This window comes from Chrysoperla carnea, chromosome X, assembly GCF_905475395.1.
Source record: "Chrysoperla carnea chromosome X, inChrCarn1.1, whole genome shotgun sequence".
Taxonomy (NCBI): Eukaryota; Metazoa; Arthropoda; class Insecta; order Neuroptera; family Chrysopidae; genus Chrysoperla; species Chrysoperla carnea.
Genome location: NC_058342.1, coordinates 24,355,308 through 24,422,916, shown reverse-complemented (window position 1 = coordinate 24,422,916; position 67,609 = coordinate 24,355,308). Strand labels below are relative to the sequence as shown.

General features: G+C 30.3%; 2 protein-coding genes and 3 non-coding genes across 6 annotated transcripts in view; 2 read left to right on the top strand and 3 right to left on the bottom strand.

Moving 5' to 3' along the window:
* Positions 1–168, top strand: part of LOC123302499 (segment polarity protein dishevelled homolog DVL-3) — an 18,921-nt gene extending 18,753 nt beyond the window's left edge. Inside the window, exon 8 of the mRNA XM_044885445.1 lies at positions 102–168. Within this exon, the coding sequence (XP_044741380.1) occupies positions 102–130 (29 nt within the window). The 3' untranslated portion in view covers positions 131–168. The remainder of the gene's footprint in view (positions 1–101) is intronic.
* Positions 169–11,137: 10,969 nt separating this feature from the next.
* LOC123302483 (protein trachealess) lies at positions 11,138–63,801 on the bottom strand. 2 transcript variants are annotated; one of them, XM_044885422.1, is made up of 11 exons: positions 63,420–63,801; positions 44,016–44,251; positions 29,825–29,901; positions 26,331–26,420; positions 17,290–17,455; positions 17,103–17,224; positions 15,679–15,884; positions 15,503–15,609; positions 14,554–14,826; positions 13,108–13,830; positions 11,138–12,102 (listed from the first exon to the last, which is right to left on the bottom strand). In XM_044885422.1, the coding sequence occupies exons 1-11, from the start codon at positions 63,695–63,697 to the stop codon at positions 11,429–11,431; spliced, it is 2,952 nt and encodes a 983-aa protein (XP_044741357.1). In that variant the 5' UTR covers positions 63,698–63,801; the 3' UTR covers positions 11,138–11,428. The 2 variants fall into 2 exon arrangements, with proteins under 2 accessions (XP_044741357.1, XP_044741358.1); XM_044885423.1 differs by having other exon boundaries at positions 15,679–15,872.
* Positions 29,602–29,674, bottom strand: Trnaf-gaa. The gene has a single exon. It is a non-coding gene; the product is annotated as a tRNA-Phe (tRNA).
* Trnaf-gaa lies at positions 30,609–30,681 on the top strand. The gene has a single exon. It is a non-coding gene; the product is annotated as a tRNA-Phe (tRNA).
* Trnaf-gaa lies at positions 30,773–30,845 on the bottom strand. Its single transcript has one exon. It is a non-coding gene; the product is annotated as a tRNA-Phe (tRNA).
* Positions 63,802–67,609: the final 3,808 nt, after the last annotated feature.

The following is a 67,609-nucleotide window of genomic DNA, read 5'->3' as shown; positions in this document are numbered from 1 at the left end:
GTTTGTGAATTTAATAGAAACAATTCGATCGCCACTCTGCTATAAAAAAAAATGTTCATATTATTCTTTTGAAGATAAATATTTTTCTATTTTATTTACAGTGGACTTCATCGATTACCAAATAAAATAGTTAAGCGGATTCGAAAAAACAAAAAATTTGATACTCAAAAAATCCCAGTTAATCGTTATATTTTTAATTTTAAATTATTATTTTAGAAATATATATTTATTCATATATTTCTTGTGATTATTAGATAAAATAAATAAAGAAAAGAAAAAAAATCAAACAAAAAACGAAAAAAAAAAAAACAAGCTTTTATATATTACAATAGAATCTCTAATTATTTTTCGACGTAGAGAATACGTCGATGTACAGTGGCAGATTTAAGAACAGAAGATTCAGGGAGAAAATTCCTATAGGGTGTTCGATTTTCAATGGTTATAAAACCGGTCAAGTTCGAGTTGGATTCGCACACGAAGGGTTCCGTACCATCGTATAAGATATAACACTATGCACTATACCAGCATGATCTAATTTTAATACACAATTCTTCCAAATTTCAGCGATTTATGAAATACAGCTCGCTGGCAAACAGACAGACGGACGAGCAGGAGTTTAAATAATAGAATTTCGTTGGTTAGACTTGGGATACGGAATTCGAATTAAAAATATAACGTCATTGCAGGGACCGTAAAATTATGATCGTTATAAGCGATATGTGAATTTTATCTAAGTGGAGTCATTATCTTCCAAAGAGAAATGAAATTTAGGGCGCTAATTTGATGATTCTCACTAACAAGCATCTAGAAAAAATGAAAGTTCGGTCGCCCCAAAACAAGCTGGAAAACAAAAATATTAATTGTTCTTCTTTAACAACACGAAAATTTAAAAATTCCAAAAATGGTTGCCTAGTGACGCAACTTGTTGGAGATTACTATCATACATAAGTACTATCTTTTCGAATAATATATTCCCTTTAACCTATCAGGTGCCATTTTCAGCGATGGGCTCTTCGCCTACTAGGAGATTTACACGGAAAATGCTCCTTTATCGACCGCTTAAATCTGTCACTGTCGATTTATTCAAGATTCTACTGTATATACATATTACAGAATGTTTTAAAATTATGTTGTGTTTTTTAAATAATTTTAACCATGGTGGCGTATCCAGGTACATCGATTATATATTTTTAAGATTTTCTCATTGATCTCTATTCTCTAACAGAATTCTATAATTGTCTGCAGAAGTTTCGCTTCCTGAATCAGCTGAGAAAAAACAGAAGAAAATGTTCTTTACCAAATTTGAATCTGAGACCGTTTTTGCGAGATAATTAACCTACTAATTCATTAATGTAAGAGTAGGTTAATTATCTCGTAAATTAGGCCTCAGATCCAAATTTGGTAAAGAACAATTTCTTCTCTTTTTTCTCAGCTTTTCAAGAAGCGAAAGTTCTGCAGACAATTATAGAACACCGTGTATACGCTAGCATTGAATTGGCGCTGTCGTCATTCTAAACGCATAAAATCTATAGAAATCAATGGTGAAATTTTATAGTGTCACAAAATAATTTACGTTAATTACAATCAATCTGTTTACAATCAATTTCTTTACTTATTGTGCCATCTAACGAGCTTTTTTTATAATTATAATTTAGTATAATTTTTATACTTAATTATAAGCTTTTATTAGTTTAATTAATTTGACAGCTTTATTTAAATAGAATATTTTTTCTTTGATGAAAAGTGAGAGAGTAAGTTTACTAAGTGTTTCTTAGACTGAAAACGACTAGGCTTTGATTATGGACTTTTAAGCGATCTTTCTCCATAAAAGTCTGCCGCTCAAAGAGTTATAAGTTTATTTTGTATTTATTAAGAATCCTCTATCCAGAAAATAATATAGATCAGTGTAAACTTTTAAAGAAAAATAACGGACAAGTAGAAAAGGATAGTCTTATAAAAATGTAATATAGGGTGACGATTGACCTGGAAATTCTAAAATATCAAGGTTTTCAGGATCAGGGAAAATAATTGAAAAGAAAAACTATACAATTCGATTTACTTAATGTTTTTTTATCAGAATATGATTCAAGGTTCAAATTTCTGTATTTTCCAAGAATTTAAAACTATAATACTTCAAAAACAGTCAGGAAATTTTTGAAATAAGAACAATTCGATCGTCATCCTATAATCGCACTATCCTTATCTGTGTTCGATGTATGTCGACGATTGTCGAATTAGTGTTGACTTACGCGCAATGGATCTTTTTGCAAAATATTGCGCATACTTCGACGTCAATTTGACAATTTGGTATACTGCCCCGCAAAAAAAGGGCACTTTTAAAAATATTTTAATTTTTTGAAAATTTCAAACAGGTATATCTCGGCGAAAAATGATTGGATCTGAATGAAAAATCATTTCTAGTTTTTGAATCAATATCTCAAACGTTTTGATCTTCCCTTAATATTTTATGCGCAGGACTGAGGCACTGAGAATATTTATTAACTAATTTGAGATTCATCTTAAAAGCGTGTACAGGGTGCCTAAGTATTTATACAAAAAATTAAGTATATGAAAGAAAAATTTCGAGAAAATTTAAAATAAGTGTGCCACTTATTTTTCGGGACAGTATAAATTGACAAATATTTTACAGAAAGTAAATTTTTTTTAATTGACGCTTTTAAATCTGATCGAATTATTATTTACGTTAGGAAGCGTTCAGAGATATTTTAAATGTACCTGGATGCTCACTTGGACATATTTTTAGAACAATTTGTAACGCTAACTTTAATATTAAGGACTTGTTTGGACTGAATTGCGTATTTCATGCATATTAATGAGTAGATTTTCGAAAGTAATAAAAAAATTTTTTAGTAAAACAGATTTAAGTAAAAAATAAATAAAAAATATATATTTTACAATTATTATCTAAAAAAATAAAAATTTAAAAAATGTAAATATAAATTTTCAAATTTTTTTATAATTATTTATGAAAAAAGAATTCTTATATACGATACTGCCACACACTATGCATTCATTCTTTAAAATTTTTAATTTTTTTATACCTAAGTATATACGGGGTGTTCGAAAAGTATCGAAACAGTGGAAGAGCTCGAGAAATAATTATTTTAGAAACGAAAGAGTTGTTTTAAGTTAAGATCTTGAATCTCAAAGTGGAAAACTTAACTTTAAATTAGAAAGTTTATTGAGTTTTTCTTGCAAGGAATGGATTTCTAATTTGAAATTTTTCACCATCTCTTATCAGTTTAGATACGATAGCCTAGGCTAATTTCAAGATTTCAATTTAAAGCAATTCGTTTAACTCTATAATTTTGGCATACAACTTTTTCTGAAATAATTTTTTTCGAGTTCTTCTACTGATCCAATACTTTTATAATACTCTGTATACCTCATTGAAGTTGGCAAATATAAGAAAAATACATCTAAAATACTTGTCTTTTTGAGTTTCGCCGTGAAAATTGTTACGACGACGTGCATTTACACGATTTTTCACATTTTACAATGAAAAGATATGAAGTACCTAGATTTTTGAATTGCATGGTTGTAAAGTTAGAAGGGGACAAAAATAGAATTTTTTAGACTTATGTCTCGCGCCATTTTGCGACGGCATTCTAAAAAGTGAACAGAATTTTAGAAAAATCGAAATAGTAGAAAAATCGAATACAAAATCAATTATAAATAAAATTTCGAATTCTAACATCCAGATTATTTTGTTATAGAATGCGTAAAACTGTGAACTTGCATGTTTGGAGATTCTTTTGGGGGTACTACATTCTAATAAAATTGGGGGGAAACCATACAATATTGAACCCCACCATTTCCCACGTCAAATTTCAATGGGGAAAATCGATTTATTTGCTTTGACAGGATATTTTTCAACTAATTTCAATGATTTTCGTTCAATTTATTTTTCCTATGTCAAAAAAGGCGTAATCGTTTGTGACAGTAATATTTTTTCCTTGTAACTCTCTCCAAACTAAACCGATTTTTTTGAAACAAAGTTGAGAATTCCCTCGATCTAGACACATTCATCCGTTTAAGAGCTACGGTGTCAGAGACAGACAGGCACACACACAAAGCGATAACAACCCGTTCTGACTGATCGAATATGCGGGAAAATAATCTGTTTTGAGTAGCTAATATTTAGTAATTAATCTGGTTGGGAAATACTGCAAAATATTCAAACTTTCTGTGAAAAAAACGAGAAATTTAGCAATTTATACGATTACTATTATCGCTTGGAATTAGGGTACGATAATTTGGATCGTATATCAAACACTCTTTTGAGCTTATCAGACTCAAACGTAAGTTTCATAGAAATTTGGAGTTTCTTTTTTCTCTCCCGAAAGAGAGTATATTGCTATAGCAAATGTTTTCGGGAAAAATTACTAAAGTCAAAATATATTTTATTAATGAAATCTCATTTTATTTAATGATCAAAAAAACGAACAGAACTCAAAGCATGCGCAATGTAACCAATTGAAAAAAAAATTTTTTGTTTTAATTATATTATTATTATTATTATTACTACAGAAAACGAAACTCAAAATGGTTGAGAATTTCGACAAAAGTAGGATATTTTAATACTAAATAAATTCAAAATGTTTTATTTTATGTTATTTTTGAATGTGCTGCCATTTTGGTGTTTTGTATTTTGACATTTGGTAAGTAAGAACGTTCCAGAAATTTACGAAAAATTTGATATTTGAACGGGTTGGCGATCGAATAATTTATCGTAAATCAGATGTTAATTAATTACTTAGGTCTTGCAATTTAACGCCAGTTGCCTTTTTAACTTTTTAGGTATTTTAAGACAAAGATTTATGCCAGGGTCGGATTCAGAATTCGGAGGCCCCTTAAATTTTTTGGGTATAAGTAAACTCAAACTGAACAACTTGATACATTTCAAACGGTTTTTCTTAGCTTTTTTTCTCATTTACAATCATTATATAAGCTTATCAATTGTGCTCATAGATAACACTTAATCTGTCATCTATCTATTTTTGTCTATTGTGAGTGACATTTTGTTAATCCACTAACTTCATGGTGTTAAAAAAATTGTTACTAACTTCAGCATATAGTTTTGGTGTCACTCTGTGCGCTAGCATCATACATTTCAAACGTTTATCGGTGGAATATTTTATCATTTTTGTTTATCGGGATGTTTTCATTTGTCGCTTGTTCACAATACATGACATTCCAAAGAGATAATACCATAGAGTTGCGAAGTTGCAGCCAAACGATTAATCGCAGTAAAGATGAAGAGACAGATGAGGTAGATCTTTTATTCGCCTGCAATTTTTGTCTCTTTCTACCTCTCTCAATGCGGTTTAGAATTCACAGCGCTTCCTATGTTTGTATAGCTCTATGGTATTATCTTTGTGTGACATTCTGATATAAAACACAAAAATGGCGGCACATTTAAAAACAATATTGAAAATCAAACAATCTTTATTTACTTTTCAACACCTTTAGAATTTTTTTTCTCGGAATCAAAGCATGTTTTATACAAATTATTAAAATATCCAACTTTTTAATAAGTTTCGCATCCATTTCTTTTGTTTACTGTGCTATATTATTATTAATTGTATTTAATATTAATGATGAAAGTAATAAATTTCTTTAATTATTGTACTGTCGAATGTTTCTGTTTATTTTAAAATTAAAGAAAATAAAAATAATATTTAAAAGATTTTTAAATGAAAAATAAATGAAAAAATCTTGTTTTTTATAAATAAAAGTAAGTCTATATTATTGGAAAATACAGGGACTTTATTAAACAAAAAAAAAAAAATTAACTATACGATGATGATTCTTTTATATATTTTACTTTCTCTTTGTTTTTTGTAAAACTTTTTAATAAAAAAAATGATTATCTATGACAATTTACAATTTAGAAATAATATACCCACCTAATTAATTTAAATGTATTAATATTTGTAATAAAAAATTAATGAAATCTAAACTATGCTTTTTTATTTTTTTTTTTTAATCATATTTTCCCCGAGAAATATAGACAATACCATCTTATCCAAGATCAAAGACTTAGGGGATACAAGTCGATCACCTTATACCAGAGTTGGCGAACCTTTATGTATCAACGTGCCATTTTTCCTGAAGAAATGTTCAAAGAGACAAATAACAATGCTACAAAAAAAAATTTTTTAAGCAATTTTTGGTGAGTGCATTATAAAAATATGTTTCTAAATTGTCTTACACCCCCGTGTACTTTTTCGTGTACTCTGCGCATTTAAACAATTTTTAACCGATTGTTGATTGCTAACCGGCTTTCAAAACTAGAAGCATTGAGCTTTCAGAATATATATATTTATCTACACTTTTTACAAAAAAAATTAGGACATAAATTATAAAAGTTATCTAAGATTTACCCATTTTTCATGTTTTTTTTAGTTTGACGTCTTTTTTATGTAGCAAATCCTCAAGAACAATTACTTTCTTACAGTTATTATCAAATTACATTCAATCTCGAGTAAAAACTGCTACGATTTATCAAAATCGGTTGAAAAATGTTTAAGTTACAACGCTTTTTGTAAACAAGAAAATTTGACTCTCATCATGATATCGATGTCATGCCATGTCAGGATTGTGCATATAGACCTGGAAAAATCCGTCATTGAGCATGAGTTATTTTCGCAAGGAAAATTTTTGCAGGATCCCGCTTAAAGCATGCTTCTGAACGTAAAAGTACAGGTTGCCGATAGGATTATGTTTAAACTACTTTTTTTAAACATGAGTAATATTGAAAGTATGGCTTCGGAAAAAATTTTATCATATAGTTGTGGTCAAAAGTAACAAAAAATGTTCTTAGACATTTTTCTACAAATCCTCCAGTTTTATATTGAAAAATTCGTAAAATTTGAAATTTTCTGGGTCTATATGCACAATCTTGACATGTAAATTTTCTTGTTTACAGAAAGTGTTGTAAGCGGGATCATTATGCAATACTTTCCCCTACATTGTAAAAACACGAAGTATATACTCCAGGTTTCAGATTCCGTTAGGGATATGAGATCTTTTAAAATATACTACTTGGATTTGGCATACAGAGTGAGAACCACCTCACCAAGATGATTGAGAAGGATAAAAAATGACGATGCATGATTATTAATGCGCATGAATTAATATACAATATAATATACTGGCGCGTATTTACAACATAATAATTGCCATTTATTAAATATTATTTAATAATTAAACTTTAATAACCTGTGATACATGTCTACTTTAAAATATTCCTTGCAAATAAAACAATATCTAACCATTTTTTAGAACTTTTATTCAGAATTATTTAAACAAATACTAATTATTGAATCACCTGACTTCTGTCAATATGATCATGCGCATTGAATACCATGCAATATTGTGTTGTTGTCTTTGTTAATTTGCTCTATGAAGCAAATATGTACATACTTGGTATAAAGTTGGGCATATCTAGTAAAATATATGATCTAAGGATTGAATTGATGGAGTTAGGAGTAAAAAAAGTATATAATTTACATTGATTCAATATTTTATTGCACATTAGCTATCTTTAGTATAACTTGGATTTTTTTTTGTCTTTAATACATACAATGATAATTATCTAAAGACTTAATAATATAGCTTAAAAATAATGAAAATTTTCATTCAATTAATACAGTATTCACAATTTTTTTTTGTTTTCCTTAATAATATTTATATTATTTAATTTCTTAATTTTTCAATAGTTTTAAGTCTAGTGACAGACGCAGTATTTGACGGTCATTTCAGAACGGTTGCTTTTCATCAAAATCGTGTTTAACAATTTTTTTTTGGTGACTTTTATTTTTTAACGTTTCTAGTCCTTCTGAGATGATTGTCAAATACGATGCCTGATTCTAGACCAATTTTCTCAATATAATAAAGCTAAAACGTATATTTTCAAAGATGGAATTTTTTGTTTGTTTTTGTTTGTGCAGTTGAAAATAGTGAAAATTGGCACAGTGGTTTGTTTTTTTGTACCAAAAATTGCAACGAACAGGGTTGCAATAATTTAAATATGAAGGATAATTTTTGGCATTAAGTTTTTTAATACAATACAATTTTTTTTGAGATAATGGGTTTCCTTTTGTGGTTTAATAAATACAATGAAAAACGATTTTGATTGCTCAAGATAGCGCTTACAGCTGGATTTTTCTCAAGTCAACGCTGGGAAAACTACAAATTCCACTTTTATACAGTGTGTCGCATTTAAGATGAATGACTTCCTCATATTTTCGTTATTATATTCAAATATCAAATATTTCATAATTTACGTTAACCATAGAGATAATATGTATAGAGAGCGCGAGAGCTTTGCTAGCCTGTAAGTGAATGCGATCTGATGAACGAGATAGAAGACTGCCAGTGAGTGCCCATGTGTCCTTGTCATTTGTATTATTTTTTGTAAGTAATGGACAAGGACACAAGGGAACTCACTGGCAGTCTTCTCTCTCGCTTCGCTTCGTATATAACCTCTTTGACGTTAACCAGAATGTTTTTACTTGCCGCATGCCAAAAAACCAGATATTTTAGTACAAAACACCAAAATAGCGGCACATTAAAAAGTAAATTTGAAACATCTTTAGATTATTTTAGTAAAAATACAGAATCCCCACATCTTCTCGATACCCCCCTGTAAGCGCCACGATAATTTATCATAGATAGATGATGTTCTAGTTTTTATAGTTATGCAATTTGTTTTACATATATGTCATAACCATGGCATTATTTTTTTTTGTACTTTGTACGATCAAATATTTGTTGAGCTTATATATGATTTCCATGTATGTTTTCCTTCTATTTCTTCTCGGAACAGGAACAAGAAAAGTAGGAAAGTTTTTTTGTATTTAGAAAGAATACTGAGTGGATTTGGCACATCTGATAAATATCTGATAAAAGAAAATTAAAAATTTTGTCGTAAAATTATAATAAAATGAAATTGTGAAAACTTTAAAATTAAATAGATTGATCTTGCTTTTAGAACATTTCCATATTAACAAAAAAATTGGATCTAATGAAAAAGCTCTATAAAATATTTTAATAATTTAGAAAAAATCTCCATAAGATCAGGGCTGGATTAACAACCATTAGACAGAGTAGAAAACTGCCTAAGAGCTCTAAAAATTTTGGGAAAATTTGGATCCTCAATGACATTAGGTATTATTGCTTTTTGCGACACATGCTATCAGTTGGTCTTCATACTTGTTGATCTTTATACTTACAGAACAGACCCATCTAGTATCAAGTAGTAGAACTAATAATATGGATGCGTTACGTTACGTTTATAAATTTTAAATTAAAAAAACCGCGCCAAAACTATTTTCTTTCGTTTATTGTAAAAAACTTCAAACGAATGAAAAGCGGTTCCAAGAATTGTATCACCTAGGTAGTCTTAACATGGTTAATCCAGCTTTGTATAACATGACTGTGGAAAACAGTTTTCGAGACCTGTTTTGTTAATATAGAATTGCCCATAATATACATTGTTTTTGGGAGAAAATTTAGTTTATTTTTGAGGTCAAAAATTTAAACATAACAAGTTTTTAGAACCATCTAATTTTAAAAACGAATTTCATAAGAATTTTGAGAATTTTTCAAACATTTCAGTGATATTTTCGACGTTTTGCAAGCCATCGCTATTTTCTAAGAAATTTCGAAAAATTTTCCAACCGTACAATCTTACTTAACAAACATTTTTGTAATATGATGAGAAAATGCATTTCGTATGAGAACAAATGCGAAATAAACAAATGTCTGCCTCGAAAAAAGCTTGAAATTTTTTTGAAATTCGTTCTTTAAAAATGGTTGATATTTATAAAGTTGTGATACTTAAATTTTTTGCCTTTATTTTTGGCACACTTTTGTTTCACATTTTTTGCATGTTATATCTTTTTTATGGCTATTTTTGAATTTTTATTTATTTGTAGATGAAATGCGGGTTATACTTTTTATGGTACAATAAATGAACCTTTTTTCTTGGAAATTTTTCCCGATTAACGTAGCGGTAAAAAAATTCCAAAAAAAAAAAAAAATCGTGGTTTATTTATTGTACTGTTTTAAATAAAAACCCGACTGCATAATTAATAATATTAATATATATAATATGCTATATACAATATGCTTACGTTTATATTAAATTCAATTACCTATTTTAATTAATTTAAAATAATTAATTTAATTTATAAAAAAATAAAAAATAATCAATCGATCAAAACTAGTTATAAGGACATTAAAGGCATTTGCTTATATGGTTGTTAATCCGATAGTCATTATAAGCGATACAGTGTCTACCAAATACTACCAAATGTCTACCAAATACTTCGCGGTTTGTAGCAGTTTTATCTGTGACAACGAATGAACACTTTTCATCTTTACGCCATCTCGACAATGTTTGAAGCTCAGCTAAATAGTTCAGCGTCGCTCAACATACATCGCGATGTAGAAATCGATGCGTACATAGTTTTGGAAAAGTTTTTTTTCTGTACCTCGTAGAATTAACTTATGATGTTTTCGAGAGAGGACACGTTGTGTTGACGACGAATATTTCCGATATATATCGATGGTCAAATTTGTAATACACGATTCGAGCGTACCGTGTATTACAAATTTTGGGCATGTTTTATGCTTTGCTCTCTCGAAAATATCATTATCGAAAAATCGTCGACTGAATATCAAATTTTGACCTAATAAAATGTTTACGCACTCGAAAACACAGTTTCTTGTTTTTATTAACTTTAGGACATGATTTGATTTTACTTCAAAGAAGGGTGATTTTTAGTGAGTCATCAAATAAGCGCTTACTGACTTTTATCTTTTATCTAGAACGTGTATATCGCTTATAATGACCGTTAAATAAAACGACCATAATCGAAAATCCGTTCAATGTCGTTTTAACTGATTTTTGACTGTAAATAAAAAAAAAAAATGACGTGTCTGATAACGTCACAATTCATTTTTCTGTTGCCTAAACTTTAAAATAAAACAAAACAGCACTAATTATGTTTGCACTAATTAATAAAGATTAATTAATCAATAATATATATATACAAATTTTTTATAATTAATTAAATAAATTTTTAATATGACAATGCCCAAAAAGATTTTTTTTTTATAAAAAAACATTTTTTGTGTGTTGGATGAGGAAAAAAGGGAATGGGGGGAGGCTGGGAGAATTTTGGAGTGTTTCATTATTAAAAAAATACCGCGTTGCTGTGTTTTTTTTTAAAAGTTAAGTTTTAAGTAATACCAACATTAAATAAATTATCGCGCATATTATTCACATGGCGTCCGGCTACATTTTTTAAGCGCACATATAATGAGTAAAATTGTTTTTTTTTTCTGGATTTAAGTACAAAAAAAATAGAAGAAAGTAATCGTGTACACTTTAAAACTATGATGACGTTGAATACCAATTCGATGTCGATACATGACCACTAGATGGTTTGGAGGAAGCTGCCGTCGCCGGATGATACAGATGAAAGCCGGCCGCACTGCTACCATGATGATAAAATTGTGATTGATCAATCGGACCATAGGTATCAAGTGCACTAGGATGCATTGCCGAATACACTTGAGGTTTTAGGGGTAAAGGTTGTGCTGGTTGATTATCCGAAGCACCCACACTTACACCATATTGATGCGCACGCAATACATCCGAATATACGGGATTATCGAATACTTGGGTATGTAATTGTTGATGTTTATCACGTGGTGAGACTGATGAAGGTGGAGTCATCGCCGAATGATAATCCATGCCATAACCGCCTCCACCTCCTGAGCCTCCTGCACTTGAGTACGTGGAGATTAAGCTAGTGAATGCATCACCACTTACTGCAGGGTTAGCTTTCTGTTGAGACAGCATAAATTGATGTTCAACGTATGCAGATGAGGAACCTTCGCTGCCTGGAGGTGTTGGTAAGGGTCCTACACCAACTTGGGATACATCACTCCATGAATTTCCAGTGGTACGACTTCCTACGGAACTACTGTGGACGTTTGCACGGATGACACTTTCACGATTCGCGTACAGCTGGCGTAGTAAGGCTGTCGCTGGTAATGGAGCACCTGAAATACAAAACAAAAGGTTTTTATAAGAGTTGGATTTTACGAGTTTCTCATTTTAGAGGGAGGAGAATGTATATCTGAAATTTCTGCTCAGTCTCATTCGTCTCAGCGAGTGATTTATCGACTGTGGCTTGCAATATGTTTATCGTTAATTAGTCCAAGATCCATAAAATCAGTGTGGAAAATAATGCTAAAATGCAATTGAAGAGTATTGATGAAAGTGGAGATCATCAGGAAGAATTCGCTTCACGGTTGGATCAAAGATCCAAAACAAGCCGAAGAGATCACAAAACCACAGTAAATTTCACCTCTTCAAGGTTTTCGATTGATTTAATCGAGTCTCTTCATGTCTAGTGCGTCGTGAGACTAGATTTCAACTTTTCCTGAAAATATTTTCTTGGGAAATAATCGTTAACTAGCAAAAAAAGAACAGGATCCACCTCCTTCTGCTTAGTGGCCCATTCAAATCGGAAATTATTGTGCCACAGAAATTGCTTGTAGCGTCATTTTCACGAGGAAGACTTTAGGAACAACAAGTGAAAAAAAACAATTGACTGAGTTAATTGTTGAAATATCACGTACAGTCAGTGTTTTCGAAATCGTTTGTTTTTTTACGCCCCGAGCAATTCTTGTATATATATTAGCAATTTCCGAAACGGCTCTAACGATTTTGTTGAAAATTAGTATGCAAGGGGTTTTTGTGGCGAAAAATGGATCTAGCTAGTTTTCATTTTTAGAAAACGTCGTTTTATTCATGTTTTCAGGCAAAACTGAAACATTGACTGCAAAATATTGACTGCAAAGTACATTACTGAGACATTCAAATTGGAATTTGTGTGGAGACATTTTAAATGGTTCTTATAATAATGATAAAAATTGTGTCTTTTTAACTCAAAAAATACCGAGTAAAGGTCGGCCATTCAGGTACTTTCATATATGCATGGTATAAAAACAAGGGAATAGTTCAATTATTGAGAAATAATTAATTTGAGTAAGGCAACGTACCTGAAGCTTGCGCCTGAGCATGTTGTAACTGCTGATGATGACTCAAATGATTCAAATGATGATGAGCTCCAATCCATTGTATAGTGCTACGCTGTTGCTGTTGTTTCAAAAGTGCATCCGTACTAAAATCAGTCGGTTGATGTAAAACAACTCCTGCATTATTCGGTGATTTACTATTCGATGAATTTTTCGTTAATATACTACTTGGTAAATGTTTCGACATTGCATGTTCTAAATCTTTAACGGACGTTCCCGAAGCACCTTCGTTAGTTTGTTGCTGTTCCGACGTCAATTGTTCCGGATTCACTAAATTAATTTTATCGTTACGATTATGTGACTCCTGCGTTGCAGGTGTTTGAGTATTTGAATGACATGAAGACGAGGCTGGACTTAAAGCTGTACTTCGTGATGTGGTTCGATGTATATTTTTACGTTTGGCACCATCAATATCATCTTCGATATTATCTTCTTCAGAACCACTTGGTTCATGAGGATCAACTTGTGATAGTTTTCGTTTGTGGGCCGTTGTGTGATGATGTCTATCTTTTGTGGATTGTAACGAGATATTTCGTACCGGAATCGGTTGTTCCATTTGTAATTGTGTTACATTATCCATGTGACGTCCTTTATTTTCGTTGGGACCATCACTGGAACCATCGTCCATGTTTGCTGGGGATCGATGTGAATCTTGATGTGAATTTGGTGCTCCTCCAGAATGCCCTTCTGTAAAAATTTCAAAATAAATATTAAAAATCAGGTCATAAATTGAGATGTTGTGGGAAATTACAGCTTAATGTCCAAAATTTGTGCTAAGAGTAAACAAATAAGAACACTAGGGCTTTAACAAAATGTAGCAAGAGTAGCAAATGTTACGGGCTACGTGCATCTACATTCTACGCCCAGCGCCGGATCAAGGGTGGAGCACTTGGAACGGGCCCCCAAGGTCCAGGTTGCAAGGTGCGCCAAAATGTCAAATGCGACAAACAATTTCGCATAAGTGTTGATTATTGAAATACATGTTAATTTTTGGAAAAAAAATGGCGCTGAAAGGCGATCTCGCTCTACCTAGCTTTGCGGGTAGAGACGGCGCTGTCTACGCTTCTCTGGGAGGAAAACAATCGTTTCATGTTTTTGATGAGGACATCCATACTCAACAAAATGACACCTATGATTGATTATCGAAGATAATAAAAAAGGTGGAATACGTTGACTTAAAAAAAAGGTGAATAGTTCAGGCAAGTTATTGTCAAAAGGGCGCCCATAACCGACAAAGAAGAAGATTATGGATTCACGAGCACTAAAAAAAACAAAAAAGACTCTTGATATAGTTTTCAACGGGCCCTGCACTGGCTTAACCTGGCCTTTGCATAAATAAAAAGACGGTATCAGATTCCGAGGCTTCTGTCCACTTTTAACGAATTTGTGTAAAAAATAGAAAAAAATTACCTCCTCGATCAGCATCAGGTGATCGATTTTCAGGATCATTCCCACTAGTCTCTTCATGTTTAACTGTTTGGGAATTATCCTCTAATTGACAACAATCCATTATTAAATTTTCATATTCTAAACCACTGATTATATAATTAACGCATATGATATTTTGTTCATCAGCATTTTTCGAGTTGCATACAACTGTTGCACAAGTTTGTACCCATGTGTATCCGCCATTTTTATTCATCATTCGATAGTAATGTGTTAAAACTTGTCCTTTACTGATTACTGCAAAAAAAAAAGAGAATATATTTCTACTTATAAGGGGACATCCATAACGCAAAATTTCATCAATTTGAATACCTCCCCCCCTTCGGCAATCTGAGTTACATTTTATGCAAAGCTTCCTAATAAATATAACATCCCTAGCGATTTTAATGACCAGGTCGAAACTTAGATGAAACTAGTTTTAACTTTTACGGCGTTTCAGCGGTAAAAATGCGCGAGTTTTGAGTGCAGTTCTTACACGAGATTCCTGTGTCGTTTTATCGGGGTTTTAGTGCAATATTTACGGACTTTTCACGGAGTATTAGTGGAGTTCTAAACATCTCCGGTGTTCTAAACATGTATTCTTCGAGTATAACACACTCTTTGAGAACACCGGCAATGCTCCACGGAAACTCAAAAAAAAAGGTCATAGGAGTCGCAATTTCTTATAGAACTCTGCATTTCCAAAGCTAAAACACTGCTTAAACTTCATGAATTCCCTGAGTTTCAAACCACCTTAAACCGTCGCGTCGCATCAGTTAAACCTTTCTGTAAATAAACTAAAATATCATAAACTTTAAATAAAGCTAGCAATGAATTGCAATCATTAAGTTTCCGTGGGTACCCCCCCCCCTCCTGTCGTGCTAAGAAATATCCCTCTTTCCCGTTACGTGCAAAATTCCCAAAAGTAACTTACAATCTAAATGGCATTTCCTTAATTTATTGGCGTCTTCGCCATGACATAAAGCGTATAAATTTTTCCCAGTTAATTCCTCTGCAGTATAATCCAAAAGTTCTGATACTCTGAAATAAAGAAAATATCATGTTAGAATTATGATTCGAAGTTGTAGCTTGGATTTTAAGACAACTTACCTTGGCTCACAATGAGCTATTCGAAAATCAAAATTAATCCTTGTCACAAACATATCTGATTCTAATCGAATTTCATGAACACTAGGCGGTGGTAATGCAATCGCTAAGGCAACCATTCCCAATAATGGCGGTTGATTTTTCCGTGAATGTGAAAATGTGTATTGGGGCCTTAGACGGCACAGCAGTAAAACAACCTGGAATTCACACTAAATTATTTTTGTGATGTATATAAGTAGACTCCCCTTTGAATCGTCTACAAAATTAATTTACGCCGAAAAACATTTCCCAAAATACAAATTTTACGCTTCTAAATATTTGAAAATATAAATACAAGATGGTCCTGGCAAAGATTGATTTTAGGATTAAGAAATATATCAATTTTATCTTTGGAAATTTGGATTTTAAAACTTATAAAGTTCATGGTCCGGTTCTTGTTAAAATATAGTTCTTGACAAAATATAATGATTTTTGTAAGTTTATGGTTATAATAGCATGTAAGTCTATGGTAATCTTTTTGTGTGTGTATATTAGGCGAGACGATAGAACACTAAAAGCGCTTTGAGATCGGTTTTTTTCGGGCAAGACGGATCGAGATGCGGTTTTTGGCATTCGATTAAGGAAGTAAACTATAAAACTTGAGACTTATTTTGATTCTATACAATTCATGAACCTTTTTTTAACGAAACCGGCCAAATTTTGTCAGTCGGGGGTCTTTGGGATCTGTATATTAGAAGTTTTTTTTATTGCAGAAATCTGAGGAAAGAAAAGAGGCTGATAAATCTTAGTCGTATGACAAAGAGTACTAGGACAAGGGAAGAATCAAGCTGGGAGCATCAATCAAGGAATAAAGAGTCAGAAGAGTCAACAGGAAAAAGGGGCAGAATCCAATGAAATCAAATTTTGTAGGTTTCTAAAACGCAGGTAAATAAAAATTTCAGGAGAGTTTCAGTCGAAGAATATTAGTTTGAGCAAAAGCAGGTGAAGATTGTTTTAAACTGAGGCAACACCCGAGGAAATTAAAATTCTGAAAAGGATGTAAATCAGTTAATAAATGGAGAAAATATTAAGAAATCTGGTGTCTTTATGCAAAAATAAATCCAAAATATGAAGTTATCGAACCTAGGAGCTTAAATTTCTTGTTCCAATCCAAATATTTTCGCCTCCATGGGATGCTTTAGGCTGAAAATTTTATATCGAGTGCTTAACAATCTTTGGATCAGAATTATTGAAATTTACAGGTGAGATTTCGTTTTCTGGCCAACGGTCTAAGCAGTTATGTCGAATTTTTACAAAATTTGGAAATTGGAATACCTATTATGGAATCCAACCGGTGGAATGATAATATCGATATATTTCTAGAATACCTAGGATCTCATTCAGAATCACTTCGAATACTTTATATTCAAATAGAAACGGAAACTTACTCGATAACCAGACGATTTAAAATGACATCCGCGTTTCGTTAACGTTGATTTCATACGAATACAAAATGCTCGATCAAGACCTTTATATGGCCCATTATTATTTAACGACATTATCGTGGCAACTGCAAAAGAAAAAAGAAAAAAAAACGGTTATTTGGATTTTTGTCCTGTGTTTATCAAATCTTACCATCTGGATTATTTGTGCCTGTTGTGGATGTACCTTCTTCAGAGTTTGCACTATTTGGTGATGCCATATTTTGTCCCTGTGATAAACCTAATCCTAATTGTTCAGCCATTTCTGTATGGTCGGCATGGTGCACATAATCGAATATACTGCTACCAGTCATTTCAACCTAGAACAGAAAAAAAAATTTAATTAAAAACGTGTCCTAAAAAATTTGTATCTATTACATTACTACTCGTTTAAATATCCTGTATAAACTGAGTGGAGTATCAATGTTTGAACTTTATATAAATAGAGAAATTTTTCGGGTTCGAAACTTTAAACTCGCACTCCCAAACTATCTAAGAACACTTTCCATTAAATTATCGCTTAAAATTATTATAAAAATCGCTGTCTTCGTCTCGCTTATACGCCTACAATTTCTGTCTCTTTCCACCTCTCTCACTACGGTCGTGAATTCACTTATTGTGTTTCCTATTCTATACAGCTCTATGGTATTATCTCTATGAATTTACCATAGCTAATTTAAATTTTTTTAAAAGATAATTTAGAAACCTTTTCAAAAACAATACCGCCTTGAGAATTCAGAAGTAAATAGAAAATTTAGCCATCTATAAATTTTATTCGTTGAAAATTTAACCCTAACAGAAAGTCTCTTAAAACTAGTAATAGTTAAGTTCGTGGCTAATAGAGTGCTCTTTCTGATATCAGGTACTTCGTTGTGGAAGCTTTAAAGCGCTGTATAAAGAAAAACATAAATGCATAATACTTTAATCGCTCAAAAACTGACCGAAATAATTGTATTTATTAGTAGTCAGCGCCAAGGTGTGGCGAAAATGGTAAACACTGATTGTTCAAGTAAAAAATTCTTACGGTTGTTCAAAGTGGGTCAATTTTAAGAAATATAATTTTAAAAAAAATTAAATTTGGTTCTTGAATACAGGCAATTTTATGTCATTAACGTATATTCGTCAACATAAAAAAATTATAAACCGTAATTGAATTAAAAATGGTTTGTATATGACAACACTAGCGATGACTCAAATTCTCACAATATTACAAAATTAATTATGAATTCATGACGTAAAATACTCAACAAATTTTATTATTATACAGTAAATAAATTTTATATGACAAAAGAAACAAAAAAAAAAACCATAAAAAAATTATTGTTGGCCATAAAATATGTAAATTATTATGAAATAGATGTCAGCAGTAATTCAACTATCTTTATGTTGATCGCCAATAGATGGTACTACTGTTAACATATAAAAACGTATTAATAAATACTTAATTAAATGAAATTGAATTTTTATACCCTGTGTATATTTTTGAAATTCTTCTTATTTAAAGCTGTGTGACTATTATATACAGGGTGATTTTTTTAAGTTGACATATGCTTGAAACTCGAAAAATAAGTTTTATCGATAAAAATGCTTCAAGCAAAAAATGTTGGATCGGTTAAACTTGACTTAGATTTTTAAGCTCAATGAAAAGCGCACTCTATTCCATACTTGGTAATAGATGGATGAAAACTTTAAATTAGATTAGATGCTATTGATTAAAAAAAGTAACATTTTTTCGCAAATCGTACATTTTAGGCAAAAACGGACTGAAAAATTTTACCAAATATTGTTTTTTCGTATAAAAATTGTTATTTCGTATTATTATTTCTGCAAAATCTAGGCACTTTCCGAAACAACTGTGCCAATAAATCCAATAAAAGTGGTGCGTTTTTTTATAAAGACCATTTTTGTACAAGTTAAATGAACAAACGGACAAAAAGCTAGATTTTTGTATCAATTATTGTCTGTATTTTGAATTTTTGAAATTTACGTACTTAGAAAAATGGCAACAGAAGTAAAAAAGGTGAGCGCCTTAAATAAAAATTTTTGTTTAGAATATTATTATGCGTGCACGAGTCTGTTTAATAAACACAGAGGATAAAAACAACTCTAGAGCAGCAGAACTCTATAACTAAAGTTATATTTCTCCATCATTATACAGGGTGTTCTATAATTGACTGCAGAACTTTTGCTTCCTGAATAAGTCGAGAAAGAAAAGAAGAAAATGGTCCTAACACAATTTGAATCTGAGGCCTAATTTACGAGAATTAACCTACTCTTATATTAATCAAATAATTAAAATATATTCATGAAAATAAAATTCATCCAATAAAACACACTTAACCAGAGGATGTGTTTTATAATAGTATGAAGGAGTGACCTAAATGCAAAATTATTGCTATTTGATATACATAAAAGAGGGGTAAGGGGATATGGAAAGTAAACTCTTCCAAAAGGCACATTTTTAATACTAACCTAACCTGCATACCCATTTCGAACTCCTTACAAATTTTGAGAGGTTGTACTGAAGTTTAAAGGCGTAAAAATGCGAAAAAACATGATATTTCAAAATAAAAAAGGGGGAACATGGTTGGCAAGTTGGTATTCCCAAAATGCCCATTCTTGATATTAGCTTAATATGCATACCCATTAATTCAACTTGGGGAAGTTGTACTGAATCGCCAAAAGTTACTGAAGACAGTCGTCTTCCCCTTTTTATAAAAAACAATCCTTCTAGTAAACGACCCTACATTAAGAAATGCGGATCGCTGGGAATGCCTAAAAGTAGCGGAGACAAAAAATATATCAGACATCTCCAAAAACCCATCATAAATTTTCTGGAAAATAATTTATAGCATACCCCCCCCCCCACTCTCAGTTGACTTTCGACACAGTACATTAGTCTATATTTGCGGGGAAAATATAACTATAAAAAGTTGACAAAGATAGCTTCTATCAAATAAACAAAGATGGAAATATTTGGTTATGATGGTGAATTTTCATTTGCAGAACATAGAAAATTGTGTCGGAATGCTTCTCACGTAATTCTGTACTTCGTCGTGCCTTTCATTCTAATGCTTTTGCCGTTTCATTTAAACATTATGTGTGTTTGTGTGTGTATACATATATTTCGTGTAACAGTATTATACCTAAATAACGTCGCACATTGGAGTATTTATATCAAATTTCTGGCTAAAATATATATTTGGCAATAATTAATTAATTTCTTCTGCTTCTGAGCCACTTTTTGTCTTTACTATGCTTGCGTTTGTTTCCACGTAACGTGATTCTGGAATTAGTTTCAACAACAAATTTCAAAGTTTCACTGGAAAACAACATGCTCTTTTTTTCTTGACTTTTGCATTAAGCTATCTTAATATATTCTTGTCTTAGTCGTAAAATAACAGGCGGAAGTTCACCCCAATATTTTTTTCATAAACATATTATAGAATACTTAAACTTTGCCTTGCTGCAACAAATTTTGCCCGACAAAACCTGACACATAAACAGAAAGCTTTGAGTATGATAAATTTAATGCATCACAAAGATTTAATTATATTAATAGAAACATTAAAATTAAATACTAATAAATAAAGCGCAAACCTTCATCTTCAATATCCAATATAAATCTTTATTGAACAAAGCGAACATAAACTGAATGACACGGTAAATCGAAAGCGGCAACAATAATAACAAACTATTCGTAAGAACAGATAGATTGCGGCTTACAAAACAAGCAGGGGGCGAGGTTGAGGTAGCTTAAATGACCTGTTCGTGATGAAGTGGTTATCTAACTAGACCAAAAAATAACTTTCAGTACAAAACAAAAGAGTTTTCTGGCTTTTGGTCGAAAATTTGATATAAATACTCCACTGTGCGTCACTTTAAAGGGACTTTTTCACGAAGAGGGACTGTAAAGGGACTCTGGTGGGAACCGCGCCCCGTAGTGATATCGGGGTTCTACAAACTGATGTATATCTAAAACACGAACTATATACTTGAATTTAATATTATATGTAATACCGAGCGAACAACTGAACATCGGATCTGATCCATTCCGTGTTCCGTCTTTTTCGTTAGTTTATCTACTTGCAATGTGTTATGGGATCTATCTGTCTATCAATTCAAACTTCACTGAAATCGGCAATATTACAGCAAAATATTACTTCAACTATTTACTGCTTGGCTTATTTTTCTTGTTGTTAATGTTGAATAATAGAAAAAAAGCTACATATCAAAATAACATTTCAATAAAATTCCAAAATACTGTTACGAAATATTTCCCTCAAATGTTTTAACTGATATGTTATTTAATTGCCTAACACTCGCCAATTGATGAAAAGAATTCGAAAGTCGGCAAATATTCTTTCTGCAAAGTTGTAGGTTTTTATAAACTGTCTATATAAAATTATATATCAAGGTATACTAAATTTAGTCCCAAGTTTATAACGCTTACAAATAAGTATGCTACGAACAAAATTCTGGTATATGTGTTCATAAAATCACCGGCGGTATAAGATGTTTGCCTTTGAGATTAACATTTTTCGATAAAAGCAATTAACGCTTCGAAATTTCCTCATATTTATTGATTTTTGCTGATTTTTTTTTTTTTGTGATGTTTTTTCTTAAATATGCAATACAAAATTGAAATTATAAAAAGAAAATGATACAAAAATGTGGTTTAAGTATTTTTTTAACCATACAATGCCTGTGAAACACTCAACAAGATTTTCTAAGCCCCTAATTTTTCAACATAAAGTAGCACGTTGTTAACTTTCGAAATGCGATTTATGCATCTACAGAATTTAAGTAATTAATAATCAATAATTGATCAACATTCTATTAATTTAGATAATGGAAGTTACGTATTGATGTAGTATAAACTAAAAATTAACTCGTTATATCTGTTTATATAATTATTTTAAAAAAAAATTAATTGATAATTGTTTACCATAACGGTAAAATTGATGTATGATTTTTTAATTAGAAATATTCCTATTTTAATTCAATAAAAATATTAATCATAATACATTTCATAAAAGATATAAATTGTAATTATTGACTTTTATATTTTCTATGTTGTGTGATTCAACATTCTGATAAATATTCCATAGATGGCATTAGCTGTATGTATTATAAATAACCAGCGTATAAACATTTTTTTTTCATATTTTTAAGATGATTGTTTTTAATAAATCATTAAAACAATTTAAAAAATAATTATTAATAAAAAAATAAACATAATTTTAAAAAGGAACGAATTTGGGTTTTATTAAATTTTTTTTTTTTTGTGTTAAATGGTTTTGAAGTAAAATAGTTATATTTTTGACAACGAGATGGCATTTGTTGTTTTAATCTATGGAATGTAAATAATTATTAATTTATACAAGCTCTCGCTGGAAGTATGTTGAAAGTCTCTCATTAAATACTAATGTGTAGGACTTATCTCACCACGCAATCTAGAGACAATTTACAATCGTTTAATACGATAAAGTGGTATAATCCACGTAAATTTTTGAAAGAGTCCGTATCGTCGGTCATTATTATGACCAATGATGAGACTCATTAAATTTAATCCAAAAATAAATTAACTGTCTTAGTCTCTACATGATCTTTAATTATAAATCTCGAAAAATCCTTTAAGAAAATATTTAAAAAAAACCAAGTGAAAACAAACAATTGACTGAGTTAATTGTTGAAATACATGCATAGTCAGTGTTGATTTCTTTATCACATTACACATACATACATGTGACACATACATAACTGATAATCAAGTATAGTACATATTATAAAATTTCCGCCTAATTGGCCCCCTCACGGGTAAACAGTGATATTTACGAAAAAATATTCAAAATTTAACAAAAGTTTAACGGTTTACAAGACCTACGGAACCAAGATCCAATTGACCTATGTTGCTCATTTACGAACTTGACTTCACTTTTTACGTCCTCAGTACGCTATAAAAATTTCAGCCTAATATCTCATTTCGTTTTTGAGTAATCGTGATGACAGACGGGCAGGCAGACGACAGACGACAGACAGACAACCGGAAATGGGCTAATTAGATGATTTTATGAACATCTATACCAAAATTTTGTTCTTAGCACTAATATTTTTAAGCGTTACAAACTTGGAATTAAACTTAGTATACCTTGCATATTACATATATGCATGGTATAACAAATTATATTTCTTAATCTATATGTTCTTTAATTATGGATCTCGAAAATCCTTTAAGAAAATATAAAAGAAAAATTTACGTTGCGGAATTGATCGTTTCAGAATTAAACGAACCAAATTTCTAATTTGTGTGAACTAACTAACATCTATATATGCAATAAATTATTGCTTAATAAATTTAGTTAATATACGATTCACGAAATATGTTAATGAATTTGTGACTCAATACGTTTATAAATAAATTGATCATATGCTTTCTATTGTTACGACATTTTGATATGAATCGAATTTTTTCAATAAAAAATATTAATTATTTAAAAATATATACAGTCATAATCGGTTATAACGACGTTTTAAAAGGGTTCTTTTTCAAGTTATATTTTAATAAATTATTAAAACAAATTAAGATAGTACCAAGGCAATTTTAGATTTAGAATTGTAATTATTTGTACCTGATTTCAAACTTTGTTATAACTTCATGAATGTAGACGAAAAATAAGAATAAAATTTTTCGATATCTGCCGTGCTTTTCGAAATATCGAAAGCTAAATAATTAAATAAAATTTTCAATTTTCGATATTTTGAAAATTACTCCAATAGCATCAAAAATTTTGAGCGTTACACACTTGGGACTAAACTTAGTATACATTGATATATGTTATATTTACATTTTTATGTAGGTTATTTCAACAATTAACTCAGTCAATTGTTTGTTTTCACTTGTTTAATAAATGATTAAACAAATTTATAAAATAAATATAAATTTATAAATAAACATATTAAATTTGGTTTTTAAAATTACTCAAAATGGAATTGAAATGAAATAGTTTATTTTTTGACTATGAGATGGCGTTGGGATGTATTAATATAACGTAATCTTACAAAAATAACAACTAAAATCGCAAAACGCTATGTAAAGCTGTTTGAAACTACATTTTGCAAAAAAAAAAATTTGTTCTACCTGCGTAATCCGTTAAAAACTGCAAAATTTTCGGATTCTTATCACATTTTGCAGACTCTTATCAGGTTTTGCAAAACTTTGAGCTAGTTTGTCACTAGTTGCGATTTTGAAAGTATATTAAATTTGAAACAATTTAATCCAACCCACAGTATGTCTAATAGTTTTTGAGATATGATGTTTAAAACATTTACATGGTTTTCAGAAATGCTAAAAATTTTGAGTTTTGCTTATGTTAAAGCGTTAGAGGTTGAATGTAAAAAAAAAAATGCCCCGTTTAAAAAAAAGAAACAACTCTTGTTTGAAACAATTTTTCGTAAACATCATTGTTTTCTTCGAAGGGGCAAATTAGAGCAAACTTTGGAGTTCTTTTCCTCCAAAAATATAAAAGATAGAGAGATGAAAAAATGTAGGTGGTTTCAGCTAGTGAGCCATATGAAAAATTTATGGAAAAAAAAACAAAAAGGAAGTCTTCTAAGAAATACTGCGAACAATTGTCAAAGTTTTCGAAAACAGGTATCAATGATGGCCGGAAGGCGATGCAAAACTCCTTTTTGGATAGGTATGTCATTAGGAGTCATTAGGGGAGAGTGAAAGTATGTTTAAACTTCCAAAATTTGAAGCACAACTTTCATAGTTTCATACTCCCCTAAGGAATTCAAATAACAGATACCAAAAAAGCAGCTTTACAACACGTTTTGCGATTTTATTAATTTGGGTTGGGAGTGGATATTATATTAAATTGGCTTTTTCGCACGTACATTTTTGCAGGTCATAATTATTGTCTCTAAGGGAATCCATGATTTCTAAACAAATATTATTTCATCAATCGAATCAGACGACGCGACATTCTTCTTTTTTTTTAAATGGAATTTTTTAATAAATTATTAAAACAAATTAATTATTTAAAAAAATAATTATAAATTTATAACTAAACAAATTTGATTATTGAATTTTTTTGTCTCGAATGGTTTTGAAATGAAATAGTTAAATTTTTGACAACGAGATGGCATTTGATGTATTAATAATATAATAATATATGCAATATAAATTATTGGTATTTTATACAAACTCGCGGTAGCAGTTGGGGAGAAATACGATATAGTGGTGTAATCCACATAAATTTTTGAAAGAGTCCATATCGCCGGTCAATTTCTTGACCAGTGATGAGGCTCATTTAGCTTAATCCAAAATTAATCTATGTATAATAGAGGAAAGTGATCTATAGTGATCCCGCAGGATAAAGTGATTCCTCGATGCCATAAGTAAACCATTTAAGCCTTCTAATATATTTATCAAGAGTTGGATTCTGCGTGATCAAATTAATCGTTCAACAAAGATTTATGGTGATGTATAAGCTAATTTGTGTTTCGAAGCAAAAATATTAATTTTACCGCTTATGATTTGTGGTAAGACAAATTTCAACGTAAATCTTCTTTGTTGACTTTTAATAATATTATAACACATTTTCATAGACGAATAATAAATTTTAAGGTCAGCTTTTATGACGAAGTTCAAATATGTCGTTACGTGTAAAATGATCCCTTTTATATAGGCTAAAATGATCCCTATTTTGTTCAATGTAAAAGAACAGTTAATATTTTATGTTAACTGTTTGATAAAAAATGCAATGGGATCATTTTACCCACTATCCTTACAAGGTCGGTCAAAACGATATCTTTTGAGAAATATTGAATTCTAAAAATTTGAATAGATCAAAAGAAATTTACATATTGTAACATTTGAATAAAGAACTCGAAATTATTTCGAAATTGTACATATTATGTCGAATAATTTGGCTATAAATTACATTTTTTCTTAGGGGGATCATTTCATACCATCTTCCCCTAGTTTTTTTTTTAAATTCCCATTGGCTAGTTTTGTAGAAACCTATGAAATATGCCTACTTTTGAAGTTTAGTCTCGTTCTCATATATTAAGAGGTATAATGTGTTGAGATAGCAAACGCTATTAAAAATATCATGTATGAGAGACTTTGACTTAAATACACAAAAATTAATGTATACGTTTGATTTCATAATAAAAATATGGACTCACCTGTGATAATCCTAAATATATTGATACAGTTTCTGAAATATACAAGAATCGCCCATCAGCTGCTAATGCTAATGCGAATCCATCTAGTGACTGAAACAGAAAATAAAAAGTAATTAGTGTAAAATTAAGAATTGTTGAAAAAACTTTTTGGAAAATCGATTTGAGAAAATTGATTGTGTCAAAAATGAGTATTGTCAGGTCATTCTTTGGCCTTCAATTAAGACAGTTTGGTCATTATAGTCAAGTTTTTAAAAACATGCTCATATACACGGTGTTTTTTTCAGTTGACATATGCATGAAACTCGATAAATTAATTTAACTGAGGAAAATGCTCCGAACAATTAGTTTCAAAGGCACACATTTTATACCGGCAACGAATTCGATCTAATTTTTCAGGTTCATGTAAAACCTTACTCTGATTCATAACTGACAAACATTAGATGAACGTTTAGAATTAGAAAGTTGTTCTTTATAAATACGCACACATTTTTTTGTGAACCGAAGAAGCTAGATAGTAATTAAAAGCAAAAAATCTAACTTTTTGTGCGTTTGCTCATTCAGTTTGAACAACAATGGTATTTATAGAAAAACAAACCACTTTTATTGGATTTATAGGGAAATTTTTTTCGAAGAGCCTAGATTTCGCAGTAACATTTATACGAAATATAAATTTTGATACGAAAAAACAATTTTGGGTTTGCAGAAAAATGTTTCGAACAAGAATGTTACATTTTTAATCAACTTTCTAATTTAAAGTTTTCATGTATCGATTACCAATTATAGAGTAGAGAGAGCTTCTCATTGAGCTTGAAAATCGAGATTAAATACTCTTATTACTTTGTATGTAAGAGTGATTATCTTTTTACGAAACATAAAAATATCGTAAAGTATTATGATTCGGTGATAATATTAGATTAATTTCACTATCACTCGACTTTCTGGAATCTTCAGGTGGCAGTCCTACTTCCATTCTTTTGTAGCGTATTTTATAAGTAGTTAATTTGTTGGATTTACAATTGTTCACATTTTCGTTTATGGCAACATAAAAAACTAAATTATCCAAATTCAGAATGGAAATTTCGAAAGAAATTCGTCAACAAAAATGGAAAAATCGAATAAAAAAACAATGAATATTTTTTTATATATAAATATTAATTAACATTATTAATATTCTGTATTTGGATGTTGTAAAAATATAATAATAAAAAACCCAACAATTTAAAATCCAAGGTTATGACACATTCAAAAATTATTTGAAAATGGTGAATAAATCAAAAAAGTATTCAATCAAAAATTTCGAGGAATTTTTTATTAGTTCATTTTTGTTATTATTGAAGGTGTTGTCCTAAATTTAAATACAAACCAGTGAAAACCAATAATTGACTGAGTTAATTGTTGAAATACCATGTATAGGCAGCGTTGATTACTCTGTCACATTACACATATATACATGTCACACATACATAACTGATATTCCTATATAATACATACTATACAATTTGCGCCCTCACGGATAAACATTGATGATGAAAAAATGTTTCAAGCAAAAGTTGTTTATTTTTTTATGAGAAACATTTTTTACATTTAAACTTTTGTTCTATCTCTAACGGTTTACAAAATGAGGCGTACGGACCCAAGACCCAATTGTCCTATGTTACCCAATTACGAACTTGAACTCACTTTTTATGTTTTGAGTACGTTGTAAAAATTTCAGCTTGATATCATTTTTCGTTTTTGAGTTATCGTGTTGACAGACGGGCGGACAACCGAAAATAGACTAATTAGGTAATTTTATGAACACATATACCCAAATTTTGTTCGTAGCATCAATATTTATAAGCGTTACAAACTTGGAACTAAACTTAATACACTATGTATATTTCATAAACATGGTATATTTCATATACATGGCCAATAATTAGGTAATACAAAAGAACAAAGTCAACTCAAATATTTTAATTGAAATTAAAATATTTCCAAAAATTTCTCCCAAATAATGATAGCTCTCTAAGTATCCTTTTCATCTCATCTGATGTCCTTGATCATCACTTTGATATTGATTAAAGAAGGAGTGTTATAAGTTTAAAGTGTTTATCTGTGCGTCTGTGTGTTTCTCAGTGGTATTGTATCTCCTAAACGGTCGAAAAGACTTGATTGAGACCATTTTATAGCTAAGTTTTCAAAAATCGGTTTACAAGGAATAAATCGCATTTGTCGGAGGTTTTTTAAATTTTGTAAATTTCACTTGTTTAGGTTTACAAAATGCGTGTAGATCTTAAAAATATATCTTCAACTTTATTGTGATTCGCTAGTGATATTCGTAGAGACATAAAAAAAAAAGAAATTTAATATTCATGGAATGTTCAAACTCTGGGAAATAGAACTAAAAAAAAAATTACGTGTAAAAATGCGATAATTTTTTACAGTAAGGAGAAAAAAAATACATTAATTAGTACGTTTTTATGTAGCGTTAAATATCACAGCGATATCTTCAATTAAATACATCGGTCAAGAGGGATTTGCATTCGTATAATGAGGGCTTTGTTGCAAAGAACCATAAAAATTTATAGGATTACCATAAAATATTAATCACATTTAGTAGTAAATGGCTCCCACTCAAGAAAAGCTTGCGAGGATGCCATACCAAGAAGGTTTTAACAGATTAGGAGATAATCTGAAAAACCAACAATTAAAGGCATGGACCAGCTACGAGGGAGGGCGAATCAGATTGGAAAAACACAATCTCCCGCGTGTGACAGATGCGGAGAAAATTCAGAAGAAACATCGATCCACTCTCTCTGTTACTGCCCGGCGCTCATACAGCAGCGAAGGAAATGGTTTGGTCCGGCCATAGTCGAACCAGAAGAAATTAGGATACTCAGCGCTAGGCAGATTCTGGGTTTCAGTACATCAGTTGGTTATAATAGCCACTGAAAAGCGTAGCGGGAATAGAGTACAAGGGTCTACTTGGCTAGGTGCTCTGAACCATTGCTTCGAGGCGCGATCCTCGAGCATGGCCCGCTAACTGCCATACCCATACCCATAGTAGTAAATGAACAGTTGTTAAACTATAGAATATTTCATCCGTCTATTGAGAAAAAAAACAACAAATTTGAGAGACGAAATTTACAAAATGAAAAAAACCCCCGACAAAGTTTTCGCGTTCAGAACCCTCGCACTTGAAAAATATCTAAAAATTCTCTACATTAAATAATCTGTTTCCTTAGAGCCTTCTCCAAAACTGAGGATAAAAAAACAAGAAAAAATTAAATGCCGAAACCAGGGATCGAACCAGGGACCTTTAGATCTTCAGTCTAACGCTCTCCCAACTGAGCTATTTCGGCTCATATTACTAATTTTAAATATAACAACTATCCGTAAAAAAATGATGTATTTTTAACGAAACTTTTGTGTTGGGGATTAAAATTTTTCTTAATCTTAGAAAGTTAAAAGACTGTTTGGTTAAAAAAGAGCATAATTGTAGGGAAACTTACTTGTAAAATATGTGTTCCTTGATGTTGTTCAAACATTTCTAACGCCATATTTGCAGCTCTAGATCTTGATTGTATGCCTGAAAAAAAGATGCACAATTAACAAAAAATTGAAGATCGATGAAAAATATTTAACGTAGATATAATTCTAGTCATAGAATTGGTGTAATTGAAAAACTTTTACTTGCAAAATGAGGCCTAAAAAAAGTTGTGGTAGTAGCCCTTTGAATGATATATTTTGCACAAACTAACTTCAATATCTAAGCTACAAAATAAAACTCAATTTACTTTTACCGTACGCCCGTTACCTTAAAATGAAAATTTTTTGAAAAATAATGAAAACAAATTGGCTTTTTTCTTTTCTCGAAATAAGAAATTTTCTATATGCTATTAAGGGAATTATCATAATGTTTACCATTATTTGACGATTATTGAAGGGTTTAAAGATGTTATTAATGTCAAACTATATGTTTTAAGGGTAGCTTCTATATTGTTAAGGGATGATTCATCGAATATATTCGATATATTATTGAGTGTAATAAATAATAATGTCTTTATTGTCACTTTTACCTTATGTTATTAACCCTCTGATACTAGATTTTTCTTTTGGGTTAAGGTTATTAGAATGACATATATTTCAAAAATTAAGGTGGTTGGATCAATATAGCCAAGTTAAAAGTTAAGGATTGAATTTTCGATTTCAAACTGTTACATCTATGTTAATGCAAGCTTCAAGTCTATTAATCCAAATTTGATTTGTTTAAAAATTATGCTACAATTTTCACAAGCCGAAATAGCTCAGTTGGGAGAGCGTTAGACTGAAGATCTAAAGGTCCCTGGTTCGATCCCTGGTTTCGGCATCTACTTTTTTCTTCATAGTTATTATTTTATTTGACAATATAAAAAAAATTATACTGAGAACAAAAAAAAAAAAAACAAGAAAAAATTAAATGCCGAAACCAGGGATCGCACCAGGGACCTTTAGATCTTCAGTCTAACGCTCTCCCAACTGAGCTATTTCGGCTCATATTACTAATTTAAAATATAACAAGCGTGCGTAAAAACATGACGTATTTTTAACGAAACTTTAAGTGTCTAGTTTTTAGTATTCCGAAGTGTATTCCGATACCGAAAAATCCATTCTTTGATTTTTATATGATTAGCATAAGAAATATTAGAAAGATATTGTGTATATATAAAAAAAGGGAAGATAATAATTCCTACCCTTACACGAGGTGCCTATATCGTATATGCTCTAAATACTGTTATTTGTTTTCATTAGTTTCAGTAGGGGGTGAAAAGGGATCAAATATATGTTGTATTTTTTCTAGATATTAACTAAATAATATATATTTAAATTGTAATAATTCGAAATAGTATTTATTAAAGTCATATTAATCGAATCATTTGTTAGGTTAGGTCAACCCTGGATCTACGTTTTTTTTTTTTAAGTGGGGCAGGACCTTGATAATGGCGCACATTTCTCAAGCGTCTAAGATAAATGCACTATTACGTACATGAGCGAGTTCATACTCCGATTCGCATTTGGGCGATGTGCGAGTGCTGCGCCGTACGAATCAACTTTTTTTGGGGGCTAGATCCGCGCTGGCTGATACCACCTCACCTCGCGTAGATCCGGGGCTGAGTTAGGTTAAAATTTCGATAAGGGTTTTCGATAGTATTGAAAATCGCAAAGAAAAATAATTTATGCTTTAGTTAATTCGGTATAATTAATTTTTTGTAACAAATCATAATTTTTTCTGTCAACTATGTAATATAGGTTGCCTATATATATTATATTATATATGTATATGTGTTTTAAATGAATTATACATATTCGAATTCAGCAACTAACCCTTTTATTAGATTGTAACAATATTCAAATTTGAATAAATTTATGTCGAATATTATATTATGTAGATATATATATATATATTGATATACTGTTTTATTAATCAGTAGGTGTTTACTGTGTGTACAAGGAACAGGATTGTTTTAACCATATTGGGCGCCATGGAGAGAAAATTTGTATCTTGTCAATAAAAAAATCGAAATTAAAAAGTTAATGTTCCATTTTTTTAATACTTCGGATTTCTGTAACTAAAATACGAGTAAGACAGTGATAACCCAAAAATACGATTAAGACAGAGAGACAAAATTTTTCTTTCTACCTATCTCATTACTATTAGAGGAACTGAGATAGGTAGAAGAATCGTATACCCGTCTCGCTTCCTTCTCTATGATCAATGCGGGCTTGGATTAAGGGACACACTAATAAAATTTATGGCCCACAATAAAGTTATAACAATGATGACTTCAACTTAAAATAACTAGCCCATGCTTGAATGTAAATAGCTTTTATACCATGTATATATGAAATATACATAGTATATTAAGTTTAGTCCCAAGTTTGTAACGCTTAAAAATAATGATGCTAGGAAAAAAATTTTGTCATAGGTGCTCATAGAATCACCTAATTAGTCCATTTCCGGTTGTCCGTCCGTCCGTCCGTCTGTGGACACAATAACTCAAAAACGAAAAAAGATATCGAGCTGAAATTTTTACAGCGTACTCAGGACGTAAAAAGTGAGGTCAAGTTCGTAAATGAAGGTCAATTGATTCATCTTATAAACCGTTAGAGATAGAACAAAAGTTTAAATGTAAAAAATGTTCCTTATCAAAAATTAAACAATTTTTGTTTGAAACATTTTTTCGTAAACATCACTGTTTACCCGTGAGGGCGCCAATTAGGCGGAAATTTTATAATATGTGTACAAACTATACACTAAATGTCGGTCGGTAATGCAGAAACCTATAAAGTCATTTACATATGTACTATACTTGATTATCAGTTATGTTGTATGTGTAATGTGATAAAGAAATCAACACTGACTATGCATGGTATTTCAACAATTAACTCAGTCAATTGTTTGCTTTCACTTGATTGAATTACTTTTGAGCATAAAAATCTCTTCATTATAGAATCCGCTATAAATGCTCGACTGTGAGACGCTGTACATGATAAAGAATTGAAAGTATTCAACAAGCACTTTGTATGATCATTATTTAAACACTCAACACAAATAAATAATAACATTATTATATTATTATTATTATTATTATGATTATTATTATTTGTGTAATTTAATTGGTGGAATTAAATTATTCCATTATGTTGCATTCTAATAAATCCAAAGGGGATCCGATCCATCCAATACAATATACAAGCATACAATACACACCTACCTATCTAGTACCTATTCAGTAAACAGTATGTATATATTATTATATTTTGCATATATGTATGCATGTATGTTATTAAATCATATTCAATTTGAATATAATTATATACATATTTGAATATATTGTTCATTTTACAGTATACACTTAAAAAAGCAATTCTGCCATCTATTGAGCAAAAAATGACAACTAATTCGGGATACTTAAGACAAATGAACTTATATGTCAAAATCAAAAATTATATCTCTTTATAAAAAATTAGAGAGGTGTTTCTAATTAAGTTAAATTAGATTTTTTTAGGGGAAAAAAGGATTTATAAAAGTCCAAAACCGTATACTAACTCACAATCAAGTATTTAAATATTTTTATTGTTAAAAACAAAAGAATGTCATATGTCAAAATACATTTTAAGTTTAATCCTCAAATATTTGCAATGTATAAGAATGATATTGATTATAGTTTAAATAAAAGGTAGATATTGTATAAATATTGTTAGTTTTTTAACCGACTTCAAACAAAAACGGAGGAGGGTATCAATTCGACTGTATTTTTTTTTTTTATGTTTGTTACCTCAGAACTTTTGACTGGGTGAACCGATTTTGATGATTCTTTTTTGTTGGAAAGATGGTGCTTCCCGTTTGGTCCCATTTCATTTTGGTCTAGTTCTGACAACGGCATCCATGAGAAAATCATAAAAGTCTTAAATTTGCATTAAGTATGTACGACAAGAGGACGAATAACTCAATATAAATTAGTTAGTGTACTTCAGTTTCACTAAAAATCACAAAATAAAATAAACTTTTAAAAAAGAGAAAACCGACTTCAAAAGAAAAATTTTTCCAAAACAAATGAAAATGCACTAAAAAGTAAACAAATAATGATAATATAATGGAGTTAAAATTATTGTTATTTTTGGAGTCGGTGGCAGCCAAGGAAACGACTCTGACAGAACAGTTTGCTACATTAGCTTGGCTGACACCGACTCCAAAAATAACAATAATTTTAACTACATTATATTATCAATATTTATTTACTTTTTAGTGCATTTTCATTTGTTTTGGAAAAAATTTTCTTTTGAAGTCGGTTTTCTTTTTGTTTTTTTTATTACTAAGTAAAGTTTTTTTTATTACTAAGTGTTAATAGTCTTTTCAGATGATATCAGAAATTTGATATTAAATGTTATAATTAAAAACAATAAGTTTTTTTTCTTTCCTTTTAATTAGTAATGAATGTTAGGTTAGGTAACGTTAGAGTAGCTACCTTGCGGTGAGACACACTTAAACTGTAGGGTCCGTTGTGATAGCAAAAAGTGGGTGGGCCCATCTCCAACCACTACTCCATGAATCATTTGCAGCTGTTTAAAACAGCAACATGGCTTGGACCGCTGAAAATGAGACAATCTCCTCATGGAAAGAGTTGGACAGTGACAGATAAGATGAGATGTCATTTCATCTTTCTCCCTACTATGATAGCTCCTGCAAGTATAGTGATGTACTGGCAGGCCCAATTGTTCAGTGTGCCTGATTTTGATTATATAGATCCCTTGAAATGAGATAAGATTTTCGGAACGTGTACTCTGACCATATCTGTCTTGCATGTAACACAAGTGCCCTCCATATAAGACTAATCTTTCTTAAGGTTTCCTTTTTCCTGATTCCACTTCTTCAGATATCTAGGGGCACTAGTGTGTCATAGTTGCGATTCCACGAAAGAGGTACTATCAAGAATTAAACAGGCCAGGAGAACATTTATAGACATGAAGAATTTTTCTTATTAGGCGTGACCTAGACTTAGAATCCAAATGCTACGCTGCCACGTATTCTCCATCCTCCTGTCCATGTGCGAAAGCTGGACCCTCAATCCTTCTCCAGAAAAAGACATGCTTTCGAAATGTATCTTTATAGGAGAATATATTACGCATAGACTGGGTCGAAAGAGTAAGAAACACAGAAGTTCTCAATAGAATGCAGAAAAACAAAGAGCTGATGCTTAAAATCAAAGAGCCCAAAATAAGATATATTGGACTTATAATGAGAGGAAATAGATATGAAATACTTCGGTTGATCATCGAGGGAAAGATTCAAAGGAAAAGGTCAATTAACTATTGCTAGTTGGATCCTCAACCTTCGAAGGGAGACGGCGCAATGAGAAGAAGGTTTCCTCATCCCAAAGCAATCTGCAGTTCGCAAAAGGAATTCTCGGATGCCTACCTTTAAAATTCCTGTGCTACCTTTAAAATTAGTAATAAAAAACTTCGTTAAAAAATTACAAACCTCCAAGATTTTCACTATAATCGAGACTTTCAGACATCATAAATTATAATTGGATATTTCTTGTTGTATATAATTTTTTTTTTTTGGACATCGAAAACAAAATAACAAATTTGAAGGTAAAGAGAAAACAAATCGCTTTAATATTATCACAATGTACAACAGATGCGACGTATCTCTCTCCTCTTCGTTCGTAACCTAACATCGAACATATTTTCTAACATAAAAATGCATTTATCATAGCACAGTGACAAGTTATTACTTGTTCACCGTTCACTGTTCATAGATAGCGCGCACCATATGGACGAATAAATTTGAACACACTATAATTTAATATGATCGTCCAATTGAGATTTATGATTTTAACTTTTTTTTACACCGTTGTCTGTTGGTCCGCGTTCGTAAACTCCCTTCATAACTAAGTTTTTTTTACTTAGATACTTTCATTTTTAAAATTATTTTATGGATTTTCGAAAAAATCAAGCGCGTATTCAGAAAAGCTTAACTAAATCTAATCTATTTTAAGTAAGTAAAACGTCATTTTAATTAATTTGACCGCATAATACTTAAGGCTTGATATTTGCTTCTCACGATTTATGGTCACGAAAAAAAATAGACTTGCATTGCATCGAAGATCGACGGGTCAGGGTGGGAGTGTGTTTATAGATTTTTGAACCAATTTAGATCAAATGCTTTGAAATTCGGTAGTTTGTATGTGAATTAGCTCGGGAAGTAACTGCTTTTTGATGGTGTCAACTCCAGCACCCTTCTGATACTTTTGTGGTGTTTTTGATTAACATATTGGGAAAATTATTTGATGAACCTGAAGGCATCAAAAGCAACTATTTAAAGTAGCTAGACTCGATTAGACAAGTTAAAATATTGTAACTCCCCTTTTCCGTAAGTTCGATACAATAAAATCGCCACTAGATGAAACCTTTGAAAACTTTGGTATACTTTATTGTTTATTGCAAAGGTACATTAATTATTTCACATAAAATCAATTACAAACTTGATTTCCAAATATATTCACAACTAATATATACTGCGCTAATTTATTAAAGGAACAAAATTTTTACAAAAAATTTTACCTAAATTTCAAACAGCTGTATCTCTACGAAAAATCATCGAATTTGGAACCTAATTATATCATTGGAAAACTTGTACTAGTTTTGCCGCTTTGCACGGCGGGTAGAAATGAGAGCCTAAATGACCGAGCGGTCTAAGGCGTTTGCCTTGGACTGTTTGTCCATTTAGACTTAGGTTGCAGGTTCGAATCCAGGCAGCGGCAGTGTGAACAATTTATAATTAATGGGAGTGCAGCATTGATCACATTGTCGTTGCTTGTATAAGAACGAAGTAACCGACTGCACCCACATCAAAATGTAATTGTAAATATGTTTGTAATTAAAAAAATAAAGATTAACAAATAATGATGTGGGTGGCCTTTGTTATAGGCGTATATGTTAGAGAAACGGAGGTTAAGCCCCAATATTATTATTATTATTATTATTATTATTAGAAATGGTAAGAAACGCTATCCCTAATTATTATATAAAGTTTAGAAGCGTACCATAATTTTACAGCGAATTTGTTAACAACACTAAGATATTCGCTTTCTAAGCAAAATTGACATTTCTGGATTTAAAATCGTGTATTATCTGAAATAATCATCGCACTGAAATCCCATTCCTATCATTCGGAAACTTAAACAGCCTTCTTTTAAGCCCTTACATATTGTTTCTTAAAAATTTTTACCACTCTTCGTTTTTAATACCTACATGTCAAAAACTAGAATTTTTCCATAATTTAAACATTTTTTCACCTGGTCGCAATTTTATATAAAAAAAGGCGTTATCTAAAATCATATCGTGCTCATTAGAAAACATGAACTTTCTAGTTTTGGAATTTACTTCTCAAAAATTTTTATCACCTTCTGCTGCTTTGTACTGGCCACTGGGGGTTGAAAAAGTTCGAAAAAATAAAAAATATAATTAATAAATTTTACAGTCCCAAAAATATTATTTATAATTAGGAATAATTTGATTAGACTATTTTAAGTTTAGAAGAGATTTGACTGTACATGAAAAAGAAGAACAAAAGACTAAAACCATAACGAAATTGTTTTATTATGTTTGAACATTCGATTTTCACATATTTTCCTTTTTAAATAAATAGTCCTTGTGAAAATTTAATAAAATATATTTTGATTTAGGAACAAAATATAAATATTGTTATGCGGTTAAGAAGTCTATATATGGATAGATTCCGTACCAAATTCAATAACAAACAGCAGTCTGGTTTATAATCTCTTAGTTTGAAATTTGAACCTGGACATAAATAATTCACTCATTGTATTTTGACATAATATCATAACATTTAATCGAATTGCTTAGATTTTGATGGTTCGTTACCAATTTTTCCACAAATGTCATGAATACACCTATGATTTTGATTTTACATATTTAAAAAAAATTATATTCGTTCTAATAAGGAGTGATAAGAGATAAATCTGGAAATAGGGTTATCGTAAGCTTAGGGTTGGCACCAGGTTAAGGTTCCGAGAAGTCGGACGATAACTCAGAAAGTCGGTAGATTATGGAATTAAGGCTGTTGTCTCCCTGTGTAAAAATGTTTTGGACTAAACTTATAATAAGCATGTATAATTAATTATACCACACATACATAGTCAACTAGTGTGTTACTTTTAACTCTAATGTACAATGCGGAGAAATTATGGTAAAAAATAAAGTGTATTCTTGTAATAAAGTCTCTCTTCTCTTTTCAACTATCTATACTCTAACTATGGTCATTTCTGTTCAACAATAAAATTCATTAACTTTGAGTAATTATATAATATTAATTATTTCTTAAAACAGAATCTCTCTAATGCTTTCAGTGTTAATTATCCGAACTTTAATTAAATTTATCTCGAGTTAGAGATGATAAATCGACTTCAAGTCCGGCACATTATGAAGAAGGTGTTGTGTGGAGAAGGGGTATTGCAGTGAGAAGCGGGAAATTGAAAAAAGTCCAATTTTATCATATGTATTTAATTTATTTCATCAAAAATATAAGTATGAAGTAATATAAATATATTAGAAATTTGCACATTTTGTCCATCATTTTGCACGAAAACTACCAGTCAGTTTGTTTTGGCATTAAGCCGTAAGTATCTATCAAAACTTAATCACAAGGTTGACAAGACATTGAAATTTTGCACAAGCGTGACTCGAACAAAACGACGAAACATGAAAATTCGTTGTGACTTAAATAGGACGAATATAAGATTTTTACAACTGACTTCTTATCGTGATACCAACAAAATAAACTGAAAAGTTCTATAAACATTAAAATCATGAAAAAAATCAATTCTCACTACTCTAATTGACGAGGTCAAATTCACAGTGGTGGCGATTTAGCAATCAAAATGCTAATTTTTGCTTTTTCGACCCTGATTTCGGCCCACGCGGTGGCATGGCAAAATTTTCAAAAACTCGTCACCGAGCAGAAGGCAACCCTATGTCAAACTAAAAAGAATTCTAAATTGAGTTGTGTTATTTTAGATTGCATTAACTTGAGAACCACAGAATTACGTTTATAAAACATTTGACAGTTGTTTTTATATTTTCAAAGGGATGACAACACACGAAATAAAAAAAACAGTTGACAAACGTTGTATGTTTTATGAGTTTAGTGGCATGTTTTTAGGTTGGTATGAGTGATTGTGTATACATATTCACTGTAAATAAAATTTAATATTTGTCTACACACTGTAAAAAAAAAGAAGATGTTTGTGAAGAATTTTTACAGAAGTGAATCAGAGAAAAATGAGTACAGTAATAATCCAATTTGTTACTAGGCGTAGTACATGCGAATCGAAAACGAGGGTATGGTGTAAATTTAGTTAAAGCTTATTGTGAAACCAAACTTGGTTAATTTACACGCATAATGCGCAGTATTGTGGCTGTGCTTATACTGTTTATACTCTGGGAGCCAGTCAGTGTATGAACTTCGACGTGAGCGAAGTAGCTTTAGATTAAAGAGGTTACAAAGATAGAGGCTAAAAAGCATAGGAAACGCAATAAATGAATTATTGAACGTTAAAAAAGAGACCTGACCTGACAAAGCGAGAATATTCATATTTTGAATGATTGCATAAACACGTGCATGTTTGTGTATTTCATAGAGGTAGTATAAGATAGACGAAGACAGCTATACGTGTACTTTTTTTAGGTCTCTCTCTGTAACGATCAATCGTTTGGATGGTCACGTTACGGTTCTATGTTATTACTTCTATGGTTTTAGATACCCTTAGATTTTATAGGATCGTGGAATCTTTATTTTGCAGTTATCGAGGTGATTTCTGTTACAGTTCTGTTTGGTCCTGTCTGATCATTATTGGTCCTTTTTGGCCAATCTCTACCGGGGCTCATTTTCAGGATAAAGAAGTGATCTTAAAGATGTGTTGTCGCAGAAATCGAAATTTCTTGACTATTTTTAAAAGAAAGCAAACAATTGACTGAGATAATTGCTGAAATACTATGTATAGACATGGTAGTATGTCATGTAAGTAAAGAAATATAGCCACTCTTAGGTAACCACACATACATACATGTCACACACACATAACTGATAATCTCATATAATACATACCATATAATTTGCACCCTCACAACATCAATATTTTTAAGTTTTAAAAACTTGCGACTAAACTTAGTATACCCTGATATATTTCATATATACATGGAATAAAAACTTCAATCGTGACTCCATACAGCTTTTCAATTCCATTTTTCCCGATTCTAGGCGAAAATGCGACTCAAGTATAAAGATAATTTTCTGGAAAATTTTGCGTTCTTTAAATTAATCATCTATAATTTTTTCTGTGTTGACAATATCTTGACAATGAAAAATTGTGCGGCTTTTCTTTAAAATTTGTGCGAAACACACATAAAATGAGGGAAAAAGTGGAATAGTTTCAATGAGTGCAACAGTTTTTATGAATAAAACGTGACACGTAAAGCGCGGCAATTGCCATTATTTAGCGTATCGTATAGCGTATCTTCAAGGTCATCTTGTTACATTTAAAAAGAACCTTGATCCCAAAACGATTCATGAGACCAAAGTTACATGAAAAGTTGTAACGTTTTTGTTTGTTTCGTGTAGATTTAGAATCTTCTAGTAAGTTCCATCAGGCACATCCAAGTAAAAAACCCCAATTTTTTGGCAAATCTGGACTAGAATCCAGTTTGATACCGGCTCCCACAGTTTTAATACATGGGGTACATAAAAACAACACTATATACTCATTCCATAATATACCCACCCCTTCTACTATCCCCCCACTATCCCCTCCTCCCTCACTCGTCATCATCATGAATGACAAGGGTTTTGTATATATGTGTTCTTCTTCAATGATGCACTGTGTATTATGTTTTGATGTCTATTCTTGTAACAACAGTGGTACCAAGTTAATATTTTCAACACTGATGGTGGATATTATGGTTGATTTTAAATTCATTTATTTTAAAGAGAGAATAGTCAATCGTATTTTTTATAAAGGGGAAGGAAATTGGGGATTTATTGGTAATATTTGTTTGATTCACAAGTGTCTTTTATTTCTGTGGTCTATAAATTGTTTAAATTTTGCTAACATTTTCTAATAATTTTCTATGCATCAAAATTTTATTGCGCTCGTTTGAAAGTCCAGACAAGAAAGCTATTCATAGTTGAATCAAGGAAATATCATTATTTAAAATAGTATTCTGGTCTAGAAATTTGAAGAAATCGATTTTTTTCCTCATATTAATAAAGGTTAGGACCCTTAAGAATATGTTCTAAAACGGATTTTTCAATATTCGAATTATTTTCAGAAATACAGCGGATTTTGTGGTAACGAAGTTTAAATTGATCGCTCTTTACTGCAAGCTTCTGTTGCTTCAGAAGAAGGCAAAAAGCTCGGTTAGCAGAAATAACTTTGCAAGACATTGCATATGAAGTGGAAGAAGATCCAATGTATGGATCTGAGATCGCCGATTAATCCAAAGAGAATAATATTATTACCCGAGTTACTCTGACGGAATTGTCTCTCAAACTTAAAATGCGTTTTTCTTGAAACTACATTTTTGGAGGTGATTGACATGATATTTCAAGTTCTACTCGATCGATTTCTTTGAAATTGGATGGGAACCTTTCTTTTTAATCTCTCTATCGTCTGAACCTCGGATTTTATAAAAATTTCAAAGAAAATGTCAAAAAAGGGGTAGAAATAAATTTTTATTTTCATTTCGACGCCATTTTGTGACATTTTTACCAATTAAGAATATTTCAAATTTTTTTGATTCAGATCACTACAAGGCTTGGAATCGTGTTAACCAGAGTACTGTGTTTTTTGTAGCACCCACCTCTAAAGGAATTAAGATTTTTCACTGTGACTAAAGTTTATAATCAGACTATAATATATAAATATTTATACAACCTAAAATGTATTCATGATGTAACCAAATAAGTAAGTTAAATATAACAAAATAACTAGTTATGAAACAATACAACCCTCTAGTGGTAAATAATTACATGAAATTTACAGACTGATTAAGGGTATACATACTGATAGATAGATATAAATAAAGGGTTTTCCATTAAGAATGATAGACCTTTAAACGTAAATAATTTGTGTGTATTATTAATTTTTTTTTTTAAAGTATTGCATCTGTTTGAGCAAGTTCGGTGAATGTTCATTTTTTTGCAGTAAATGAGAGTTCAAAATCCCATGATCAAAATAAACACAGTTTTGGGGCTTCCTGCGGGACAAAATTGTGATTTCATTTTAAAATTGTGATTTTTAACACAGTACTTTATGGAAGAACTTACAATCATGTTATTTAATCGGTGATTGAGCTTCAAAAAAGTTTTCATTATAAAGAAAATAATTTATGACAGATTCTGTTTATGCAAGAAAAACATCACCTTACGGCGCTTTCCAAAAAGAAAACATAAAAAACTTTGGTTTTTCACGTTTAAATGTCAAAAACTTGTCAAATTGATAAATTTTATCTTTTACGATATTTTTAAAACATTAAATAACATTTACGTGATACAAATATTATTTTTATTCATAACCTAGATTTAATTTCAATGAATATGAATTAGTTGCTAACTTGACTAATCATGTGACGGCCGAACTACTTTAATTGGAATAGTATTTTATAGCAAATTGATGACCTAATGGTAACAGAAATTTGAAAAAAGAAAACTGTAATTTTTAACTGCTTCTTATAGATTTTTACCCACTGAAAATGGTTTTCATATTAAAAAACTTCAATCACGTTAGGCTTGTAAAACTCATTTGAAAAATTAGACAAATTCAGGGAGATAATATGGGCACTGATGTCTCTTGATCATATCCCAACAAATTAACGATACCTGATTAGTTAATAATATCCCATGCGTGAAATAGAAGATGAAAAGCGAAAACGTGGTCAAGAAGAATATAATAATTTTGCAATTTTTCAAAGACAAAATTATAAATTTGTTTCAAAGAAAAACTGGCAATTCAGGGTTAGTATCATTTCTAGTATCATTCAATTCAATTTTAGCGGGTAGTCTTATCTTTACTAACCCCTTCAATTAGTCGAATTTCTGATTTATGACTTTTCTTGGAATTTTGCAAGAAAACTCCAAGTTCTAGTTTATGGTCTTAGTTTAAAGTTCTATCACTCTTAATGAAAAACCCTTTTACAAAGATAGCAAACGCCTTTCTCCTTCCTCACAGAAGACCGTTTATTTAATTGTGTTTGATTATAAAATCAACTTAATTGTTATAGATACAGAATCAAGTTTAGATTTGTGGGATATATTCTCAAATATTTTTAATGAATTTATAATTTTTTTGTTTTGTTTTATGATTAAATGTACGCGTAAATATTTTCCGAAGGGAGGGGTGAGGTTAGTAGAGGGTGGAAATTGAATGAATTTTAATTTGTTGCATATGTATGTTGTGGATACAAAGGGTTAATTTTGGTATTTAATTGAATTTTCGAATGTCGACCTGATTAAAGTGAAAAAGGGAATTATATTTATGAAGATTAAATTATTGTTAAATGTGGCCAATTTAGGCGAGCTTTCGAATATTAGTAATTCTCAAACACTGGAATATTAATCCTTTGGACATATTTTGGTAATATACAGGAGGGGGAGCAAATCGGGGCTTGGCAACGTCTAAACAGGATTTAAAAAGACCCAACCTCAACCCATAATTTATATTTTGAATTATATTTGAATTTGTTTCATAACTATAAGATTGTTCGAAGCTTCCTTGCAATCTCCAGGATAAAGGACCCCGTATTTAGCCTACCGAAGTCAGATATCTAATGAAAATTCGAGTTTTTTTTTGCATTTTTTGAAGAATTTAACACCTTGGAAGTTGTAAAGTCATGAGATTTGTGTCATTAAAATCGACTGAAAATTAAATAGAATTAAAAAAATTCGTTTGGAAATTTGTCGGAAAATTTCTAAGATTCGTGGTCTGTTTAATAAGATTTTTAATATTTTAAGTTGGCCCTACTAAAAAAAAACCTTGCCTGAAAAACATGGAGACCTAAGAATTCTGTTTTATTTTACTTAATGTTAAACTTCAGAAATCTGTTAGGAAAATAAAATATAAAGAAAAATTTCTAGCTTACCTTTAACGGTTTTATTTGGAGGTTGATCTCGATTCCACGGTGGATCACCATGTCCCGAAAAATCACGTAATTTTAAATAACTAATTGTTAAACGTATAATGCTAGCCTTATCCAATTGTGAAGTAATAGCCGCAGGTAATGGTAGCATTTTCGCTAGTTCATAAAATTCAAAATTCTCCTTGCCACGTCTGGAGCGAGCCGCATCACGACTTTTCTCTTTTCGTAATTCCAAAATACTGCAAAAAAGAAATAATAAAAAAAAGTTAATTTGTGATGTTAACAAATTTAGGTTAACATTTTTGTATTGTAAGTGATTTTGGGGGTTGTTAAATAGGGGTAGTTTTTTTACATTATTTGATACGTGCAGAATTAGTGGTAGATTTTTTTTTTGCTGACGTGTTAATGTCAGGTTTGATTACTTTTCGTTGACAATACTTGTGTTATTACTAGTTTTTCCAATGAAATGCACCAACCCTTTGGGAATCATGAAAACGTTTATTGTTTTTTTCTTCTTTCTTATAAAAACTATTAGTCCAAGCAAATTAGCAATTCTAAAATGAACAATTTCTTAACGTTATATTTGTAAGTTATTATACCATGAAATATATCAAGGTATACTAAGTTCAGTCCCAAGTTTGTAACGTTTAAAAATATTGATGATACGAACAAAATTTTGATATAGATATTCATAAAATTAACCTAATTAGTCCATTTTCGGTTGTCTCTCTGCCCGTCTGTCTGTCTGTTGAAACGGAAACTCAAAAACGAAAAGAAATATCAAGCTGAAATTTTTATAGGGTGCTTAGATCGTAAAAAGTCAGTTTGTAAGCGTAAATTTCGTAAATGAGTTCTTAAATGAGCAATATAGTTCAATTGGGTCTCGTTTTATCATCTTGCAAAACGTTAGCGATAGAACAAAAACTTAAATGTAAAAAATGTTCCTTGTCAAAAAATACGAATGGTAAATTTTAAACTTTACTAGACAACTCTTAAGATGTTTGTGTAAAAAAATTGCCTATATTTAAAAACTATTTGGAAAAAAAATTATATGCAAGCAATTTTTTAACACAAATGTCTTAAAGGTTTTCTAGAAATGTTTAAAAATTAACTAACAATTCTGCTCAAACAATGATAAACTGCTCGTTTCGAAATGTAACAAACAAAATGTCTAATTTGCTTGGACTATATACTGTTTGTCACAGGATCAGTTTATAAAAATTTATTTAAAGGCATATTTGATTTATCAAAATTTTTGACAGCCCTGATCATAGGTACATATACCTGTAAGTTGGCCCAACAACAAGAAAATATATACAGTTAAACCTTATTATTTCATCATATTGATTCAAAATATTTTATCAAGTAATCATCGATAGATCGAATATGAATTTGAAGTTAATTTGTATATCCCTAAAATTGATATAAAAAATTGATAAAACTTAAGATAGTTTGGCCACAAGCCCATTTTTCTTAATTTTATTAAAAACAAAACAAATTTTTCAATCGAACCACGAAATTTATAATTTAAGTGCACATCATTGTCATTTAACGGACCGTCAGCACTCATGTAAAAGCATTTTGCTCACGCTCGATTTAAAATATAAATAACTTTTATTTTTCAAATGGTACTTGTGGCCGAAACTTTTTCTTTCATATAAATTTGATCTATTTTCGAATTATCAATTTTTCAGAATTTTCAACTTATCTACAGCTTTAAAAAAAATTGTTTTTCTTAAGTCCCTCAGCAATTTCTCTCATAAAATATTAACTTCGGAAATTTTCAGGCCTGTTCGTCTACTTTGGTTAGTTTAATATAAGTCGTACTCGATAAATTAAAAAAAAACTTTTAAAACTTATATATCGATTTTCAATGACTCTTTACTTAAAAATTTGCTCGGATACGTATGTTGAAATATTTAAATAGAATTTTTTAATAAATTATTAAAACAAATTAATTATTTAAAACAAATAATTATAAATTTATAACTAAACAAATTTGATTATTGAATTTTTTTTGTCTCGAATGGTTTTGAAATGAAATAGTTAAATTTTTGACAACGAGATGGCATTTGATGTATTAATAATATATGCTATATAAATTATTGGTATTTTATACAAACTCGCGGTAGTAGTATGTTGAAAGTCTCTCATTAAATACATGTGTGTAGCAGACTAGCAGTAGCTCAACAAACACTTGGTTCTTCCATTGCAGCATCGGGAAGAATTAAGGGAGGACACACTAAATGGTGGTGTAATCCACCTAAATTTTTGAAAGAGCCCGTGTCGTCGATCATTATTGTGATCAGTGATGAGGCTCAGTTATCTTAATCCAAAATTATTTAAAAACTTTTAACTACCTTATCAAGGGTAATCAATAATGACTAACAATTATTGCGGATTTATTGCATTGAGAATTTATTTATATATTAATTATAAACACGTCCGCACTCACGTTATGAGCATTTTGCTCACAATCAATTGTGGGTTAAACTTTTTCTCTCTTCATATAATTTTATCTATTTTCGAATTGTGAATTTATCAGTTTTATCCAATATATCTATAGGTTTTTTCTAAAATATTTTTTTTTCTTTTCTTGGGAGAGATTGTGAGAATTTCTTTCATCACAAGAGTAAAGATGTAAGCAAAAATATTAGTTTTCAAAAATTTTCAGGCCTGTTCGTGTAATTTTCGTTAGTTTAATATAAGTCGTACTTAGTAAATTAAAAAACTTATGATAGAAATATGGTGAAATTAGTTAAACTGAATCTAATTATTTCTCTGCTCTAATTTTTTCATTCTCAAACATCATTCAATAATCACGTAATGAAATTATTTTTAATTAGCTAAAAATAAATTTATATAAAATTATGTAGAGGTTATGATTTACAAAGTTAAATAATATTTAAGGCGCAAAGTACTTGACGCATGTACAGAACGCGTGAGCAAATCTCTCATCACGCAACTAAAGATTACGGAACGGTTGGTGCCAGTGCTCACGGTTTAATCAAGCTCGACTGTCGCGTATAGAGGTACAGGCAAGTAACAATCCCAGTGCACGAAGGAAAAAAGGAAAAACGATTTTCTGTTATAGAGATTCGAGTTTCCCATTAATAAAGGTTTTGTAGGGTTAAAATGACGGAACCTGGTAGTTACATGTACCTACAGTTTTCTCACTTAACCAGGTTTGACTGTATTACTTATGTCTAATTGAAATATTTATGGATCCTAATTTAATAAAAGTTTTACACAGTGACAAAAACGAAAAAAAAAAATCATACGCAACGTTAATCTCTCAGAATTCCCATTCAACGTTCCGGAACATTTATATTCAACCACATTTAATCAATCAATCAAAATGATTTTTAATCAATAAACCGTAATTAAATTTGTCTCTCTAAATTTATTTTATTGATTATATATCGATGATTGATACTGATGAACAGAAAGAAGTACGCTCAAATTTATTATATAATGCATTTAATTCGTTGTCAATTTAATTTTTAAATTGAACTGGTTTTTGTCATATTGGTGTTAATTAAGATATAAATATTTTACTAAATAATGACATCATATACAGCAGTTATACTGTATTTATTACATTAAATCTTTGTTCATATGTGGACTAAAAAGTTAAAAATAATTTTATAATTATTCACACCTATTCGTTGTGTGCGTAGTCATGGTAGGGACAATAAAAAAGATGCCAGCGCTTCCAATGAAACATTTTGACGATAAAGGAGGTTGTTATGACTAATTTGCAATTCTTTACATGTTAATGTCAAATTAAAATTATTGAAAAACACTAATTAATTAAACTTAATGCATTAAAAAATTTGTGAAAATAAGAAATCAAATTGCACAAATATTATTTTTCAAATGTAAATTATCATAATTATTTATTTAAATTTGTGAGACAATAATATTAAATTTTCAATGTAAGTCATAAATACAATCTATACAATTATATATGCATATCCATACAATTCTATAATTAAATTAGTTTATCGTTACCATGGAAACGAAACTCGTGCACGGTGCGAATACTGTATTTATTATAAAAACTTTGTTCATATGTGGACAAAAAAGTAAAAAATAATTTTACAATTAGAAGATTATTCACGGGTATTCGCACCGTGTGTGAGTTTTATTGGAGGCGTTTCCATTGTAACGATACACTACTTTAATTATAGAATTGTATGGATGCATATATAATTGTATGGATTGCATTTATGACTTACATTGAATATTTAATATTATTGTCTCACAAATTTAAATAAATAATTATGATAATTTACATTTGAAAAATAATATTTGTACAATTTGATTTCTTATTTTCACAATTTTTAACGCATTAAGTTGAATTAATTAGTGTTTTTCAATAATTTTAATTTGACATTTTCTATAACATTAACATGTAAAGAATTGCAAATTAGTGATAACAGTCTCCTTTAACGCCAAAATTTTTCACTGGACCCATCGATTTTATTGTCCCTACTATGACTACGCACACAACGAATACGACTTTTTGTTGAGAAGGAAAAAAAGCAGAAAGAAAGTGTTAATTTTTTACCCTTAATTTGTTTATAACAATTTAACGGTCAAAGATAAAAGGTCACAACTGTTATCTTTAAAAAGTAAAAAAACATCAAAATAATGAAAATTGCCGCTTAAAATCATAGTTTTTAAAAACGAAGCCTATACTTAACAAATGTTTTTTGGTCACCAGCGTATTCAGCACATTTTTTTACATAAACTGGCACCTGTAAATTTCTGACGTAAGAAAAATTTACTCGTTTTATCAAAAATCATTTTTGCAACGGAATGCTAAACGGTACAATGAAATAATCATATGAATCGAAAATACCCTCTGAAAAGTTTTGCTTATTCTGTCTTTAAATAATTATTGGTCCAACAACGACGGTCATATCGAAGACGAATGATGACGAAACACTCTGGTTTTTATGTAACGACATTGAGTTGTTTACTGACCGTATTACTCGAAAGTATGTGTATATGTTTTATAGGCCCGTTGGGACATAGAGACCTCTTTTTTTTTGTGACCGGTGAAAATAACACAGAAACAATTTTAGATTTATAGTACATTCGTCAATTTACACAAGGAAGAAAAAAAGAAAAAACCTTTTAGAAAATGCTGACGAATTCATCACACAGAAAATAATAATAAAACACCTCGAAAATTGACTTCGAAAAAAATATATTTATTTATATTTATTTACTTTTTTTCACATTTAAAAAGGAAGAAAAAAATCTAATAGCTACTACTCGAAATATTTTTATTTCGAAGAGTGCGACGGGAGCGACGGGGGTTTCTAAATAAGTTGTTCTGGAATTTTCTTTTTGTGTTGAAGGATATTTTTATATTTGTGTGTGTATGTATGAGTGGAGTGGGGATTCTTCTAAGTGAAAAAGAAAAACATGAAATTCACGAGGGGTGATTATATGTGTACGATGGGCGATGGGCGATGGGCATTAGAGACATGACCAAGGCGAGAAAACATGAGATGTGTTTCGATAACCTAATAAACGTCATACATATCACTATACATACTAGTATTTCTAATATTTATTCCATATAAAACAGTGGCTCTTAACATTTTTCATCTTTCACAAATAGTACACACAAACGATTCAAAAACAGTGGAATTTGGTTAAGTGGGACCTGGATAAGTGAGAAATCTTCATAACTGGAACTCATGCTGAGGTGCCAACACTTTGGCATCGAATTAAGTAGGACGAAGCAAAGTTCTATATCTAGGATTCATGCTTTCGATTTTATCGTCATAGTTACCTCTATAACTGAGATAGCGAATGAATTTTACATACATTAACTTCTGAGACTTGAGATAACATCGTCTTGTTTGTTTACTTACTTATTCTTATTCTATCCGAAAATTCTCCACTTAACTAATTTTCAGCCTCAATGACCTTCAGTTTTAGTTTTGCTTTTCTGTCATACGGATGTTTATTTGAAAAATGCCGAAACAAAGGCTTATCGTTATCAGTGCGTGAAAAACTGAAGTTACTATCCATTTATGAAAGTGGGAAACCACGTGTAAGTCTGTGTCAAATTTAATGAGCCAAAATCTACTCTTTGTAGAATAATTCAGAATAAAGATAAAATTCAATCACAATGTTCTGGAGGTCAATTAAAACTAAAACGTGTACGTTTATCAGAATATCCTGAACTTGAACAGTGATTGCTAACATGTGTCAAGCAACTTTGTAACAAAAACGTTCCGTTTAGTGGACCGACGATTAAAGAAAAGGCACTAGATTTCGCGCGAAGTCTCGGTATTCATAATTTTTGTAGCAGCAATGATAATACGTTATTTCATTTAGTAATCGCACCGCTATAACTGAAATAACCTGTATTCTGACCTCTATTAATGGAAGGAACCCTCTGTAAATGAGACAGCAGATACTTATTTATACCTGGATGTCTGAGAAGAGAAATACCTCTAAATGAAAGAAATTTGCATGTCTTCAATTAACCATGACATTAAGCATGACTCCACTGTATATTTACTGAGATCAAAATTATGTGAAGAGGACCCCGCAATATAAGGTAGTAAAATGGTTTTCCGTGAAACTTTTTCTAACCGCCCCCAAAATGTTCTTTGTATCGTTCTAAACAAAAGCTCTCACGGTCACCAAATTTATTAACGGGAAGTTTCCGAGCTCCGATCTTTAGGTAGTACGAGCACCAAGGCAAGTTTAGACTTGTGGCTGAAATTATTTACACCTTATTTTCAACTTTGATGATACAATTTTTCAATATCTGCCTTGGTTTACGAAATATCGAAAGCTAAATAATTAAACCAAATTTTTTGATTAAATAAGAAAAGAAATTCGATGACGTAGTAAGGCCAATTATGCCCCCAAGTATCGTTTGTTTGACTGTTCCTGGTCATATGATAATCTTCAAGTCCATAATAATAAAACTATCTCACTTCATAACATTGAACAATCAATATATCTCACATTTTCCATGAATGCCCGAACTATTAAAGTAAATATTGTTAAAGAAATATATGAAAAACCAGTAACGGAAAAGTATATCTTTTGAATTAGGGATAAAGTTTTTTTTTTTTTTTTTTTTTCGTTAAAGGTATACTCACTAAAGTATTTGTATATGGTGTTACAATTCTCAGTGGACTTATACGAATATAGATAGTATAGTGTTCGCCTTTAGATCGCTAAATTTGCACCAATTTAATCGGTAACTATGTCCTAATTTCATTTTCACATTTTTCTATATATATAGATGTTCTATAACATTCCTCTCTGATCAACCAATTCATGCCAATTGCTTTGTCAATAAAAACATCAAAAAATTATTTTTTACTTTTTTCTTTGTCATTAATTTTCGCTTTCTGTTTCGATTTAGAATTTGATTATATATTTTCAAGTACAGTTAAAATATATATTATCTAATTATTTTAAGTCAAAATGAAGCTATTTTCGATAAATATTTTATACTAATTTTCTCATAGTGAAGTTTTAAATATTTTGTATACAACGTGTTCTGTTATTAACTGCAGAAACCTAACTTCCCAAAATAAGCTCATCAAGAGCAACAAAAAAAACCCTTTTCCAAATTTGAATCTGAGCCCTAATTTGGGAGCTACAGGTATGACAAAAATTGATAAATTGGATTATTCACTGACTATCATTCGATAACCAGTAGCCAATGATAATCAGGAGACATTAGAAACAATTTTTTAAATAATATTCAACTAAGGTAGGGATTTTTAAAAATTATAACATGATTTGATTGGATTATATTATTTTGCAAAAACATTAAATGATTGTACGTAAACAAACCAACTATGTGACAATGGGTGTGGTTTGTTTGAAAAGGGTTCTTTTGTTGCTCTTGATGAGCTTATTTTGGGAAGTTAGGTTTCTGCAGTTAATAACAGAACACGTTGTATATACTGAAACAAGCTTTTACCCGCGGCCCCACCCGCGTTTTTTGCCCGTAAATAACTGATAAGACCTTTAAAAAGTGAATAAAATAATATGAATTTTTTTTTATTGCCTTAAAGGTGACATACAAACAGAAAAGTCCATAAATTGGATCTTTCATTTTTTATGAAATCTCAAATGATTAAACTGTTTTCAATTTTTTTAAATGTAAAAAGTATGTCTGATAACCTTGATTGGCAAATGTTCATAAGTTGTCTCCTTCAAGCCGATTTATGAAATGTCAAAAAAATAAATTTGGTGGAAGCCCCGGTGGAAAAAATATTTGAAGAAAGAATAAGAAATTCTGAAAAAGTCTTAGGAACTTTGAATTTCTCAACGTTTTCGGACTAGTCTAATTCAGAGTTATTCAGAGTTCTTAATACTTTTTTAAAGTTTCTAAGACTTTTTCAGAGTTTCCTAAGACTTATTAAGACTTATTCTTTTTTCAAATATTTTTTCCACCAGGGAAAACATTTTTTTCTGTTAATATATTTTTATAAATTATAGCTCATGTGTTATTCTGATCTATAAGCTATATTATTGTACAGTTTCATACAAATCAATTCGCTAGTTTTTACGTGAAAGCGTAACAAACAAACAAACATCCTTACTTTCACATTTATAATATATAGGGATATATAATATTTATGAAAAAAAACTTCAAACCAAAGTTATTATACTCTGCATTTAAATAATAAATCAGGAGTATATTAAATTTAGTAAAGCTAGTTTGTAAAGCTTAGAAATACTGATGATAGAAAAATTTGATATACAAATGTTCATAAAGCCATCTAATTAGGTTATTTGTTCGTAAATTATTATAGTAAAGAAACTTTTTTCCTTCGAAAAAAATATTTGCTGGGTGTATCGCCTTGCGATTTTATGCTTTGGCTTCGGAAAGTTATACTAAAAAAAGTCTACATGGTTTAAAGCGGAAGTTTTTAGTTATAACCCCCGCGTCATTGGGGTAAAGGCGGCTTATATCGTAAAGTAAATCAGATAAGTTTTAAACGATTTTAAAAAGGTCAAAATGCTAAAGTAATCCGAAATTTAAGATATTTTTATTAATAAACTCCTTTATGCAAGTTAAGACTTTTAATGACGTATAAGTTGGGTTTTGGTGGTCGCTGATCTGGAATTTCAGTAAAAATGTTAAATTTGTTACCCTTCACCTTCGTTTAGCTTCCATACGTAGACCCCCCTAAATTAATAATACCATTTTTCTGAAAATTTAAGCCTTTTTAAGGCATCTAAACCTCTCCCCCTCTTTTAACTTATATAAGTAGATCCCCGAAATAAAAAATATCATTTTTTTGCAAATTAAGACTTTTAATGAAGTATAAGGGTGTTTGTGGGATAGCTCGTTAAATTTTTGAACCCCTCCCCCTCTGTTAGCCCACATAAGTAGACACCCGAAAGAAAAAATACGTAATGAAATTTTTATGGTGGGTAAAAAACACTACAAGAACAACTAAAATCTGATTCGACCACTAAAAGGGCTTAAGTACACTTCCTCCAGCCCGATCCTCAATTTAAATAATAATAAATAGTTCCACCATTGATATCCATGCATTTGTATGATATTTGATCCATTAACTCAGTTGGTTGTTATTTTCCCTTGTGTATAAGGAAAATTCTCCTAAAACATTATAGCCTTAAACAAATCTTATTTTTGCACATTACTCTGATTTATTGTAAGTTATAATCCCTCTATAAAATTTATTTTGAAAATATTTTCTGTCCTTGTTGATGAATTTATATGTTAATACAAAATTTTATTATTCAGAATGGAAGACATATCACTGACTATAAATTGTGAAAAAAAAGGATACATGGTCAAAAATTTAACCTTCAGAAATTTTATGTTTACAACAAAAATTATTGAGGATAATTATAAAAGCGTAATTTTTGGTATCCTAAATACATTTTTAAAAATTGTCTTTATACATAGTTTAAAAATCGCCAAAAATGTAAAAATGTATGTAAAAATCATGCAAAAAGTGAAGGAATTTAATGGGTCTCCAATTCGATCGAAAATCGATTTTTTTTTGTTGCATTTTTTGTATTATTTAAGGAGATATGCAAGGATTGAATAATACAAGGGATTTCAATAAAATTTTAGAAATACATTTTTTGATTGACAAAGTTTACAAAAATCACAAAAAATTCCTAGATCATCGGGCTTTTTATAATTATTTTATCGTTCAAAGTTGGCTGAAAAAATGATGAAGCATATGGTTATCCTTTTCAATTGGATATTTCTATATCAAAGAATCTAGAGAGTGTGATAAAAAAATTATCTAAAATATTTAGACAATCTTGTAGTTTATAATACAGTGCAACCTTAATATAACGAACCTCAATATAACGAATTCCTCGATTTAACAAATTTTTCGCAATCCCCTTGAATTGTCCATAAGATTCAATATAAAATATACCTCTACATTACGAATATTTTTTGTGAACAGTCTCTTTATAACGAATTTTCAACTATAATAAAAAATTTAAATACCTCTAAATAACGAAATTCGTCAATTCAAAACCTTTATATAACGTATAAAGTCCCACCAATATATGACAGTTAGTATGCTCCATAGTATGTAATTCATGTCGCGAGAGGTTCCGACACTTTTTTTCCTCTTTATAACGAATTTTAGACCAACTTAACCTCAATATTACAAACCTCGGTTTAATGAATTACTTGATATAACGAATATTTACTGGTTCCCTTCAGATTTGTTATATCGAGGTTGCACTGTAATACCATAAAAATATAGCTTTGTCGATGATACAAAAACAAAATTTTAATTTAATTTTGAGTTAATCGAAGATCCATCATTTGATGAACATACACGACTATAGTTAGAGTAATGATGATTGAAGAGCGATATCTATATTATCAAATTTATAAGCATCACTTGCACACAATATATTATATATTTTTGTAGTTGCGTGGTATTGTAAAGCTAAAAATAACACATTATTTGAACTACATAGCATGTATTTGGTTTATATTAATGTAGGGAAAAAAATCACCTTAACATATTTAATTTTTTTTTTAAATTAAATACACCTGGATTAAGACTACATTTTAATTTCATCAAATTCCTAAGAAAAATTAGATTTACGGCCAATCTACCTTAAAGCTTAATAACTGTCCCAAATATTAGTAAAAAGTAGGGCGAACATGAATAAATGAATATTTACCCTATATTTTAAAGAAAGATTATCTCCTGGAAATGATTATTACTATTACAATAAACTACCCCAATTTAATATACGTAAGGGGTGAGTTAAGTTAGACAAAAATATTACTATTGCAAGGTATAATAATATTTTTTGTTTTAGCCTCATCGAAACGAAACAAACCGTTTGTGATGGATATAACCATTTACGACCAAATCAATTAATTTGTTAACTAAGAAGAATTCACGTAAGTTAATTTCCATTTCTTTAGTCCATTTTCGATTGGCTGTCCATCAACACAAAAACTAAAAAACGAAAAGAGATATCGCGCTGAAATTTGTTTATATCGTGCTTCGGACTCATGAAGTGAGTTTAAGTTCAAAAGTCCATTTGGTCTTGGATTCGTAGGACCCATCTTGTAAGCCATAAGAGGTAGAACAAAAGTATAAGTGTAAAAAATGTTTCTTATAAAAAATTAAACTTTTGTTTGAATATTTTTTCGTAAATAATTTAGTTTTGAGAAAATTTTTTGTTTAAAAATTCGTGGGTGCCTTGAACCATTTTTATGAATCTCTAGAGAGAGCAGATAGACCCCATTCACCCCATTGGGGCAAATGGATCTCATGCCCATGCAATAAATTTTATAATTTTCTCATTTTAAGTAAGATTTATAAAATTTTTCATGCTTCCTTTGTCTACAAAAATAAGAAAATAAGTTAATTCCCCCCAATTGAATAATCTCTATATCAATAATTATTAGATTTTGTTTTTCGAGATGAAAACAAGAACATTTCGATCTAGAAAGTGAATAATACGAGAAAATTGAGTAAAACAAAGACGATAAAAATGAAGTGTCAAATGTCGCGACGGTAATATCCCAACGGGATTTCAGTGTTCATTTCCCATATGGCTATTAAATATGTATGGTTCCTGTATATCTTTTCATATTTGTATGTCCAATCGATTTATTAATAATATTTTGCAAGACGCTCAATTCCCTCTAATACTATTAAATAATTTCATTTTTCTTCTTTGGGTTTCGTTTCAATTTTTCTCTTTTTGTGAGGAAAAAATGGTGGAGTTATTATATTCAATAAATGTCAAAATATTTTATATGCTTATGTAATAAGTTTAGTGTCTATTTGGTCAAAATTAAGTTTTTATTGTGGTTTTAGAAAAAAATTGTCTTGAATATTATTTATTATTGATAAACGGCAAGTAATCAAGTAGATCAATAGATCTATGGGCAAACCGAAATATATTCTGGACTCCAAGAATGAATAGTAAAAATTGTTGCAAACAACGTAAGAGATGGTCGGATGCGTTTAGGAACTACGGTGGAAATATATATGGTCGAGAACTGTTACTAACAGACAAGCGTGGAGAAACGCATTAGACTTTCTGCCCTTATTGTGATTACATTCACATTTGTGAAAGGAGAGGCCGTTGCCCATTTACTGGGATCAAGGCTTATTAAGTATTCAGGTGGTCTAAATTAGAACTACGGAAAAAGCGGTACACTTCTTGTTTAATAGTACAAATTTTTATCGCCAGGTGGCGGGGTTTATTTGAATTTGAATTGGAATATTTTTATTGGCCTTAAAAAATGGTAAGTATAAGTATTATTTTTGGGTCAAAATTACCTTATAAACTAAGTTTTATCGAATTCTGAAATAGAAAAAATTGTTTGATTTTTTCGATTTTTTCCAAGGGGTACCCTTCAAAGCAAAAAATCGAAAACATTTTGTTGCTTCGGAATTTGATGAAACACAGTTTATAAGGTATAATTGACCCAAAAAATTCAAAAATCAGGTTCAATTAACGATTAGGTGGGTAATTTTAGAGATATCGCCAAAAATCGATCCAAGGACTCGATTTTTTCAAAATCTACCAGCCCAATGAAACACAGTTTAGTAAATGTTCGTCCAATCGTCAAATAAACCCGATTTTTGAATTTTTTGGGACAAAGTTACCTTATAAACTGAGTTTTATCGAATTCTGAAACAGAAAAAAAGTTTTGATTTTTTCGATTTTTTTCCAAGGGGTACGAAGCCATCCCAATAGCTGTTGTTTTTCCAACTGATTTTACTGTAGTAATGAGAAAAACTCTCTCTTACTAGCGCCTTAGACCGTTCGCCCACTTAGGAGTTACTAGAGTGATTTTGTTGGTTTATTATTATTTTTATTTCGGCTGAGATATAGAAATTGTGTCTAATCTTCGATAATCAAGTCGGAACGATTTTTAAATGTTTTTTTTTTCTTTTTTTTTTTTTATAAAATAAATAATATTTGCTCGCGAGCCGTAAGTTGCCGACTACTGTATTGCACCAACCAACTAAAGCTTAAAAATAATGCATTTAAAAATAGAAAAATCTAAACTTTTTTTGTTTATAATAATAAAAATAATTGTTTACGTCAAACGTTCACTTAACCAAAAATAAAACTATTGTATCATTAATATATGAACTATTCAAAATTTTTTTTACGCATATTATGAATTTTTTGTTTGTTTGTTATAAAAAAAAACTAGAAAAAAATATAAATAAATAAAATAAAAAATTTCAACAACAATTCTGAATCATTAATTAAGATTTCACACATCAGTAAATATTCAATATAATAATTATTTTTTAAAAAGATATGTAGAAAAAAATTTACTATAAATATATATCAAGTTTGTTTACAAATTGGTTTGAAAAAATAAATAAAATCGAGAATCGAGTAGGTGTTGATTCAGTTGGATCTATTTTAAATATGTTTAAGGATGTATGAGCATGACAACAATGTTTGATTTAAAGGCTCAAAATTTGTTTGTAGGTAGTCTTTTACTCAAAGAATATGTGGTTAAAATTTCAGCTTAGGTATCCGTGCAAATTTTTAAGAAAAAAGTCATTAAAAATCGATATAAAATACATTGGCTCTTATGGAGGAATCTTTGAAAAACGACATATTTTGGAAGTTTTTGATAATTTTCGTTTGGAATGAATGAAAACAAATTTAAAAAAAACTTTTTAATAGAAAGTAAACATATTAGCAATGAATTAGAAAAGAAAAAAACTAAGTGTCACCGTCCATATAAGGGATGTAAGAGCAGGGTAGATTAAGGGTTGAAATTATTTTTATCTTATTTTCAACTTTGATGATGAATTTTGTTATAACTTCATGAATGTAGACGAAAAATAAGAATAAAATTTTTCGATATGTGTCTTGGTTTTCGAAATATCGAAAGCTAAATAATTAAACAAAATTTTCAATTTTCGATATTTTGAAAACTAAGCCAGATATCGAAAAATTTTATTCTTACTTTTCGTCTTATATCGTCAAGTAATAATATAAATTTTTTGAAAATATCTATTTTTAAATTTGTGCCCCCACTACCATGCTCATACATCCTTAAGAGTTTCTGAGTTGATAATAGACGAAAAAGTTTAATTATAACGTAAAAATGGGAAAATTTCTTGTATTATGGGATATATCATTAAAATTACTTATTAGAGACATTTCATGGTATACTTAGTTTAGTTCCAAGTTTGTAAATCTTAAAAATATCGATGCTATGAATAATTTATTTGAACAGATCATGTCGCAAAGTTCATTCTTTTAAGAAAATTATCAATATTAATAGATCAACTTTTACATCAAAAACAGTACATTAATTTTTTTTTATGGATAAACAAATCGTTACCAAACACAATTTTATAGCTTGTTAAAAATTTTTTGTTAAAGCCTCCCAAAACGTGATTCTGTGTTAAAACCGTTAATTATCAGATTTCGGATTTTCTTCTCTAATAACAAATTGACAAAAATCAATGTATTTTTTATTTTCAATTTTCTTTATCAATTATTTTTATGTTTGTTCATGGTTATTCGGGGAACAGTTGTACAAATTATTAAAATTGGATTATTGTGGATTTATTTAGTAAATTCACCTAAAAAATATATATAAGTGATAAAAAGCCTTTATGAGTTTTTCCATTTTTTTACGTAAAAAAAAAAACAGAGGTTTTTTGTTGTAAGGGGAGAATTTAACACATTTCTTTAACACCCTTAAAATCATTAAACTGAGTGGTGTACAATTTTTTTGTTAAGGATGAAAAGTTTCGTAAAATATTACGTATTAGGAAAATATATTTTAAATTTCGTTGGAAAATGTAACGTTCCAATTGAGAGATATCGAAAAATGTTAAAAAATGTTTTCAATTTTGATGGTGAATTATAACTTGAAAAAGTACAATAAAATTTTTCGATATCTGGAGTAGTTTTCAAAATATCGTAAATTGAAAATTTTGTTTAATTATTTAGCTTTCGATATTTCGAAAACCAAAGCAGATATCGAAAAATTTCATTCGTATTTTTCGTCTACATTCATGAAGTTGTAACAAAATTCATCATCAAAGTTGAAGATCATTCAATAATCACGTAATCAAACTATTTTTAATTAGCTAGTGCATTAAAAAATAAATTTATATAAAAATTATGTAGAGGTTATGATTTACAAAGTTATGCGTTAGCAAATCTCTCATCACCCAACTAAAGATTATCGAATGGTTGACGTGCGTACTGACGGGTTAAAAGAAATTAAAAGATTTCTTTGGGGCGAGCAATTTTATAAATATTACATCCAAGAAAACCATATTTTCCGATCAAAATGATTTTGTAATGAAAATAAAATAATTTAAATGATTTTATTATGAAAATTTACAAATCAACTCGTCAAAATCGATCAAGAATTGCAACCTGTAGCATTTAAGCACACAAAATCGACCAAGGATTTCAGAAACTTTCGATTTTTCAAAGATATCAAAAACATAATTTTAAAGAATTGGAAAAATGTATTATTTGACAGAACAAATGCTTGTGTTTTCTAAAATAGATAGGATTAAAATTTTTTTAAAGATTTAAAACAAACATACAATCGCAGGGATTAAGAATTTGCAACACGGCAAATATATATGTTTTGATAGCATTGATAGCAGTGTCACTTTTTAGAGGCTACTCGGTAAAAGAAATAAGATTATTCTCAAAATGAACCAGTGATAATGCAATAATGTTTCTGTTGATTCTACAGATTTTTTACGAAAAAGAACCCAAAGGCGATATTACACTTTTTTGTTAATAGAAAACTGTTTTAAAGTTTTATAGCCACGATCAACAGTGGCGGTACTATCGCTGCCAGTGTTCAATGTATTCCACGGAATACGGACGCAACGGCTCTAAGGAGGCAAGTTGATCATTTTCAAAAATGGAGAGATTTATTCCAGAATAAATGTCGAGATTGTAAGAAGTTCAAGTCTCGGAGAAATGGTCTCTCTTGTTTTTCTGTCCCAAAGGATTGCCGAAGTATTTAGCGCTAGAGAAGACTTTTATCCTGAATATTTAAAAAACGTTTTATCCAATCACAGACCAATTGTTATCGTTCAGAACTTGCTGATAACACAATTTAACGAGTAGAAAAACAACCCAGGAAATGATTAAATACCTTTTGTTTCATCTAGCAATAGTATCACATACTTCTAATTATATTCCTGCCACAGTAGCGTAGAAAGAAACTGATAAAAATTTTATCTGAGAAGTACTATAGAACAAGAATGGTTGAAATAAATTTCGATTTTTGCCCCAATTTCCTAGATCAGTTTTTTGTATTTTATAAATACGTAATTCGACTACCAAGTAGTCATCATCAGTAAGAATTAGCTAGTCGTGATTACTCTTATTATGAATGTTACTCTTTGCTAATTTGACCGCCACCAAATTTGGACATTATTTCTTTTGAAAACGAAGAAGCAAGAAATTTAGCCGTTTCCAATCTTATCAATGTATTTGCGAATATGAAAGTTCGCAAGAAAGATCAATGATTACTAATCATTAATCTATCACGCCTTTTTAATCACAAAAAGCGGAAAAATATGCATTGATTCATTTTATTTCCTTGTTGTAAAATTGATAGGGAAGTCAATTACAGAATAGTGGCCTATTTTTCTTGGCGGTTACACATATAAACTGATAGAGCCCGACGGATAAAAACACGCTGCTAACCATCAATTGTTCATTCATTAAATTAAACCACCTGAATTATAAAAATAAACATCCAAAAAAACAAGAAAGATTTTGTCTTCAAGATTATGTCGTCAAAAAATCATGCTGCGCGACTCTTCATTGAGAAAAAGACAAAGTAAGATTAAAATCTGATATTCTCATAGAAGATGTTTTGTATTCAATGGAGAATCTTACCGTACAGTCCGGCCATTCATTTAATGCCTGTCCCGAGAAATGATATAAACAAAAGATGTCACTAATGGGCATTGACCGCGCTTTTTTTTTTATTATAATGTAAGAAAAGGACCATTATATATTGTTAGAGGTATTATTTCATAGCGGAAATATAATTGAATACATTGTCCATATTAATGCGTGAATGGTACCTTACGACTAAATTAACTGACCAAAACACTCAAACGACCTTCATGCATATACTACAACTTTTCGAAAATGAAATTTCTTCTTTAAGGGGTCTTTTCAGTTTAAGGAAGTACGACCTCCAGGGCAATTTTGGATTTACTGTTTTCTTTAATATATGTAGTTGGAATAAGTTTAAATCAATTCTGGAAATTTTAGAGGAAGTTGCCAGATTATTAAAATAAATAAATGACATCACAAGTAGGCATATTTAACATTGGTCTTACGGGAAAAAGGTAGATGGATATTTACGGTAGATAGATATGTTTTCATAGATTTTTAAAAAATAAAACTATTTAAATTAAAGTGTAAACCTTAATAAATTATTGAAAACAAAAAGAACTCGTTGTGTCAGACTAATTAAGGATGTATGAGCATGGTAGTGGGGACACAAATTTAAAAAAATATTTCAATTTTGATGGTGAACTGTGTTACGATATCAGACGAAAAGTAAGAATAAAATTTTTGGATATCTGGAGTAATTTTCAAAATATAGAAAATTGAAAATGTTTAATTATTTAGCTCGAAAACTAAACTTATTTCGAAAACTGAGGCAGATATCGAAAACTTTTATACTTATTTTCATCATCAAAGTTGAAAATCAGATACAATAACTTCAAAACTAAATCTAAGCTTGCCTTGGCGCTCATACTCAAAAATTAATGGTATAAATGTATCAATTGGAGTATGCATGCCTCCCCTTTAGGATTTAAGTAGCTCCAGAAATCTTTAAAAGAATTTTTGCTAAATTAAAGACTGGGCTTTACATTCAACAAGTATGAGCACAAGAAACTGTGTGGAACAACTCATTCAAAAAAACAACTTTCTGGATAAAGTTTTGTTTCAATTTAGTAATCAGATGAACTTCATAAATAAAAGACTTGAAGTTTGCTTCAGAGAATCCCCGGAGAAAAACAAAACCAGTACCGCATTTACCATTTAGGCAGCCTAGAGACCCCCACGAAAGTTTTAGTTTTTCTTATTTTGACAAAACTTTTGGTCAAAGGTTTGAGTCAATCGTGCTAAGTCCGTCTCTCCTTCGTGGCCATAAAAGTTGTAAATGCGTCACTGGTCAAAACTTAGCCAAGAAGAAGACAACACTCTAAGAAAATTGTAAAAAATTTCCTGAATTGTTTTACTTTTCTAATTTCTAAGATTTAAGTTCTTTAAGATATGTTTTCTACCTAAATCTACTAAAAAAAAAGTTAATTATTATCAGTAACCGTAAAAGATCAAACACTTTTCCACAGGGAAAAATCGTTGATAAACCACAGTAATGTCGTTTAAACGTACAAAGAAAAGGTAAGGAAAATATAAATTAGTACTTGATTACAAGAAAAATCATCCCTGCAATAAAAATCGACAAAAAATTTTTCTTTATGTAATTGTAGTAAAAAGAATTACGGGACGTCAACAAAACGTGAGCGTTAAGTTTTATTGGTTTTCTATTTGATATGACACACGAAAGAGGCAACAAGAGGATGAAAAACTAATCAATGCGAAAACGTATAAGTACTACTGGAAAATAATTTAATTCATTATTACTGTCCCAGAAAAAAACAATATCAGCAATTAATGAATCAAATCGAAATCCGAAGAAAGGGGTTTGATAAAGTTATTTATATCGATACACGGTAGTCGGGGGGAGTCAGAGGGATGTTGTATAATAAAAATTCAATTTCACGTTTGAATAGATTTTAAAACTTTAGAGAAGCAAATAAATTGTTATTGATTTTGAGAGAAAAAAAATAATAAAAAAAATGAAAGACATGCCCAGGTTCGAGGACCGGTACAGAACCATGGTGGTGATTTTGGTTGTGTTTGTACGCGGGTAAACCACAGAAGTCGGCCGGTACGAACCAGGAGTGGGTGAATGCCGCGGCTGCTGGATTGATATTCATGTTGACTTGTGCACCCAAACCAGCCGCCGTTAAAGGTGACGTTGTTAAACCGGTACCACCATTATTACTCCCAGGAACAGACTGATGGCGTTGAAAGGCGGTCGTGGATGTGCCATAATCCATAGCCGCAACAGTTTGATATGGTAACATTTTTGAAGTTCACTTTTATAAAAATCACTAACAACAACAATAAAAAATCGCACTAAGAGTTGCCAACGTAACACAAAATGGCGTTGAAATTAAAATGAGGTCGCCAAAACATTGTCTAAACACGTGGATATTGAAAGAATTTTCACGAAAACAAACTTGGTAACAAATCACATTTTATATACCCCGTCCTAATCGATTTTAATCATGACACAGTGAAAAACAAAACGATTCTCCTTTGTTTTTTTTTTTACTACGTTTTCGTTGGTATCGATGTTTTCTCGTACACAAATCGTTAATGTTAACGTTATATACGTTGTCACAGTACAGATAAAAACGTTCTATTATGTATGTGTTTCGACAACAAACTGAATTTGAACCATGTTCGTGCAGAGTAGTAAGGCGGATGAACTGTAAATGAGGGCGGTACACTGTATACAATGCGTGGGAGTATTTAACTCCGCCTAAAACTATCACCGATTGGTGCTTGGTAAAATACGGCCACGTGAAATCGAATCAACGTATTCTAGGCACGTACACGCTGGATCGAATAAACACTAGCTGTGCTCGACGGACTCAACAACGTTGTGTGTTGTTAGTACCATGAACTGACAGCTTAACATTGCGCAAATAAAAATATTATACAGTATTTTTCAAATATATATTCTTCATATATTTGTGTATGTACACTTTTTTCCTCTGTTTTTGTTGATGTTCTAACCTCTATGTTTATGGAAAACCGAACTTGATATTTAGAGATTATGTAATTCAGGTGTCATTAATGCCAACTATTTTTCAATCAAGTATTATTTTTATGGTGGAAACGCATGGAAGTTAAATATATTTAATACTTTACTTTTCCTTGCGCTTCCACCATATCATCAAAATTTCACAAAACTTCACAAAATTTGACGATCAGCAGATCAAAATTTCATGAAATATTTCTATATACATATATCTAAGAAAATAACTAAAGTAATAATCAAAATCGTTTTTTTTTTTTTTTGGAAATTACTTTAGTTGGAACAACTTATTTTGTAAGTATTAAATAATCTTTCCTATCCCTTTCCAAAACGTTCCAATGTTGGATCGCCTCTGAAAACGAGTTAATGGATTCATAGAATATTAGTTCCAAGAGGTATTACGGAATCATTAATTGCTGGATCGATGGCGCTAATCATTTGGACTGTTGGAATTAGTTATATATAACAGTCAAAATTTACTATTTCAACGTTTGTCTTTTCTATCAAATCATAAGGATTTTAACATTTATAAGGATCGTGGTTTTGTCCGGTACATCATCCTAAAATCTTGTTGGTCGAAAGTATCCCTTTTTGTTTAAAAGAATGATGTTAGTAGAGAAATTAAAAAAAAAGATAATAGAAAAGCTTAAGTTTGTACGAGCGTCAGGAATATTTTGGATAAAGGCTTGATTTTTTTTAATATGAAGTTGGACTAAGTCTAAATCAATTCTGAAAATTTCAGTGGCGTGGGAGGGGGGTGGTAGAGATTGCCAGATTATTTAAATAAATCAATGACTTCAAAAGGAGAATATTTAACATGGGTTTTATAAGAGCCTAAATGGCCGAGCGGTCTAAGGCGTGTGTCCATTTAGACTTACGTTGCGGGTTCGAATCCAGGCAGCGGCAGTGTGAACCACTTGGATAAGAACGAAGTAACCGACTTCATCCACATCAAAATGTAATTGTAAATATGTTTGTAATTAAATAAATAAAGATTAACAAACAATGATGTGGGTGACCTCTGTTATAGGCGTATATGTCAGAGAAACGGAGGTTAAACCCCATTATTTTTATAACAAACAGTAGATGGATGATATGTTTTCATAGATTTATGAAAAACTAGTCGGTGGAACTTAAAATAAAAAAAACTATTAAAATTATAGTTAAAGCCTTATTAAATTATTGAAAAAAAAAACCATTATGTCTGATTAATTAAGGATGTATGAGCCCGTTAGTGAGGACATAAATTACAAAAAATGTATATTTTCAATTTTGATTGTGAATTATGTTACAACTTGACAATATAAGAAAAAAAGAAGGAATAAAATTTTTCGATATCTGGAATAATTTTCAAAATATCGAAAATTGAAATCGTTACATCATCTAATGGGGTTGGAATTTGTAGAAATTCTACAAATCTTAAATAATAATGGAACTTACTCTAGAATTTCTCTATTTATAAATGGAATTCTAACTTATATATAGAAGTTATGCGGATGCTTACATCCTATATTTTTCTTATTAAAATATTCAAACATAGGATTTTTTTTTGGCGAGGCCCGTGTCTATTTGCACGTCGAATAACATACATGACAAAACGTTGGATTTAATTCATACGCACTTTCAAATGACCCACCATAAGCTGAAATGTGGCAAAATTCATCTTTTAACATTGATACGCTTTTATCAAATTCCCCACTGAAACCTACAAAAAGTCTTAAAAAACAACCCTAGTTATTTGACTTTATTAATCCAGGTATGGAAAGTCGAACATTTTTGAATTTCTTAAAATATTTTGGGAAAAATAATTAATTAATTTCCGAAAAAAAGTTGTATGCATATTTTGTGATCATCACTAATATGAATCGCGAAAAAATTTAAATTTTGTCAAGCACTTTTATTTTATTTAGGAATATTTGCGATTTTTAGACACCATAATTTTCCATGTCATAATTTCAATCGTTTTGGACGATAATTGATTGCTGAAACATTCAAAATAAAATGACAAAACGGAAAATTATGTATAAACGCCTAATTTAATGGATCGTTTATTTCGATCGAACAATACAGAGGAATGCCGTATTAGGATGGTAAAAACAACGCATACAACGCATTTAAGCAAGGAAAATTGGATTTCAGGTTTACCAACCTTGTCCCAATTCAAAGGGAATCTGCACCAGCCATCAAAGAAAACCCATTTTAATCAGATTTATGTTTTTCACTAGATACAGCAAATATTTTAAATAATTAACATAGTTAAGTATTTTCAGTAAAGCTCGAATTAACAGGTTTTGTGAGGAAAAACGAACGTTCTCCATTTTTTTTTATCAAGTCCATAATTCAATCAAATTAAACATTGAATCTTCCATCAAATCAGGTATTTTTGTTTTTTTTTTATATGTATTTTGTAATCCAAGTTTTCGACCCCTGGATCATGCCGAAAAATAAGAAAAATCAAGAAAATTTTGACCTTATTTCAGCTTTTATCAATTTTGACCTAGTAGGACTGGTTTTTCATCAAGAACGGAGCTTAAATTTGCAACAATTAGAGATCAAGCTGGTTTTTTTACGAAAAAAATTCCAAATCAAAGTATTTTTTTTTATAAGGATCTTTTCTTTACATTTAAAATTTTGTTCTACCTCTAACGGCTTATCTCAAACTTTGAAAAGCTATTTCTCCGAAATTATCGGTCCTGTATAACCCGCCTTATTTCAAATCGTTGCAAATTTAACCTGCTTTAAAAATGAATACTACAATATTTGATGAAAAACCAGTCCTTTCGGATCAAAATCGACAAAACCTGAAATAAAGTTGTAATTTTCGAGGTTTTTCATATTTTTCGCCATGATCCGGCCGTTTTCCGAGGTCGTAAACTTGGATTTTACATTGCCTTTACATTGCAAACAACTTATCAAAAAAACTTTCCTAATTTTGATGTAAGGTTCACCCTCTTTTCATGTATAATTTGACTGAATCACTAATTTCAGGTACTTCTAAGAAAATTGTTCCGTAGTAAAAATAGAAGCACAAATAATATACTACATTAAATCTGAAGTACCCATTGTTCAAAAAAGTAAACAAAATCAGAAGTACGATATATCCATTTACGGCCCCAAAAATGACACATCATTCAACATATAAACAAAACCATTTTCACACCATAAAAAAAAG

What these genes read in the sequence shown, in the direction of transcription:
- LOC123302483 (XM_044885422.1), bottom strand. Translation starts at nt 63,697, where the DNA reads ATGTTACCATATCAAACTGTTGCGGCTATGGATTATGGCACATCCACG. An exon ending in TATATTTAGGATTATCACAG is followed by an intron (nt 17,456 to 26,330) that starts GTGAGTCCATAT and finishes TTTCTGTTCTAG; the next exon opens with GTTGAAATGACTGGTAGCAG. An exon ending in AAGGAAATGCCATTTAGATT is followed by an intron (nt 14,827 to 15,502) that starts GTAAGTTACTTT and finishes TTTTTTTTGCAG; the next exon opens with TAATCAGTAAAGGACAAGTT.